Below are 71,835 nucleotides of genomic sequence, written 5' to 3' on the forward strand. Positions count from 1 at the left end.
CACCGCTCGAATGAGCCCCCTGAGAGCTTCTCTTAAGATGGGTTTGGCCCTTGGGCTCAAAGAGGCTCCCCACCGCCTACCATACGGCGTATGTGTATTTGGTGCTTGGTGCATGATTGGTGTACCAAGCTCCCTCCTACCTTGCCTGATGTCATGGATCACAGTCTCAGGCTGGACAAAACACTGATGATGCTTTTGAACAATTTAAGTTCCCACCATTGTGCAATGGGACGTGCCTTCAGCTAAAGAGCATAAGGTTACACAGGATTGAACCCACTGTTTCAACTGGGTCTGCTATGGGTGAAATTGTATTCATCCCTAGAATTTTGTTGATTCCTTTAGATTACCCATTTGATTTCAAGTGACTACAGTTTCCAGTTCACCTCTGCTTTGCTGTGAATATTAACAAATCACAGGGACAGTCACTGAAAATTGCCAGTTTGGATTTGTGGCCAGGCGCTTTTCTCATGGACAGTTTCACATTGCATGCTTCCACATAGGTTCACCTCACAGTTGTCTATTTTAGCACCCAATGGAAGAATAACCGGCAAAGTATACAAAGAAGCTCTCTAAATTTTAATTGGTCATCAGGTTTGAGATTTCAAGAAAGGCCTCAGCCCTGCCTTTCACATTCCTTTGAATACAGAATATACCTGTCCTGCTAACCCAGGCAGAGATAAATTATTTGGGCTACCTGCCAATCAACTAGCAAAATACTAGCCATCATTCTGAGGGCTGGGTGGGAGGGGAAAGACACCTGTTTTATGGAGGATAGTTCTCTATTTGAAGTATTGTCAGAGGACTGTTTTGAAGGCATCCTCTATTTGAAAGGATGCCCAGGGCAAGTTCGGTGTAACACGAAAGAACCACCAGAAGGAAGAGCCGGGCCTTGAAGCTGCCCATGAACAGCACCTGAGCAGCTGACTGAGCAAGGCATACAGCTCATCCGGTCATAGCCTTCCCCAGCTATGGTGAGATGGACTGCATTCCTCTTTTTGTTCTTATAATAATGTCTAAATTTGCATCTATACATATAAATTACCATATGCAAATTTTATCTGATTAATCTTTTTTGGGGGTGCATGCCCGGTTTTTGGTGATTCACAAGTGGGCACTCTACCCCTCTGAGAAGGCCAGGCCACATGAGCAGAGAGCAGGTTTAAATGAATCAATGAATGGATGCCACACTTTATGTTTTCCCATTTGGAATGAATGGCAGCTATGTGCTTATAGGAGGCAAAGATCAGTTGGGGACATCGTTACAGGGGAAGCTGAATCTGTGCCATGCTTCTGTGGACCTCAGGCTCTGGGGGATGCCAGGACATCCCCTGCCCCTCGTAATAATCTTACTGTTCAGAAACTCCACAGGAAAAAGCAGTGATGATTCTGATGATGAAATGAAAGGTAAATTGTTTATTTAGTCTTGCATGAGTATTTGGATCTTGACTTTATTTCTTCATTCAAGGAGATCCCAGCAGTCTCTACCACTCAAGTAATGGCCAAACGGGACAGGATGGCTTAGTTAATGAACTCTATCAAGTTCAGTTCCAGAAACCTGGCCTTTCAAACACACCTTATTCTGCCCTTCTAGCTGGGCTTAGCTCAGCAGAAAATGCTCTGTGTATTTAGCCTTTGCATATTTCCTTTTACATGGACAAATACCATGCACTTATGCAAGAGATTAGTCCGAGGTATACCATTTGGTTAATGTGTGGCAATCATCCATGTTACACATTCTTGTCTTCCCATCACTGGGGCGTGGTCTTGTGAAATGGGACTTCCCCTATAATGAATAAATCAGTTCTTGTAGTGCAAGGCAACTTCCTGGCTTTTCTCATTTTGGGCAACAGCCAGACTCTGCAAGGATGCTTACCTTCCAGCTTCCCATTTACGCTATATTTCTGATTGCAGTTGCCCTCAAGGCCTCTGCCTTGGACACCTATATTGCTGCTGTCTATGAGCATGCGGTTATACTATCAGGAGAGACCCCCAAACTTGTCACTCCAGAAGAAGCCTTGAGGCTGATGAACCAAAATCTAGACATCTTAGAAGGAGCCATCAAAGCAGCTGCTGCACAAGTACTGGAGATTGCTTAGAGGATAACCTTCAAAATACCATATCTGTCCTTGGGGTGCATATGTTTGAACAGATTTTTTTTTTTTTTTTGCAGGGAGCCCAGATCATTGTGACACCCGAGGATGGCATTTACGGTTGGGTCTTCACACGAGAAACTCTTTATTCTTACCTTGAGGATATTCCAGATCCTCAAGTCAACTGGATTCCATGCAATGAGCCTGAAAGGTAATTGCTTATCTCCTTCATACCCAAACAGAAATACTGAAAAGTTGGTATTCAAAGTAGCAACTCCCTCAAGTAATGTACATCATATAACGTAAATCAGTTAGTTCTAAGAGAGTCCAGTCTAGGTTAGTCATTGTGAATATACCGTGGTATTGGTTCCTGGTTATTTAATTAACAATAACTGCATAACTCTGTTCATCTATTATAGCATGGCCCTGCCACCAAAGAGCTACTTTGTCATTGATTTCTTATACTTTAAAAAAAAAAAAAAGTTGTGCTGCAATTACGAAGTAAGTTGATATTGCAATAAAAGTGACAGGCACTGTTTGCAAGGGATTCTTTATGAAGGTTAATGTTTCTGTCTGCAATTTGCATATTGTTTGAGTATTTAAAAAAACCTCTAAAATCTTAAATACTTTTATAATCCTAACTTATAAGTTGCTGCTTATAACAACAAATTGTATGAGATTTACTTCTACGTAAATACATTTCAGGGCAGATTGCAGATTTCCTGTGTAACAAATATAAAATGCTGGGGTGAAGAAACTTCACCTTTCTACAGTTCTGTAACTATTGCAACGGATTCAACTTGTAAGCATTATTACATCTGTTTGCCCAAATTGATCGCAGTAGGTGGTCATATAATAATTTCTCCATGTCATATAATAATTTCTCTTTTAGTTCATTGGACTTATATGTTTTCTGAAGCTTGGTTCTCACTCAGTAAAAGACAAGTTCACCAAACAATAATATGCATGCAACTTGATGTAGTCCAATAAAATTAAGCAGTACTACTGAAACAAAAAACTAAAAGCACACAAACATAACAGCAGTCATTGTATAAATGGACTGACTGTTATCCATCAAATACACTATATAGCTTTGTATTATCTATTCTAGTTTGGCCTGCTCTGGATCAGGATCATGGCACATGAGGAGAGAAGGTTTAAATCTTTGCCCATCTCCTTGCCTTTATTACGTCTGTATGAATCAATGCAACTAACTTACCTATTTTCTATTTCTTCATTCTTCTGGCAAGAGTGGCTATAATCAGACCTTTAATTGTTCATTCTTCTTTAAACTACCACATTCTGAATTCAGAGGTTCTCAGAAATGCCAAATCTCCGTTGTTTCCTCCCTTTTGAATGGAATTTATCTTGGTTATTTACATTCTTCCTCTCAAAATTAGGTTTGGATTCAATCCAGTGCAAGTCAGACTCAGCTGCATGGCAAAGAACTACTTCATCTACGTGGTTGCCAACATGGGGGACAAGAAACCATGCAACTCCAGTGATCCCACATGCCCCAGGGATGGTCGCTATCAATACAACACCAATGTTGTTTATGATTGGGAAGGGAAGTTCGTGGCACGTTATCACAAGGTAAGCATTATTCTCCTTTGGATTTGTAAGCCATTCCTCTAAACAAACATGGGAGCTAGTGCAAATCCATGTTGTATTTGATCTAGAAGAAAAATGTGCTCCCACTTCTCCCATCCAAAAAGTTGTCAAATGTACAAGCCACTGAGAAAGAGAGGCCCCCAACTGAATGGGGAGTAGAAATTTATACATGCCCATGGCATGCAATTTGTAAAATAATAATTGCTTTCACAACTTTGTAAAGAAAAATGAAATTCTCCCTAAGATAAGAGTCAACAGCAACAAAACTTTTTTCTGTCTTCATTGGGTAATTTTCTTCCACTGATTTACATTCCCCCCCTGTCTTATAAACAGTACAACCTTTTTGCATCTGAAATCTACTTTAATTATGCGAAGGAGCCACAGTTTGTTAACTTCATTACCCCCTTTGGGAAGCTCGGTGTTTTCACTTGCGCTGATATGCTTCAGTTTCGGGAACCTGCCATATCACTGGTGGAAAAGTTCAACGTGGACACGATCCTCTTTCCAACTGCTTGGACGAATGGTCTACCACTTTTGTCGGCTGTTCAGTACTTCGCAGCCTGGGCTATGGGGATGCGCGTCAACGTCCTTGCAGCTAATATACACAAGCCCAGATGGGACATTACTGGTAACTGCAACTTTGAATAACTTTGCTTCGGCCTAGATAAGGCACAGGAAGGCAAGACTAGAAAGTGGGGAGGGGAAGAAGGAAGAGCATAAAGTCAGGATTAATTTATGGAATGCTGATGAAAATGTTGGATTTCTACTCTGATTTTTGTTCAGGGATCAACCTTATAAAAGAGCCTCTCATGTTGAAGTCATACTTATGAGCTCTTTGCATGCATCGCTGAAGTCAGGCAATAGGCATGTGCTGAATTTGCAAGCAACACCTTTTTTGTGTTAACAAGTGACCCGAGGCTGTTTACTACTGCTTGTCTATTCATATTGCCATCATAAGACATTTCATTAAGATCTACATGGACTAATTAGTTTGGGAGAAGAAAAGTTTGATGATTGATAGCCATAACCAAAGGAGCAATAGCTTTCCTATCCTGAAGCCTAGGTGTCTTGGATGAGGAAAACAACAGCAGGAAGTCAATAGAAAGAGCAAAGTAATGTTATTGGGCTAAATCCAGTGTTACCAAGTAGACACAATGAGAACTTTTCATTCTTCTTCTCCATCATGCAGCCCCTGTGTGCCCCTAAATGTGTTCTGGAGAATCCCTTAACCCTCTGAAGCAGATGTGAGGGTGGCATAGGGGACTCGAGGGGGGAGGGGAATTCATCCCCCCAGCGATGTCTATTCTGCTTGCAGACAAGATACAGCTGGATACAACCTAGTGTCTGTATTGAGTCTGCTCAGTCTTTACTGGCTACTTAGTCTATGCTTTTCAGATAGGAGGAACACGTATGACTGAATGATATTCTTAAGCCTAAGGTAGAAATTGCAGAACGTAGTTAAGCATACTTACCCTGTGTTACCTGGAACAATGGTTCCATAAGCACTTATGAGGAACACCTCCTCTCTGCTTGTGCTTGGATTGGTAAGAGGGATAGTATGTGAATGGCAGTCCCTTTCTTCAGCTACTAGGCAGACTGTATAGTCTTTTTAGCTCTATCTGGAGATGCCAGAGATTGAACTTGGGCCCTTCTGCATGCAAAGCAGGGCCTCTACCACTGAGCCACTCTGGATTTCCTGTGTCCAGATCCAATGCACTTCCTTATGCTTCATTTTGTAGCATCTTGTGCTTCTAGCTTCTTTGTCGGGCTTCAGGTTCTACCACGAAATCAAAGAGGTGTGCTGTCAGGATGCTTCGTTGTAGATATGTCATAATCCTTACCTCACTCAGGCAGAGAAATGGATCTTAAAACAGGCCTCATTCCAAACTCTTTCATCACCTACAGGGAGCGGCATCTTTGCCCATGATGGCCCCAAGGTGTATCACTTCGATATGGAAACGCAGAATGGCAAACTCCTGCTTGCGGAAATTGATGTTCACCCCCGTCTTTCCCCCACCTATCCTCCCCCTGTCAACTGGAGCTTATATGCCTCAAGCCTCAAGCACTTGTCCCCAGAGAGCCCAGTGTTTACTGCGAGCATCTATTTCGATAATTTCACATTCACGGAACTATCCCAGGAAGTAGGAAACTACACCGTCTGTCAGAAAGGTCTCTGCTGCCATTTGAGCTACAGGATAGCGCAAAGGCAAAAGGATGAAGTTTATGCGTTGGGTGCTTTCGATGGGCTTCATGTAATTGAAGGACAGTATTACCTGCAGGTAAAGGATTTAGTGAGCTGGGATGAGTGGGCTGTGGAATGTTGTTCCTGTGAAGAACAGTGTCTGTCTCTCTCTTGTTCAACCCCTTCATCCTTTTACTGGTGACTTAGCCACTGTGGAAGCAGGAGCAAAACCACTCTCAAGGGTAGGCATGTTTGGGCACCTGCAAGGGCCCACACTCCAGCTGGGGCCAACTATACAAGAGTCCCGTAGAGTTGCTCCTTCTCTTCAGCCAGAGCTTTATCACACCAGCGTTATACTGTGCAATCACTGTGAATTGCATGCAAAGAACTCCGAAGTTTTCCAGCTTATAATCTGCTTTTATTGTGAAGTACTCCCATGCATCCTGTGTTAATTGTGCTATAAAAGCAAAAGACTCGCCATATTTTGATACTAGTTTTCGAGCGTATCATCCGAGTGGCCACTGGGGCGCAGGAGCAGGATTTGAAGAAAAATTAAACAAATGCTTACATCTGCATAAGCTTTAAAGATAAAGACATCAAAATTGGCACAGTAATAAATATTAAGGAGAGCTTTAAGCATACCAATTTTGAATTGGATTGGGTCATCCATTGGTTTTTTATGTGTGTTTTTTTACATTTCCTTCCTTAAACCCACTTCCTGGTATGCAAAGGATCTTGCCGCCCGGTAGCAACAACAACAACAATGCCGACAGCTTAGCGCTGTAGGAATAATTCAGGGGAAACAGGTACGTGGGATGAAGCTACCAGGCAACAGTGATGGTGAGAAGGAGGAAAAGCAGATACCACTGCCCTTTTGCTCATTGGGGCTGTACTTGTCAAACAAGCAAGTAGTAGCAATGCTGAGAAAGAGAAGGGGCTCATCCACATGGGCGCTTTGCCCCTGGATTACTTCGGAGTGGGGGCAGGTGATCTTCATGATGCAGCCACCATTCCGAATCAATCCAAGGGAAAAGCCCTGAAGCTCCGCACTAAAGAAGTCGGGGACTTACCCTGACTTTTTTAGATTGGAGGAAGGCTCCGTGCCCCTGAGGAGCCTTGTTAAGGAAAAATAAATAAAATTTAAAGGGGGGGGGTTGGAAATCCCTCCAGGGAGGGAGCACCCCATTCCTCCCCCCTTGATCCTTCACATTTACAGCTAAACAAAACAAAACACGTCAGCCCCATTTTCCCATTAAAAACCCCACTTACCAGAGCAGAGGGGGAGTGGATGCTCCCAGGCACCCCTGGACCCCTGCAAGTAGGGACTCCTTTGTTTTTATTAATATTATGTAGGCCACCCTTTTTGGAAGAAGAGGAGGTAGAAATGCTTTAAATAAATAAACGTGTGGCGTTAGTGTCAGACTGTTCCAAATCCCAGGGGCTCCAGTGTATAGCTTATTTGCGAGCATTTCCTTCATTCTATGAAGATGAGGCTGGTTTTCTCACTGATATGGATGGCTTAGTTCCATAAATGACTTTCTCCTCCCTTTCCATAGATATGCGCACTTGTGAAGTGTAACAATACCGATTTGAAATCGTGTGGGCAGGAAGTAGACAGTGCTCATACAAGGTTCGATTACGTTTCCCTCAGTGGGACATTTAACACTAGTTACGTGTTTCCTGAAGTCTTGCTCACCGAGACTCAACTGGCTCCCGGAGAATTTCAGGTAAGGAAAGCAGAAGTTGATTGCAACCTGCTGTCTTAGATCGTGAGTGATTCATTTTTGTCTTTCTTTTCATGCACACTGTCAAACAAACCTGCTTCCCCATGTACAGTTGTTTGACCTACACTTTCTGTCCCACAGGTATTGAACGATGGGCGTCTGGTCAGCAACCATCCCATATCAAAACCAGTCTTATCTGTGTCCCTTTTTGGAAGATGGTTTGAAAAAGACCCGCCACATCCACTCTCCACTTCTTCATGAGTTTGTCCTTCATTGCATCGCTTCCTTTTTGCATGATCGACACTCTCAAATATTCATCCAGTTGCTGTAATTTAACTTTATCTCTCTGTTTTCCTGAACTCTGTGGGGGTCGTACAGCAGAAGCAGACATAAACAGTACCAATATTCCAATGCAGGACAAACTGGGCTGCTTGTTTCAGGAGGATTATTCAGCTAGGAGAATCGCATGACAGTTTCCCCTGCTCATGCTACAGTTCAGCCTTTCCCAACCTGTTGTCCTGCAGATTGTTGGACTACAGCCACCATAATTCTCAGCCACCATGGCCATTGGCTGGGTTGGGATTATTGGAATTGGTATCCAATACATCTGCAGGGAACCAGATTGGGAGGAAGCTGCCATCACACATAACCATGAACGTGGCAGATGCAACTTTTGCTGTTAGTTTTATTAATACTTATACTTCTCTGTGAATGAAATTGTAGCCAAATGTAATCTTCATCTTATGACTGGGAGGAAAAGAACCTTATATGCCAGTTAGTGCCAATTCAAAATATACATGTAGAGACCACTGTCTGTCATCTTCTGCTCATCAGGGAGGAATCGACGACCATCATGAGACAAGCATTTTATAGCACGCACGTTATTGGCCATTCACAGATGTTTGCGGGCCCTTTTGATGATGATGCATGCCTCCCACGCATGTCCTTATCCTTCTGCTCTTTTTTCTATCAAAAAATAAGACCTGGAAAATCTGATTTATTTATTTTTTACTATAACAAGACCTGCCACCTTTTCCTGCTTTGTGCAGGAGAAGCAACATGATTAAAATGCCCACTGAAAGGGCCATGTGGTCATTGCTGCTTCCTCATTCTTCCCCATGTGAAGAAAAAGGAAGCTGTTTGTCCCTATTGTGGGACAGGAGCAGTAGGCAAAGCGATGGTAGTGAAATGCGATCCTCCCCCTGCCCCCCGCCATCTGATGAGGTTCAACATTTTTTTTATTGCTAGTAGAAACTGCTTTGTCCCTGATAGGGGCTAATACTTAGAAACACTCGTTGTGTTTGTAACTTCCCTTCTAGTTCCTAAGTTACTTTGGGTACTTCCAGATGAAATTTTTAATCATACAATTACCCTACCTCATCCATAGAATTGCACTTGTAAACGCCCCCCCCCCCCCAATGTTTTCCTACCACTTCTTCCATCTTTTTCTTTTTTGGCACACACATAAAATATGTTAAGGGGGAAAAGATGAGGGATGTCTCTACATTAAGGGGAAATTACATTGTCTTACCAGGGCTTTGTGCTTCCTGCTTTTTTTGTGTGATTCCAATGGACTGCATTACACGGGCGGAGAGGGGTGACCACATGGGTTGAATTGCTTACCATGTGATCTGTAATTGAAAACTTCCCCTCCTCATGGTGCTGATATACTTGAATGGGACATCACCCTCTAGTGGGTGCTTTGTAGTGCAACTCCAGCTGCAACTCATTAGGAAATCTCACAATATTTCAGAAGAATCATGATATCCAAGATATTTTTTTTAAAGAATGGGATTACCAGGCAAAGGTGCGGAAGACATCCTAGAGGTTGATGACATCATGTAATGGACCAACAAACTTCCTTGAGTGGCCAGTCAGGAGCATGCAGTAAATCACTCAACAGTGTCTTTTGATTGGTATTGTTTGGTGCCTTCTCTCTAGAAGTACCCCTGTTCACATTAGGGGTGGGAAGTGTGGCCAATCCAGCTCATACTTCACAAGGTCATTATGACATCTGGCCTTCTATTTGTCCTGAACCCATATGTGTGAGTTCATATTTCTCCTGCTCCAGTCGTATGAACAATTCCACCAATCAAAAATAGAAAAAGCTAGGTGTCCAGGAGTATTCTTGGGAAGATTTACTTAACTGTGTCATTCCACATTTTCCAGTTTCTTGTTCCTTTGCTGCTCTTGCTATGTGCTGTGCCACTGTTTGGTCTCCAGCTGTGTTGTTCAGGCTGAAATGTACACAAAATTACTTAAACCCATGGAAACTTGCAATTAAGCTTTTGACCCCAGTTTTTCCTTCCATTTAATTAGCCAGAAACGTAATTTACTTCAGTTTGTTGTAAGTCACTGTGAATGCTATTTGTATGGAAAAGTGACTGACATGCTTTGTAATAAAGAAAATATTTTGAATGGACTTTTAGTTTTTAAAATAAACATCGTGTTTTATTTAAGTAATTTCCCCTGCCTTATTTTTACATAAATACTCTTGCCTAAAACACCATTTTGTTATAAACTTCCGCTACACTGCACTGTAATAAGTAGATCTTAAAAGAAGACCAGTGAGCAAGCTCTTGTGATATAAACAAGAAAAGGTGCTCTTAGCCCAGGGCCAGCCCAAAACAGGTAGCCCCCTCAGGCAGCTGATTTTGGGTGTCTTCTTCCAGTCTTCTTCCAAGGTGATTGAGGTGCCATATGTTTACTTACCTGGCTGGCTTTTAATAAAGTGAGTTCGAGTGGTTGCAGCAACCGTGGACCATATATATATATATATATATATATATATATATATATATATATATTAATTATGCTCAGCCTGAGCCTGTGCTTCATCATTTGGATACCTGTCAGCTAAGTGAGGCAGGGTTGGTACTACAATGATGCGGCCTGAAGCGAGTGCATCAGGCAGCACAGAATAGGAAGAGAAGTGAATTGTGCCACTCTCCCCACCCAAAGGGCCCCCCACTGACAGCTGCCATTTTCTTTCTCCCTCCCTCATGCCATGACTCCTCCTCTTCCTCTGGCACCCACCTGCCCTCTTCCTCGCTTGCTGGCTGGCCTCCTGGCTGGCCTCTTCCACCTTCTTCAGCCATCATGGGAAGTCTTGCTGCTCCACAGCAAGGACTCTCACGATATTGTGGACAACTCTCCCACAAGGCTGGGGAAGAAGGTGAAAGAGGCAGACTGTGTTTCTGAGTCACCAGCCCAGTCACTTGGCTTGCCTGCCCAGCTGCTCCCACATTGTGCTCCAGCTGCAGGGCACCTGCAAGAAGCCCCCTACCCCCTCAATAGAGGAGGAAGTGAGCAAGTAAGGGAGCAGCTGGCTGATCTATCAGCTGAGCAAGCGCAGGCGGGTGAGCAGCAGTGCTGCCATGCCTGAGGTGACAATAATTCTGGGGCCGGGGCCTGGTGTGAGGGCAGGGGTACAGCCTGAGTATAAGCAATCTACGATGTTGTACGATAGGGACCAGGGGTGCTGAAGTAATGAATCTAATCTCCTACTGCTATAGTTCTATGACCTCAAAGAACTAGCAGGGCTGAACATCCAGTGCCAGTTGGAGGGTTTCTTTTTTTACTCCAATATAATTGCAGTGTATGTGAAATAATGGTTCCCTTTTTGGCAATGTGAATTGCAGGCATGGGGGATCCGCAGGGTCAATGGGTTAAAGCAGGGGTCAGCCACACAGCACCTGCAAGTGCAGCAAGACCCGATGGTGCCCGCCAAGACCCCTTCCTCACCACCCACCCCACTTTCACTGCCACTTCTCTCTTCCCACTCAGCTAGGAAGTAGGGAGTTGTGAGCAGGGGAGGGAAGAGGCCGTGGAAGCAGTAGTGGTGGCGAGGTGGGGGCTAAGCAGATGGAAAGAGGCAGGGAGTGGCAGAAGCTGCTGCAGCGCAAGAGAAGAGGCAGCTGACGCACGCACATTTGGGCAGGAAGAGGTGTCAGAGCAGGGGCGGAATCCAGCCACCTTGGCTACTGGAGGGAGGAAATCCAGAGGAGGTGACCAAACTGGTGTGGGGAGGAGGGAGGGAAATGGCAGTAGTGGTAGAAGGTAGAAGTGGGGAGAGAAAGAAGAAGAATCACCTCGGCAGCGGCACCCACCCTCTGAAGAACCTTCCCTCATGCGTTTCGGGAGGCAGAAAAATGTAATATCTCCTAAAAACATCTCTCTTTAGACTAGGGTGACCATATTTGGGAAACCAAAAAAGAGGACACCTAGTGTGTGTGTGGGGAAGCAGCTTTCTGAGTCCTGCAGAAAGTACGTTATTCCCCCGCCACCTTAAAGAACCCGATTGGAGTGGAGGAGGGGAAAGGATTTCATTCTGCACCACCACCATCCACTCCAATTGGGGCCTTTTCTATAATGTCCACAAATGACCCACTTTCCCCTTTAAGACCTCAATTGGAGCTCGGGGTGGGGGAATGATGTGCCTCAAGAAAGCATGTCATTCCCTCCTGCCGTGCTAATGGCAGCCTTAAAGGGGAAGGTGTGTCATTCCAGGACATTATTGAAAATTATAGAAAATCCCCCCTGACACCATGGAAAGAACAAAAACCAGGACAAATCCGGGGAAATCCTGACAGTTGGTCACTCTACTTTAGACAAGCTTTCCCTAGACTGTACCTTATTCTGGTTTTATGTGATTTTAAAGTTTTAAATTGGATGGTCACATCATGGTTTTAGTTGTAAACTGCCCAGACAGCCTAGACTGTTGGGCAGTATAAATACATAACAAATAAATAAAATTGGTTTTTGTTTTCATCAGTCATTTAATTAACCTTAAAATGCTATTCTGGCTACATTTTAAAAAATAAGCATTAGTGAAATAGCGCTTACATGAAAAGAGTGTAATAGCACTATAATGCTAAGTAATTTTAAATGTATGTGTATATTGCATGTTTTTGTGGTTTTTAATTTTTGTATATTGTATTTAAGTGTTTTTATCTTATGTAAACCGCCCAGAGAGCTTCAACTATGGGGCAGTATACAAATGCAATAAATAAGATAATTTAAAATCCAGTCAGTTTATCCTTCCACTTTTAACTTGCAGTGTTTCTCCTTTGCCTCAAAGTTCTTGTTGGTCTGTCAGTGTAATTTAACATGTGCTCCTTTCGTTAAGCTGAGCCCCACCACCACCACCAAACGTTCCACTGTTATAAGCCTGAAATCAAATCTGTATTTGCACTCTATTTGATGAAGTGATCTTTGAAACATCCCAAAGCAAACATCCCAAAGTAAACTTTTTTAAAACACACACACACACACACACACACACAGAGAGAAATGTAGTAATCTACTGGAGAGGAAAGTGAGCTCTTTTAAATGGAGTTTGTTTACTTTGGAATATTTTCTCAGAATGGTAGATAGTAGCAATAGGGTTAATTCCCCCCCCCCTTCCCTCTTCCTGCCTTTTTGTACAACACCTGAGTTCTTTATCTGGTAGCTATAGGCACATTTGTCTTTTGGTCTTTCTATCCAAGCTTACGTACATTTGCTCTGAGAGCTATTGAACACATGAGACTGTCTAAGCAGCTCCTTCATAGAAACCCTTTCAGGTTAAATTAACACACACACACACACACAATATATGACGATTTCTTTAACACAGCCATGAGAGTTTTTTTTTTTTTTAATAAAACAGAGGATACTTGTTTTACTGAGAGGTATATCCCAATCTAACCTAGCACTGTTGACACTGACTGACAGGTTTTTCAGCTCTATCTGGAAATGCCAGGGACCTTCGGCAGTTCAATCATGTGCTCCACTACTATGGCTCCTCCTTATGGGTCAGTGGTGCATAAAAGGGTCAAAATACAACCAGCCATTTCTTAACTGCTGGTCTTGGGAAACACTCTTCATTCCAAAACAACTGAAGAAGTAACAGAAACTTCTGCACACTGTCTGTCTTTGCCTTATTGCTACTCTTTTCTCTCTTTTCAGTAGCAATGATCTCCTTTTCATCTTTGTGGCGCTTTTTTCTTTTCATTCTCCTGCTGGACCGAAGGGTTTTTGCCTTGGACAAATACATTGCAGCAGTATATGAACATGCTGTCATATCGCCAAACCTCACAATAAAGCCTGTTTCTCCTGAAGAGGCTTTAAAGCTGATGAACAAAAATATAGACATCTTGGAGGAGGCCATAAAAAGGGCAGCAAAGCAGGTACTGTACTTACTTGACAATGTACATTTGTTTATTTTGGCTAGCTGCATTACCTGGCATTGCTTGGGCCCCCTAAGATATATGTCTGTGAGGTAATCATCTTAAAGTACTAGGCCAGTGCTAGGCCTGTGAGTTAAACATTTAAACGAATTAAATTTGTTTCTTTTTCTTTCGTCTCTCACCCTCACAACAACCCCGCAAGGTAGGCTGGTGCTAGGCCTGTAAGGTAACTTTAAAATGAATTAAATTCATTTCTTTCTTTTTCTCTCTTTCTCACCACCAACGCAGGCCAGGGCTACTTAAAGCTGCAGCTCTCCATGACCTACTTGACCATCTTCTGCTCAGGGTCTTGGCAGGTGCTGGAAAGCCTCCAAGGGTGGCTAGGTTGTAACCCTGCAAGACTGGCTGAGCCAATCCATGCTGCACTGTGCAATTGGTGCCCATAGGTAGGCCGTGAAGGAACCAGCCAGCTGACTGATGGTTAGCTCAGTCGTTGCTGTCGGCGATGGGGCCGGAGCTGTGCCCTCCCACTCCCGATGGTGCCTAGTGATCGAGGCACCTGGTCCCAGGCACTCTCCCTTCAGGCCCAGGATGGCGAGCCACTTCCAGATGATGGCTTGAGTCCCAGTACTGAGAAAAAGGCGGGATATAAATAAATCTAATAATAATAATAATAATGGCTGCCAAAGCCCGATAAATCTTTCTTCCCACCCAAGGCATGCTGGGAGTTGTAGACATAAGCCTAGGTCCCTGAATAACATGTTAATCTTTGAACACCGTCTGAGGTTGTTTGCAGAGCAGGCCTTCTTAGTAGTGGCATCCTGCTTGTGGATTTCTTTTTCCCAGGCAGGCTTGCCTAGTGACTACATTAATGGCTTTTAAGTGCCAAGTAAGTTTTTTTATTATTATTTCCCAAAGCCTTTTAACTGGATGAGATTTTTTTTTATGCTGTGGGGTTTTTTTCTGTTATAAATAAACCGCATTTCAAGGCAGATTCAGGAATTACTGAATAAACTTTATGATTTTTATGTAAAAGCCTAACTATACATTTGAAACAGAAGACTGAGTGGAGGAATGACTGATAGCTGAGGCTAGAATGGAATGGTGGTGGGGTGAGTAGCAGGTTGGAGAAAGTCAGGTAGAAGGAGAACAAAGACAGTTAGTGAGAGGTCAAGAAAGTGGGAGGTGAGTTAGGAGTGAAAGATAGTGGCCTGGTTTGCTAACCCATACTTTATTTTAAATCAGCCCACTCTACATGCCAGTACTACACCTCCCAGCATGCCTTTGGCAGCCCACGGGTACCTTTAGTTGTCCTTGTGTTGCCAATGCTGCTCCTCTATAGACTGTTGAGGAGTAGCATCGCCAAGGAGTGGATGTGCCCAGTTCCAGCCAATTCCGCTTGGACTGTTTTGTCCTGTGCTTCTCACCCACCAAAAGCTCCATCAGGAGCCTGTACTGAAGTGCTGGGGCCAGGCCAGGCACTTACCCCTTCATGGGTCTGTTTCTGGGAATGTGCAGAGTGCCTCCCCTTTTCCCCTCCCTCTTAAGAGCAAAGACTCTGTGCTTGCCTCCCCCGGATTCTGAGAAAATAGCAATATCAGAACGGGGTGCCTTTGAGCATGTTTGGTCCCTCAAAGTCACACTGTTGTAGCTAGTTACAATTTGATAACCACGCACAGCAGGCAGGAGGAGGCACTGCAAATGGGTGCAAACCACCTATGTGGGTTGTTTCTTTTTATGTGGAATTGGGTTGACTGTTCGATACCAACCTTAGGAGTTGGGGTTGTGAAAGACACCCAGCAGCCACCCTCCTATGCACTCACAATGGCTGCCAAAGGCCAGTATGTCTGGCCTCCCACCCAAGGCATGCTGTGTTGTAAGCATAAGCCTAATTTTTTAAATTAAATTCTTTAAAAATACTTTAAACCCAAAATTCTGTGTTTTTCATTTTTTTCTGGTACATTGTACAACCAGATCTTTCAGCATGCCAAATTTCAAGTTTCTAACTCATATGGAAGTGGGTAAACGTTTCCGGACATACATCCCACATACATACCTTCAGCTTTATAGGTAGAGATATGTTGTCCTGTAGTGGAGTGAGCTTCAACAGTACTTCTTCTGACAGGGTGCACACATCATTGTGACTCCGGAAGACGGCATTTTTGGTTTTGGCTTCACAAGAGAAACACTTTTCCCCTATCTTGAGGATATTCCAGATCCAGAAGCCAATTGGATTCCATGTACTGACCCCAAAAGGTAGGGGTGTGTATGTGTATGTTTTGGTGGGTAAGGTTGGGGAAGTATTTGTTGGAGTTTTTCTACCGACTCTTAAAAAATGCACACTAAGGGTGCGATCCTATGTATGTTTAGACAAAGAAAAATCCTGCAATTACCAGCACCCTCCTCCCCACAAGACAGCATGGATAGCTGGGGCTTGCTGGGATTTACAGGCTTCCTTCTGTCTAAACATGCATAGGGTTTCACCCTAAGGACATTTCATTATGTGGTAGTGGTCTTGTGATTCAGCACCACAATCTATAACTTAAAAAAGGAGTGTCTTGAAGAAAGAAAGTTTCTGTTCTGCTAGAAAAGGGGTAGATGACCTGTTTGCGATCAACCACATAGACTGGTCTTATCCAGTCCTCCAGTGTGCACTGAAATTATCCACATGCCTTGATTGAACCAGTGGGTTGTACCATTGTTACTGCAGTTAATTTATTATATTGTATATCACCCTTTCTGCAAGAGCTCACAACAGTGTATGTAGTCTCCCCTATTAGCTCCACAACAACAGTGTGAGATAGGCAAGGCAGAGAAATGGTGACCACCCTGGGATTACCCAGTATGCTTTGTAGCTGAGTGGGGATTTGAACTTGGGTCTGCCTATTTACCTTCAACATTATACCACAATTGCTTATTCAATCATTTGAGTTTTATAGTTAGAATCTGTTGACTATACTTCCTAGGATGCTCAGGAAAGGAGGAAGGGGAAATGGGGAAGAAGAAGAAGAAGAAGAAAAGCAAGAGATGCTGTTTTGCTAAATTAGAAGGAAGCAGTCACTCTCCCTTTCCCCTTATGTTTCAAATTACATTTGATCTGTTTCTAGAATACCTATATTTCTAGGGTATATGTTAGTTCCATACTGCAAGTAAATGCAGGGACTGTGCAGGATAATAATAATTAGGGTGACCATATGAAAAGGAGGACAGAGCTTCTGTATCGTTAACAGTTGTATTGAAAAGGGAATTTCAGCAGGTGTCATTTTATGCATGCAGCACCTGGTTAAATTCCCGCTTCATCACAATTTATTTATTTATTTATTGCATTTCTATACTGCCCAATAGCCGGAGCTCTCTCTTTAACAACAGTTAAAGCTGCAGAAGCCCTGTCCTCTTCTGTATCTGCTCACTCTAGTATAGCTCCTGCAGTTTTACTAGAGCATTTTGGTTAATTTCCATTTTAAAAGTTCCTAAAAATCAAATCATGAACTGATCTGATTCAAACTTGGCGTGGCTAAAGCCAAGTTTAAAGAGATATCACTTTATCTTTAAAACCGAGAGAGCTGTAAGCATTTTGGTTAATTCCCATAGGAACTGCAATGAGCGAGGGGGGAAGGCTGCCACGTTGATCACAAAGTCCATCAATGACAAGAATCAATGAACTGGAGGGGGAAGAAGAAGGGGCAGGGTGGGGCAAAGTTGGGCAGACGCAATAGCAACAGGAGAGCAAACAGGTGAAAAGAGAGTTCACCATAGCAAAGATCATGAAATGGCAGGAGCACTTGCAGCATTTATGAAATGGAGGTAAAAAACACAGAGGCAAACCAGAGGGGAAAATAGGTGTAATAGAGCTCCAAGTCATGGGAAGCTATAAACAGAGGTGGAAAAAGCAGCTGGGGGGAGGGAATTATGAATGGAAAAATGGCTGGAGGGGTAAAGGTTAAGCAGCCCCTTGCTCTGCTTTTCCTCTACTCAGTTTGGCAACTTCCTTAGGCTGCCTCTCATTTAAAAAAAACAAAACCAAATTGGTTCACACTTACATTACAAATAAGATTGAGTTTAACCAAGAATCTATTTTCTACCTTATTTCTATATTATCTCCTACTACCTGGAGGAATGTGGCTTGATCTACTGTGAATGTTTCCGTACAGCACACTATATAATAAGAATATAAGAAGAGATGTACTAGATAAGACCAAGGGCCTCTCTAGCCCAGCATTCTGTTGACACGGTGGCCAACCAGCTGCCCACAGGAAACCCACAAGCAGGACATGAGTGCAACAGCACTCTCCCGCACATGTTTTCCAACAACTGATGTACATAGGCATACTGCCTCTGATGCTGGAGGTAGCATAGAGCCATCAGGTCTAGTAGCTATTAATGGTCTTCTCCAGGGCAGGATCTACACTACTGCTTTAAAGCGCTTTATAACAGTTATAAAGCGCTTTAACTGCTTTAAAGCACCATAAAACTGTTATAAAGCGCTTTAAAGCAGTAGTGTAGTTCTGGCCCAGGAATTGCTCCAGCCCATTGATCATTTTAATTGCTCCTTTCTATACCTTTTCCAGCTCTACAATTCCCTTTTTAGGTGCAGTGACCAGAACTACTTATAGATCTCTCTTATTGCTTCAAATTCTTCAACTCTGTGATTCTATACATTTAGATTTGGATCTGCCCCAGTGCAAGAAAGGCTGAGCTGTCTAGCAAAAGACAACTCTATTTATGTGGTTGCCAATATTGGGGATAAGAAACCATGTAATGTCACTGACATCAAGTGTCCTAGAGATGGTCATTATCAGTACAACACGAACGTTGTGTTCGATTCTGATGGAAAACTGGTGGCACGTTACCACAAGGTAAGAATAAAAATCTTCTCCATTATTTTTTCCTAACTGATTATTTCCCCTCACAGTTATAAACACATCCCTTTGGGGGGCTACTGTGGCTTTGAAATGCTAGGATGAACAATATACATTTAAGCATCTTATAACTTTCAAGGCAATATCCAACTGTCGTTCCATTAGCACAAATGACATTGCGCTAGTGGAAATTATTTTCTGAACTATACGCAAGAGAAAAATCCAACTGTAGTTACATTTGCACAAGTGTGGTTGCGTGTGCATTTTTGCACTATCCTTGTGTAATGTGTTGTGTAACCAGTTGCACATTCTGCTTCTTGTGCATCCAGTTACACAACAGCTTGCACTAGTCATGCAAGCAGTTGTGCAACTGCTTTGCACCCATTGTGCACTTGTTGTTCAACTGTAATGGGCAACTCCTTGCACAACAGAAAAATTCAGTGGAGCTTTGTTAGTTGTATTTGAGTTTGAGGAATGTCACTGTTGGATACTGCCCTCAGATTCCAGAGGAGTAACTGTGTGTTAGTAAGATACAGCAAAAGCTATAAGAATTGCAAACATGTATTATAACATAGGAATGTAGGAAGATCTTATACTGAGTCACACCATTGGTCTATCTAGCCCAGTGCAGGCCTTAGCTAGACCTAAGGTTTATCCCGGGGTTGTCCCTGCCTGCTCCCGGGATATCCTGTGTGTCATTTACATGAACAGGGATCACCCCGGGATGATCTTGGGATAAACCTTAGGTCTAGCTAAGGCTGCAGTCGACACCGGCTGGCAGCAGCTCTCCAGGCTTCAAGGCAGAAAGTTTTCCAGCCCTACCTGGAGATGCTGGGGATTGAACTTGGGACTTTCTGTATGCAAAACAGGGGTTCTACAACACAGTTATGGACCTCAGAGCTCATTTCATTAGATGCATGAAGTGTCCTATTTTGGCAAATTAGCTATGGTATTTATTTATATATCATGGGACTGGATGGAAATTCTTCTACACATCAGGGCCAAAAGAAAAGATGAAGACTACAAATGAATATACCATCCAACCAGTGGGTGTAACTCACTCCAAATGAGTGGGCATTGTCAGAGGCCTAGTTGAAGACAGGTAGATTTATTAGGAATTAGTTTGAGAATGTTAATGTCTCTGCGAGCTTACCTCTGCCAGAGTTTCACACGGGAATAGCTCTCACTCCCTGTCATGGCCTTGCAGCCATGCAAGGTTTCCCTGGGAACCTGGGTATGATGGAAAGGTGGGGGCCACTGTTTGGGAGTGTCAATCAGATTGTAGCATCAACTTCAAATGGAGTTGAAAAGCCTTTAAATGCTGAAGCAAAACTGAAGAGTTTTGCTTGGTTTCATCTCTCTTTTGACATAAGGCCTGGAATCCCTCCTGCTTTGGATTCCATCTCTGCTTGGGACTTTGAAAGCACTCTGCACATGGACGCTTTGCTATTTGGAGTTTGGACATCTAAGAACTGTGCCATGAAAAGTACTGTGAGGCTTTTCATAGACTTGGGCCGGATCTACACTACTGCTTTAAAGCGCTTTATAACAGTTTTATAGCGCTTTAAAGCAGTTGAAGCGCTTTATAACTGTTATAAAGCGCTTTAAAGCAGTAGTGTAGATCCGGCCTTGGACTTGCATTTGCTGTGGATTGTGTGTGTGGCTTGACTCAGATGGCAGGGAGCCCCCGCCCCCCCTCGAGCTAACGTTACTTCTAGGGGAATTCCTGTGTCTGAGATAGTGTTTCCCTGGTCAGCTCAGCATACGGCAGGCTGTGTGGGGCTGTTAGATTTCTTCCCTGCCAGACTCAGGTGACAGAAAACTCCCCCGGAGCTAAAGTTACGTGCAGGGGGGTTCCCGTGCCTGAGATATTTCCCTTCCCTGTGATCACATCTACCGGGTCCTCAGCATACGGCAGACTGGTGCGTGATCTCTCGCTCGCTCTGCCAGACTCAGCCATGCTAAGCAGAAAGCATGGAGCTTAAAGCATTCTGACCATCATTCAGCTTTAAGTGTATTTTGGGGAGTGCATAACCATTAAGCCTGTTACTGTGAGGTTTCCTCAAATAAAAAGAAGTCTCACTGACGTGAGTCAGTTTGCCAGCATGTGCGAATGGGAACGGGCATGCCCACAACAGCTATTTACAGTAGAAAGTCCCACTTAAAGTGAATCAATTGAAACTATAATCATGTGGTGGTTGTTGTTGTTTTTTAAGATAATTTTATTTTCAATTTAAACAAAAACTAAATAATTTTCAAAAGGCTTTGCAGGCCACTTTTAAATGTTTCCTTTTTTCTTTTCTTTTTTACTGCAGTGCCTTAATAGTTTTTTTAAAATATGTTACCTTTTTACTGCAATGTCTTAATCATTTTTTAAAAAATATGTTATCTTTTGACAGTTCAACCTCTTTATGTTAGAATTGATGCAGTATGATTCCCCTAAAGAGCCTGAGCTTGCAACCTTCGATACTGACTTTGGAAAATTCGGTCTTTTCACGTGCTTTGATATGCTGTTTCATGAGCCTGCCGTGGTCCTGGTGACCGAGCAAGATGTGGACACCATCCTTTTCCCTACAGCTTGGATAAATGTCCTTCCACATTTCACTGCTATTTCGTTCCATTCATCATGGGCAATGGGCATGCGCGTCAATGTTCTGGCAGCTAATGCTTATCATTCTAGGATGAACATGACGGGTAATGTGCAGTTTTAGTTACAACTATTTTATAACTATCTGATTCCATACACCATTCAGCTGACAAACTCCACTGGATTGCAAATTAACATTCTTGAAGCCTTCCTTAGAGTGTGCTTGCCAAAATTAAGGTTGTGTGGGGAGGGGGGAGATCCATGGTATTACAAAAGTACCTGCCAGTCTGTGCCTTGATCACAACAGACAGAATCTTTGAGGATCATCAGACAGTGGGGAAATCACGTTTCCCTACTGTCACTTTGCCTCCTGCTTCTGTCCCACAATAGGAATGAGCAGCTTCTTCTTTATTCACACGGCAAAGACAGAGGAAGCAAGCAGTGACCCCATGGCCCATTCAGTGGCCGTTTTTATCACGCAGCTTCTCCAACACACAGCAGGAAATGGGGGCAAATATCATCATAGCCAAAAATAATAATAATCAAATTTTCCGGGTTTTATTTTGTGATGGAAAAAAAGAGCAGAAGGAGTGGGAGACACACAGGAGGATCGCTGTGTCATCAACATTTCCCATGAAGAACCATGAGTGGCCAGTCACGAGCCCACCATAAAATGCTCATCTGATGATGCTGTCTTTTTTTAAAAATCAGAAACAGATAATGATTTTATTTGCAATCAGAATAAAACAAAAAATGTGGGGGAAACAACGAACAAAAACACACACACACATATATATATATATATATATATATATATATATATATATATAATAAAAGTATATACATTCACAATAACTATTCACAATACCATTAATTTAAAGAGGGAGATAGAGAGAGGAAAAAGATTTGACATGTTTCAAATATACACTTTATATAAGCAGTCCATATATCAAAATAAGCCCCCAGATGAAATTGATAACTGCAGGATATACTTTCTAATGCACCATTGAATGATGGGTTGTGGGTGTTTATATCTCCAGGCTTGAATATGAGTCTCTTTGCAACTTTTAGGGCTCCCAAAGTCCCTTTTTGCTGTCCTTCTGTTAATCCTCACATCCCAGGAATGTAATTGTAAAGCACATGAGCAGCCACAGTTATCACAGATTTTTCCAGAACGAAAAGGAAGCAGGTGATAACGTCTGACCAAAACAGAAGCCACAGCCTTCGACTGACTGCAAATGAGCTACATTTGGAGCTTCCGTTTGATCTGGTTGTCAGCAATGGAAAATATGGAGGAATGGGCAATTGAAATGATCAAGGAGCGGGAGCATCTCCTCTCTGAGGAAAGGTTACAACAACTGGGATTGTTTAGGGTGGGAAAAATGAGGCTATGGAGAAAGTGGATAGGGAGACATTTTTCTCCCTCCCTCATAGTACTAGAACCCGGGGTCATCCCTTGAAGCTGATTGGTGGGAGATTCAGGACAAATAAAAGGAAGTACTTCTTCACTCAGTGCATTGGTGGCCATCACTACAAGATGGCCACCAATTTGGATGGCTTTAAAAGGGTGTGAGATAAATTCCTGAAGGAAAAGGCTCTCAATGGCTACGAGTTCTGATGGCTGAGTGCAACCTCCAGTATCAGAGGCAGTAGGCCTATATACATCAGTTGCTGGGGAACATGATGCTTTTGCATCCCTGTGGGTTCCTGGTTGACAGCTGGTTGACCACAATGTGAACAGAGTGCTGGAGTTGGTCTGGTCCGGCGTGGCTCTTCTCATGTTCTTATGGTGCTAATCAGACACATTCTTTAATGGGCTCAGCCTGGACCAAGGAATCTGCCTCCTAAAACTAGGAAGGCAGCACCTCTTTGTCCTGCTACCTCTCAACAAAGTGGTAGACACCAGGGCTGTGCAAAGTGAGTCTTCTCCACCTTGGAATTTGATCCAGAGCTCTGTTGAGGCAATTCTCTGCCCCGATTTCAGATCAGCTCCCCTTATTCTGCCCTGTTGGATTACCCGTCGGAAAACCGCTTGTCAATGGAAATTGATGAAATGCTTACAGCTCCTTCATTTTTAAAGATAAAGAGATAAAACTTGGCACTATGAAAGCTCTTAAGGAGGGCTTTATCCACACCAAGTTTGAATTAGTTTCATTCATACTTTGATTTTAAGGAATTTTTAAAAAGAAAATTTTAAAAATGCTTACATCTGCGTAATTTTTAAAGATAAAGAGATGAAAATTGGCATGGTGATAGTTCTTAAGGAGGGCTTTAGGCATGGCAAGTTTGAATAAGTTCCATTCACACATTGATTTTTTTTTAGGAATTTTTAAATTGCCCCCCCAAACAATTGCCCCTTTAAATACACACACACACCCCTCTACCTACCTACCTACCTACCTGGAGGGAGCTTTTATCCTTTACTTTGCAGAGCTCCATTGCTGGTGGTGGAAGTTTCTACTCCAGCCTTCTCCAACCTGGTGCCCTCCAGATCGATTGGACAACCCACCCACCCACCCCTGCACTGGAAGCCCAGCCAGCCAACAGGAGTAATAGTTTAACTGAAATAAAGAGCCTGCCTGTGACTGACTCAGGTGTAGAAGCCTTCTCACTCACAATGCCAGCCAGCCCAGCAGCACTTTCACACTGTGGAATTGACTTATATCAGCCCAAGCAGCAATGTGATCCCACTCTCCCGACGCCCCCAGCCAGAATCAGCAGCCAGTTAGTGTTTCCCACTCCCCTGAACACTGTGATTGGAAGAGAACACGGCCAATTTGTTAGCCACAGATGTCAATGTCAAAGCTACCCCTCACCCCACTCAACGTCTTCCATATGGAGATATTCAATTCAGACAGAGACACAGACAGACAGACAGACAGACAGACAGACAGAGAGAGAGACACACACACACACACACACACACACACACACACACACACACACACGAGGCACGTCTCTACTCTGATATTGATGGGTTTGGAAGCAGCCAATATCGGCTCTGGAAGATTGAATTCCCCATGGATGTTCATGGTTATCAGGTAATTCCGGGGTGGAGTGCACACCCGTAGTAGACACCATAACTTGATAGAAGAAACAGGCAGAGTGTGTGTGTATGTTTAACTGTGTGTGTTGGTCTGCCTTCCAGTTGCATATGTGTGTGAGGGAGTGTCTACATCTGCTTGCTTGCATATTTGTGAGTGGATACTGTAGGTAGTGGTACATGTCATGGTAGGAAAGTCTGTGTTAGGGTAGCACAGGCCACATGAAATGGTTGTTTCTTTCTTTGTCATTCTCAGGTAGCGGTATCTATGCACCAGACAGACCCCGAGCGTATCATTCTGATGGAGAATCAAAGAATGGGTATCTTTTGGTTGCAGAACTCGATTCACATCCTTCTCATTCTCCCACCTATCTTACGGCTCTTAACTGGAGCTTGTACGCCACAACTAACGAGCCCTTCCCCAAGGAGAGCAATTTCACTGGTTTTGTCTTCTTCGATGAGTACACCTTCTCAGAGCTCCCGAAAGAAGCTGGCAATCTCACAGTGTGCCAGAAAGGTCTCTGCTGCCAGTTAAGCTACAGGATGACAGAAAAGCGAGAAGATGAACTTTATGTCCTTGGTGCATTTGATGGCCTTCATAAGGTTGAAGGAGAATATTACTTACAGGTCTCGTAACTTGCTTTATCTATGGTGGGACATGGGATATCTTCTTTGTTGTCATTGGGTGGGAAAGGGAAGAGAAAGAAATCCTTGATATCACCATAGAAATATGGGACACAATCTTGCTAAAGTTAAGCACCTTTAATCCCATGTACCACTAATTTCATTTGAAGAGTTTAAGTATACTTTTGCAGTCAAATTACTGGGATTTATAAGTGCTTACCTCTTGGCTAGTTCATGCACATAAGTAATGAATATCTACAACAGGAATGAAGAACCTCAGGCCTAGGGGCCAAATCCAATTTTCACGGGGACCATATCTGGTCCTCTGGTTTTTTTAAAAAAGGCCATATCCCTTCCTCCTAGCCCAACCATGAATTACTTGGTGGCTCTGCAACTTTTCTGCAGGTTTTTCCCCATTCTAAAAGGTTGAAAGGCCTGTCCTGACTGGCAGTGAGATCTTTTAACTAATATATGCTGGTATTTGGGGTATGTTTAGCCCCGCCCCTTTTGCCTTCAGCCCCAACCACCATTGGAATGTGGCACCAGAGAGCTTCTCCAAAATGGAATTCAGCCATTGGTCTGAAACATGCCTTATCTACAAGGTTAAGGTTAAAGTCAGCCAAGGGGTAAGCACGAAAAAGTCCCAGTAACTCAAACTGCAGAATTAGACTTAAGTCTCCAATGGAAATTAGTATAGACTCTGCACCAAGAAGGACAAAACCCACGAATTCTTATCAACTTGGTTGTGGCCAAGTTTACGTAGGAGAAATGTCCCAATGAATTCAAAGTGACTCGCTCCTAAATAAATGGGCCTAGATTTGCAGCCTAAGCATGGCTTCCTAATCCCATTGAAAGTTGATGTTGACCACCAGAAGATTAAGATTGGCATTTTGTTTGGGACTTTAATAATTTGCTTTCTGCATAATAATGGGAGATGCACCTCATTCATACTTTTGGTGGCCACCATGTTGTTGTCTGTGGGATAGTGGGAATGCCTTGGTTTGCAGCTCGGGTAGAAGTTCTGCTAGCATGAGTTCCATGCAGGTGGAGGGGCTCCTGCCATTGCACTATTGCATCTGGCCTTTTCTGACCAGTCACAATTGCACAAAAGGCTGGGCTATATGTATACAGCGACAGTGTGGGGCCTGCTAAATATGTGAAATCAGCCAGGGTGTCTGGCTTTAAAGCAGCGGTGCAGGAGTGTTGGCCTGGCAATCAAATTTCCACTCAGTCAAGAAGGGTTCACACACACACACACACACCGCTTCAGAGAATGTTCTTGCAGCTAATACCCATAACACAACATCCTGAATAAACTGAGTGGGCAGCTGGGAAGATAATAATCCTGGCTTCTTACAAGAAGTTACAGTTCTGGTGGCCCTTCTGCTGCAACCAGCTACATTTGCTGGCTTGTGTTTTAAATCAATGCCCTTCTTTTGAAGAGATGCTGATGATGATAGGTAATGTTCTGATGGCAGTAAAAAGCCACTCCCTTTATCATGCGTGCTTTTTCTAGGCGTTGTTTTGCTTCCTTCTAGGTATGCACCTTACTGAAGTGTGCAAGTACAGACCGCCAGACTTGTGGCCAGCCCGTGACCGCTGCTCATACCCACTTCAAGGCCTATTCCCTCAGTGGCACGTTTAACACCAACTACGTCTTCCCAGAAGTCCTGCTCAGTGGAGTTCAGCTGGCCCCAGGACAGTTTCAGGTAAGGTGGTGTTTCTAGGCATGAGAGAAAAATCCATCACAGATTCAAATGAAATCGGATTTCTGCAAATATAACCTGCAGATTCAGCAGCAGAAGGGCTTTTCATGCCAGTTCTGTGAACTTGCAAATGGGTTTTAACCTTGGAGGGGTGGGGATGGGATTTGTGCTAATATGCTGTACGAACTCGTAGGTATTCCTGGTTGCCCAACAATAGTTGACAGCCACCGTTAGGGATGGTTAAACAGAAGAAAAGGGAATCAGGACTCTGAAGGGGGAGAAAAAGGTGGGGCAGAAACACAGCATAAAAACCTGACCTGCCACAGAGGAGGGGCTGCTAGCAAATGCAGAAGAGACCTACCTGTGCTGTCAACAGCCATCAGAAACCCACAGGTACAGGTGGATGAGAAAAGATTTACTTAATTCCTTGGTAAACTCAGGAACAGATTATCCTGACTGTGCAACTACTCATCAATCTCAAGCATCATTATGTAAGCAATCTCTCAGATCCTACAGCTACTGCTTTTGGGTTATGCACTCTAAACCTACAGCTACCTGCACTATAGACCTTCAACTTACTCCAGCAGATACTTACCAGTATTGCTCCAAGAGCGAACATCCTAGCCCTGCAGTTTCTGACCGTACACTGTGACGTTGAGGTCCTTCAGATGGGGGGAAATCACATTTCCTTACCGTCTAGTACCTGCTCCCAGCTTCACTTCCGCGTTGGGGACAAGCTCCAATTACATGGGGAAGTGTGCAGAGATAACATGGTCCCAATGGAACAATGGGAACAGCACCCTTTATACTGGAACTTTCCTGCACACAGCAGGAAATCCTGACAAATCCTAACTTATTTTTTAAAAGCTGGGTTTTCTGAGCCTTATTTTAAAATGGGCAAACTGGCAAATGGAGCGGGAGATGTGCGGCAGGATCACTACATCGTCAAAATGCTCCAAGAAGAACCATGAGAGGCCCAGTCCCATGTGTGCAATAAAACACTGATCTGATGACCCTCATATCCAGGACCCTGCGGAGAATTAGTGTTAATGATCCAGAGGCTCTGGGCCTTCTCCTGGAATTACTTACTACAGTTGCCGCGAGGATATCCTGGGCAGGATCTTTAAAGCGCTTTATAACAGTTTTGAGAACTGTTGGGGCCCAGGACACACTCCATATACAGTTGTCAAAACTGTTATAAAGCGCTTTAAAGTAGGGATGTGCTCCGCTCCGATTAGGAGCGTAGAAGCAGTAGCGGATTGGCCTGCTCCGCCTTACCCAGAGGCGGAGTAGGAGCGGACCGCGGACCCCCTAGAAGCAAGGCGAAGAGAAGCGGCCATTTTTCGGAGCTCCGAGTTCAGGCGGAGCGCTCCGGTCGCCATCTTGAAAACATTTCGCCATAGGATTGCATTGCGGCAAATAATCGCGCATAACTACGTTGTTTTTGAAGCTATCATTCTGAAAATTCTTGTGCACAGAGAGTCGTGGATGGGGGTCATTTTGAGACCACTCTCACCTCTCTGCATCGTACGGGTCGCGGGCTATATTTTTGTGAAAATCGGGTCAACCGCGCGGCTCAAACTGCGTTTTCGGCTTTTCGCCCATAGGATTGCATTGAGGGAAAGAATCGGGGATAACTGGGGGGGGGGTTTAAGCTATCATTCTGAAAATTCTTGTGCACAGAGAGTCGTGGATGGGGGTCATTTTGAGACCACTCTCAACTTTCTGCATCGTACGGGTCGCGGGCTATATTTTTGTGAAAATCGGGTCAACCGCGCGGCTCAAACTGCGTTTTCGGCTTTTCGCCCATAGGATTGCATTGAGGGAAAGAATCGGGGATAACTGGGGGGGGTTTAAGCTATCATTCTGAAAATTCTTGTGCACAGAGAGTCGTGGATGGGGGTCATTTTGAGACCACTCTCAACTTTCTGCATCGTACGGGTCGCGGGCTAGAAGTTTTTAAAAAATCGGCGGGAAAAATACCTTTTTCAAAGGGCTGAGGGGCAGAGTCAGCTCCCGGTCATGATGATCCCAAAGTTGGAGGAGGGCATAGGCAAAACAGGTAACTTGGGATTCTGGGAAACTTCTCTTTCTTCATCTGAACGGGCTTTTCCCCGTGTTTTTTAACACACCTCGCAGGGATGTTGTGTGTGGGGTGCCCGATTTTCAAAAATTCGCCAAAAATCAGGGGATGATGGGATTGCTTTGAAACTTGGCGTGCGTGTGTATATCCCCATGAGGTGTCATGGTGCCAAACATGAGGTTTCTAACTTGAACAGAAAAAAAGTTGTATAATTTTTTAGCTTTCAATGCAAGCCTATGGGGGAGGGAAACGGAGCTCCGGATCCGGATCCGGAGCTCCGGGCGGAGCGGAGCGGAAGTGGGCGGAGCGGGGGCGGGGTGGAGCGGCCCGATCCGAAAAATGGCGGATCTGCAAGTGAAGCGGAGCGGGGGGTCCGTGCACACCCCTACTTTAAAGCAGTAGTGTAGATCCGGCCCTGATCCTGCCGCTAATGATTTGACTGCTCCTGTGCTGTAGCAGGAATGGTCCCAGTAATAATTTGGGATGGAAAGAGGGACATGTGTCCCCTTGACATAGGCGTTAGTGCTAGTTTGCATTGACTAATGTGTGCATTAGCACAAGCAGACTGAAATTCTGTTTTTAAAAATCTGATTCTGTCAATGAGAGTACGATGGAATGAAAGACACCTGAGAATCTGCAAAACACAAATGAAATGGGTTTAACAATATCCATACAACCATAGCTGTTTCCCACCAAAGTCTGCAAATATTCTCTGGCTGGCTTGGAACAAGCAGTGTCTGTGGAAACAAATTATATTCTGTATTCATTTAAGATGGCTCAAAAACCTAGAAAAATGCCTTGAAAAAGCATTCACAATAAAGGGACCGGACTGCCTCTTCCCATGTGTTCCTGCCCATGCCCTGAGATCATCATCTGAGACCCTACTCTGGCCTTCATCACATGTAATTTTTCCTGGTTTCCCTCTGCGTTTTTTTTTTACCTCCAATGCGTAAGCACATCAAGCTTATGGTCCCTTCCACCTGAATACGCTGCTCTTCACTTGTTTTTACCCCACTCTTTCTCCCTCCAGTTCATTGGTTGCTCCTTCCCCCTTTTAACAAGACATATAGAAGCAGGTCCTGTCAGATGAGTACTTCAACCAGACTGCCTTTCTGCCCAGCAAAAATGGAATGACCCTTTAGTCTGGCTCTTTGGGGGCATCGAGGGAGTACAATCCTGCCTCTGCAGAGATTTGGGCATGGTACAATTTTAAGAAATGCTTTTGAGACCGGGATGCAAGGTTTGGGTTTTATATTGAGGCTTGAGACCTGTCTACACGTCGTACTGAACATGTAGACTCTCCGACCCGGGTCACTCTTACCCCAGCAGCAGGAGGCCGACGGGGAGGTGGCGGAGGCGGCGGCAAGGACGCGGCCGGATTCCCCAGCCTCCTCCTCCTCCGTCTCTTCTGGGCTGCAGTCTACACCATCGTTTTGGGGGCGTACTGGGGGCGCATGCATGCGCCTTCAGTACGACGTGTAGACAGGGCCTTGGAGCCAGCTGCTGAGAGACATCACTTTTCCCTGCCAGGACCTGATGCAATCCATTCAAGCCAACAGTAAGACTCCCATCACAGCACATGCCCCCTACAAAGGAAAACGTGAGAGTACAGCACTACATGGAGGCTTAAGGACACATTAAACACACTTAGGGATAATAATCCAGACTTTAGGCATCATCACATTGGGGGGGGGGGGAATTGCATTTCCTTACCATTGCTTCTCCGCCCACGTCTTTGTCCCTCAGTATTTATTCATTCTCAAGGGAGAGGAAAGAGGAAGTAAAGAAACGTGCAGGTGGCCCATTCAGTGGGCTGTTTTGATTGCGCTGCTTCTTCTGCATACAGCAGGGGATAGTGGCAAGTTCTGCCTCAAAAAATAAGTTGTGCTTAGTGGGAAGTTTTTTTGTCGTGTGAAGGCCAGCAGGGGCAGGAAGCAGTCAACGTCATGAGAAGGACCTGCACAAATCTGTGAGTGCCCATTGCTCGTCTGACGGAGCTAATAGAGGCTTTCAGACTGGCAATGTTTTCTTGAATGCTTGGGAGACCCCGTGATGTCATATCATATCCTATGCATTCAGGAAACCGCTCCTGGCATGAAAGTCTCTGTTCTAAGAGCCCCACGGTGCTACAAGCAAGAATGGGACTTTTAGAGCTGTTGAGCAGGAAAACTAAAACAAAAGGGGGGGAAACGCTTTGACGTCAAGCAGTCTCCAGGAAGCATTGCCAGGCTCAAAGTCTCTATGTGAAAAGCCCGTGGTGCTTCAACAGTGCATAGGACGTTTTGGGAGTTAACAAAACAGAAAAAAGAGCCCTTGGCCACCTCATACACTTAACGAAGTAAACAGAACCTCTTCCCCAATGAAAACATTTGTCAAAATTCTCCCCTCCCTGTGATAGATGCAGGGAGAATAACGTGTCTTTCGCACAGAGGGAAGAATTTCATGAAAGTAGAGAGCAGCAGGGTGCGGCACAGCGCTAGTCAGACCTGCGTATTCCATTGAAAGTGGGGAGGAGCCCATCTGCTCAGGAGAACAAGGGGGATTTCATACTAGTCACACATGTGCTCTGGATAGGACAGCTGCCTTGACCCATTTGTTTTGTTGGCATTCTCACAGAAACACATGAAACTGCCTTCTACTGAATCTGGCCATTGACACAGCTAGTTCAGTAGACTAGGTGGAGATCATGTTGCCCTTCGGATGTTATAAGGTTACCACAGGGGTAGGCAATTTTACCCCTGAAAACCTCCAGGGGCTGCACCCTGCCACTCGCTGCTGTGCCATCAAATTCACTGTTGAAATTTGGCAGCACAGCAGCAGGAGCAGGAAACAATTGGTGATTTGTCACCAAAATTTGGTGATGCAGCAGCAGAAGAGGCCCATTTAGCTTTGTTCTAACTACGGAATCCCTGTAGCAAACGGCCAACTTTTTTTCCACTGCCACATGATGGGGGCTTCCATCAGCCCTAGCCAGTATAGCTAATACTGGGGGATGATGGGAATTATAGTCCAATAACATTTGGAGGACCACATGTTCCCTATCCCTGATCAGCAGTGACTGTCTGCAATTTTCGGCAGAAACTTTCCCATTACCGCCTGGAGATGCTGGGGTTTCCACCTGTATTCCGCTGAGCTACAGCCTCTCTTAAACCCATATACTATAAATACTTAAGCCCCACAAGTACATAAGAGTGATACCTTGTGCTATATTTCTGTATAACTGAGCACCTCTTTCTCTCTCATTCTCAACTAGATTTTGAGTGATGGGCGGTTGATTAGCCAGAATGATACATCGCAGCCACTCCTATCAGTAACACTTTTCGGGAGGTGGTATGAGAAGGATCCTCCACATCCATACTCTGAGATGTTCTGAGCGTGACAGCTGGCAGTTGCCACTACAACAGAACATGAGTTGCTATTCTTGTAATTTTTGCTTGTCTATTGATATCATTGAGCTTTAACTAATAAATTCCATATTTCTTTAGAACAGCGGTTGCCTTTTGCTGACTGTGATGTAGTTATTATTATTATTATACAATGATGTTTAGACTGATTTCATGCTTAGTATGACTATCACATTGCGAAGTACCTAAGTCCTTTGAAGCTTGTGCTACAGACCAAACAATTATGTGGTTAAGAACATAAGAAGAGTCGTGCTCTAAATCCACCTTTTCAGATTCTGTTGAAGAATTGTATTTAGTTGCAACTTTGCTTTAGAAAGTATGGAACACACATGCAAAAATAAATAAATAAATAGTACACCCTGCCCATGCAGAAGAAAGAGAAAACTTAATTTCTTTGAAGAATATTTATTCTCTGAATGGTTCATGAATCAAATGAAAATATCAACATAAAATGTGATCTATAAGCCCAGCTTAGCTCACTTCCTAAAAGAAGCTGCATATGGAGTCATCATGATTCATGAAGGTGAGGATAATTTACTAGAGACCTTTACTGCCAGGAATAAATTGCTTTCTTTTAGTCAATAGCACTCCGTAACAGTCTGGTGTTGCCAAGATAAACAAGAAGCACCTGTTCATGGTGTTTCAGCTCTTCTAGGTAGGCAGTGCTGTCAATGTGGTTCTTAACAACCTTTAGATCAGGGCTGGGGAAAGGCAGCCCCACAGGTGATGTAGAACTCCAATTTCTATCATCCCCAGCCAGGGAAGATGGGATTTGTAGTCCAGCAACAGCTGGAGAGCCATAGGTTTCCCAGCTCTGATTTAAACACAAAGCTAACAAATCCAAATGAATGTGAAAATATTGGATACTATCAAAAATCAGGGAAGTGGACATGCTCTCATGCAATGGGATGGCACCTTGCTCTCCTCCTCCCTAGGGGTCTCCCTATGCTCTGGAGCTGATTTGAAGGGTGGGTGGGAGCTGCAGTGGGGAGGGAAAGTTAGTTCTGCCAGGAGATTTTGTTCTGCTGGTAGACAGGTTTGGATATAACTGCTGCAAGTTCATGGTGTTAAAGCATGATGTTAAAGCAACGTACCTCAATCACATGGCCTCAAAAAAGTACCAGCTCCAGGGTTATGAGGGCCCTTGGGCAAGGCACCCTCAAAGAGTCTGTCTTCTCACCACCTTTGCCACTAGTGGCTATTCCTCCTCCTCCTCTTTCTCCTCATCGCTGTTACCTGCTTGCGTGGCAGGTAGGCAGAGAGCCAGTGAGCAAGTAGGTGGTTGTAGTGCTGGGCTGAATCCTGACCCCTATTTTCAGGAACTTTCTCTCTCCCTGTGAAAGAGGCATTGTTTTTTCTGCCTCTTTCGCAGGGAGGGAGGTAAATTTGGAGAATTTTCTCCTTGGGGAGGGGGAATAGGGTTTCCACATACCTTTTTTTAAGTACAGCTGGCTGCTGAGGGTCCTCCTTCCTATTTTTTTTTAGTTTTTCGAAAACAAACAAACACCTTCCCTTCTTACTGAATCCTTATTGTTTATTTATTTATTAATTACATTTCTATACCGCCCAACAGCCGGAGCTCTCTGGGCGGTTCACAAAAATTAAAGGTCACATGGTCATATTGGAGACCATGTGACCTTTCCATCTCCAATAGGCATTCAGGAAGAACTCCTGGGCTCCTGAACATGCTGAGGGTGTTGTTAAAAAAATGAAAAGAAAGAAAGAAAGAAAGAAGACCCCTCAACAACTGACTACATTTTAAAAAGTATGTGGAAACCCTGTCCCCCTCCCCAAGGAGAAAATTCTCCAAAATTCTCTACTCTCCCAGCTTCTTTTGCCCAAATTTTCATTCCCCCCATGAAATGCCAAAAATAGAATGGTCAATTTTTTTGGCACATCACTAGGTGGTGTCATCACCTGATCATCCTTGTTACCACCACTGTAGTCTTGGTCAGAATGAACAACAAGTTTGCAATGTTATCATAGAATAGCAGAGTTGGAAGGGGCCTACAAGGCCATCAAGTCCAACCCCCTGCTCAATGCAGGAATCCACCCTAAAGCATCCCTGACAGATGCTTGTCCAGCTGCCTCTTGAAGGCCTCTAGTGTGGGAGAGCCCACAACCTCCCTAGGTAACTGATTCCATTGTCGTACTGCTCTAACAGTCAGGAAGTTTTTCCTGATGTCCAGCTGGAATCTGGCTTCCTGAAGAGGTTGAAGAGGAGGAGCAAGTCCAGGGGCCCTTGTCAGTGGCTGTCCCACCATGCCAACCCTTGATGCCAGCTCTGCCTCCAGATGTGTTAATTCCTAGCCAGCATGGCTATGGGCTTGCTGGCTAGGCATTACTGGAGTAGCAGTCAAACACATCTGAAGGGAGTCCTGCATTCAAGTGTTGCTAGCCTTGAGGGTTTTTTGAAATCAGAGTAAAATAGCATGACAAACTAATGCTTTTTGAATTGCTTGCGTAGACATCAGTCGTTATTTTACTTGGTTCTCTTATGCACAAAGGTCAAAATTAGTAATATATAAAAGCTTGCCTGCCTTGTATTTTTAACCTACTAGGCAACAATAGTTGATGTGTCAACAAAACAAAACATTACGTGGAGGGCTTTCAATGAGTAACAAACCTATACTAATTAAATTAGGTGTCAACTAAATGTAGAGATAAGCTGAAATATAAAGATTAAGTTCTAGGGGCATCACATGTTCCGAGTTGCAGAGATGGCTTGAAAGCAATACTGTGGTGCTTGTAACAGAGGGAAAACTCAGCCCCTCCCCACACCTCCGGTTCTGCATATTTTCAGGATGATTTGCCTTAGGGAAAAGTCAACTGTCTGACCACTCTACATACCAGCTTTTAAAATAGTTTAACCAAATCATAATTGAAAATTAAATGCATCTACATTTTTCTTTGTTTGTTATCAACCAACATAATAGAGTCAGGTGATTACATATGGAATACATTTAAACTAAAAATTAAGTTGACATACTACTTGTATTTTGGGGATACTTATTTCTATGGTCTTGATATTCATGCAGCAAAAAGCCATTTCCCTTCCTCTGCACCACAAACCTGTGGTTGGGGGAGATTTATCATCTGCTTATCTTGACTGTCTGAATATTTCATACTTACGTCATCGTGTTGGTTAAGCCTTTGCATCAGGCTGTGAAAGAAAGTCAGACTTGGATGGACACAGCTTCAGTGACTTGAAGTTGAATGGACTCATGTCAAGTGATGCTTTGGAGTTTTTCCTGATAGATTGATGCTAGAGAAGGTGAACTATCTTGGCTCATGCATTTTTTTGAGGTAAGATTCATTTCTAATCTGGGGGTTTAGATGGGAATTTTGGGAAGAAGTTGGGCAAAAGATATCAGATTTTTCTACTAATTGCTCTTATTAGCAGAACAATGACAGAACTGTAACTTTACTTGCTACTGTAAAAAAAGAAATATAAAAAACTATTCTCAAGAATGCATTAAACTCGTTGCCTTCTCTTGAAAGTTTTCCATTGGCTTGAATAGAATAAAACGACTGAATTCAGCACAATATTTTGAATTGTTTAAATTTCATTTAAGAACTAACTTTCTATCTGTTGATTTTTCATGTCATTGTGATAATATATTTGTGGCAAAGATGAATAAGATATGAGAAACACATTAGGCACATTGATGGAATCAAGAGAGTTCCATAAATTGTTTACTGAAATGTGCTCAGCACTAAACATCTTTTTCACGAAGGAAAGCCCAAAGTAAAATCAAGCTAACAAGACACCTGTTATACTTCGCACTGAATGAATGATCACATGGGATGCATTCCATATCCTACAAATGTCAGTAGCTACTAGCCCCAATATTGACAGTGTTCCTTTACCATGAACATTGCTTCCTTGAGTATCTCATATTATGGTACCTTCAAACATGCTGCCATATTTACAACAGGTGAGCTGTCAAGAACTCTAGAATTTTAGCACACTTTTCTAGGATGTCCTGGGATGAGGGATGTTTACTCGTAATTAACTAAAGGGCTGCAACATTTGATCAGGGGAGGGAGAGGGTTCCAGTCCTTTCCTTATTTCCACTAACCTACATGGTTTCCTTCATTCCCCACTTTTCCATCTATCACTAAAGCCATTGCCACACACAGAGGCACACAAAGTTCTGAATCATGTAGAAGCCTACAAACATACAACTGTATGCGCAAAGGCCTCTCTCCTGCGGGCATTGGTGCTGTATGCCTTGACACCTATGGGTGGGGCTATGTTAGGACGGGCAGGGCTATTCAGCATTGCTCCATTCCTGCTTGCATAGTGAGTTTCACCACAGAATTCACACTCACCGATCAGGGCTTTCCTGCATCTCCCTTTCCTGTGCCTGCAAAAAAACTGCTCCTGGGAATTGGGGGACACTTGAGAACAGTGGCGGGTTGGTGGCGGCAGTGTATGGTGTGGGAAAAGTCAGCAAAACCCCCATGGTGGCTGCGAAACTGCAACTGTGTCATATAACTGACGCAGCGCATATCTGCAGACACCGTGGGGCTTTCCCCACATACAGACAGCCCCATGGTAATGCTTGTTTTGTATTTATAGAATTAGCCTGCTGGAAGCAAGCAGACTTCTAATGACAGGTGCAAATCCTGCATCAAGTTTCCAGATAACCATCATGTGAAACCCCACACCTTGCTAAACTCGTGGATTTCCCAGCTCCTAATACTTCTGCCTCCCTCTGCAAATGCAAACTTCCTCCAAATTGTTTCTGTACCCCTTCCATTAGAAAAAGAGTGTCCCCTTCTTAAATAAATAAGCACTTTGTGTGGGGGGGAGGAATGTTGTTTTGTTTTTGCTGCTGCTTTTAAGTTGTTTTTATGCTTTTATATTTTGTCTCCTCTTTAAATATTTTGTTAGCCCCTTTTTTTGGGAGGGGAAATGTGGGCTAAAATGTCTAAAACAATTAAGGATAGATAGCGATTCCAGGCCATTAGGAAACATTAACTTTCTTTTGCTGCATTGTTGCCTGCTATCAGGTCACATTTTAGACAAAATCATAAAGGCCAAGAGGTTTGAAATAACTGACAATATTGTTCTTAAAGGTATCTATGAAGTTGCCTTACAGAAAAAAGAGGAACATGGTTTGCTTTCATTGGGTCCCTGATGGTTAGGATCTATCCAATCTGTCTCAGGGGTAACGGGCAGCCTTTGTTCCTACTATAATGTTTACAAATTCAGAAGATTCATTTACTCCCCAGGAAATAGTAATATCTAGTCATTGATTATGTTGGGGAAATGAAGGCACGCATTCAGAAAAACCACGGGATATAGGCTAATAGTTTCATCACACCAGTGTTATACTATGCAATCACTGCGAATTGCGTGCAAAGGACTCTGAAGTTTTCCAGTTTATAATCTGCTTTGACTGTGATGCACTCCCATGCGTCCTGTTTTAATTGTGCTTCTCAGCCAAAAGAACCGACGTATTTTACTACCCCTTTAGGAGTGAATTTTTTGTTGTTCTTTGAGTGGCCACTGGGGACGCAGGAGGGTGATTTGATATGTTTAAAGTAGGGGTGTGCACGGACCCCCCGCTCCGCTTCACTTGCAGATCCGCCATTTTTCGGAGCGGGTCGCTCCGCCCCGCCCCCGCTCCGCCCACTTCCGCTCCGCTCCGCTCGGAGCTCCGGATCGGATCCGGAGCTCCGTTTTTGCCCCCCCATAGGCTTGCATTGAAAGCTAAAAAAGTAAACAACTTTTTTTCCGTTGAAGTTAGAAACCTCACGTTTGGCACCATGACACCTCATGGGCGTATACACACACACGCCAAGTTTCAAGGCAATCCCATCATCCCCTGATTTTTGGCGAATTTTTGAAAATCGGGCACCCCATTCACACCCCTTGGGATAGCTCCGTCAATTTGCATGTTACAAACCTCAAACTCGGCACCAGGGCAGCTTATCCATGTGTCCACATGCACGCCAAGTTGCAAGCAAATCCCATCATCCCCTGATTTTTGGCGCGGCTCTACCCTCTAACGCACCTCCCATAACCCTAATTCACACCCCTTTAGATAGCTCCGTCAATTTGCACGTTAGAAACCTCAAACTCAGCACCATGATAGCTTATCCACGTGTCCACATGCACGCCAAGTTTCAAGGCAATCCCATCATCCCCTGATTTTTGGGGAATTTATGAAAATCGGGCACCCCATTCACACCCCTTGGGATAGCTCCGTCAATTTGCATGTTAGAAACCTCAAACTCGGCACCAGGAGAGCTTATCCATGTGTCCACATGCACGCCAAGTTGCAAGCAAATCCCATCATCCCCTGATTTTTGGCATGGCTTAACTCACCCCAAATTGTCCCATTCTACAACTACGTCAATTTGCACGTTAGAAACCTCAAACTCAGCACCATGATAGCTTATCCACGTGTCCACATGCACGCCAAGTTTCAAGGCAATCCCATCATCCCCTGATTTTTGGGGAATTTATGAAAATCGGGCACCCCATTCACACCCCTTGGGATAGCTCCGTCAATTTGCATGTTAGAAACCTCAAACTCGGCACCAGGAGAGCTTATCCATGTGTCCACATGCACGCCAAGTTGCAAGCAAATCCCATCATCCCCTGATTTTTGGCGCGGCTTAAACTTTTTAACTCACCCCAAATCAAGTCCCATTCTACAACTACGTCAATTTGCACGTTAGAAACCTATCCTTTGGTCCCATGACAGCTTACCCATGTGTCCCCATGGACACCAAGTTTCAAGGCAATCCCATCATCCCCTGATGTTAGGGGAACTTTTGAAATTTGAACACTCCAGTATGTCAGGGATTTAAAGTTGCAATTGCAGACAGCTCAATGGGGCCAGTTCCAAGGCAATCCCAACATGCCACGAGATAACCCTAAATCTTCTGGCACATTTGAAAAAGGGATTATTGAATTTGATAAAGTCTAAGTGAGCGCAGGAAGGACTTCTCCCCTGAGTCAAAGCAAGACACATACACCATCGCTGCAAGGCGGGAAGGGGAGAATTATTATTATTATTATTATTTATTTATATAGCACCATCAATGGAAAGCAGGCAGGCAGCATGCATTGTAGTGCCGCAAGGATGGCTTGAGCACTAACGCATAGCAAACCAACCCATAAGTGGGCGCAAAGTGAGGCAAAGATGGCTGGTTGTTTCTTTCTAAGCCAGCAGTTACGCCTTGAGGGGCACAGAGGAGGACGATTGGGAGCAAACCAGGCACCAGGCGGGCAGAGAGGCAGGCAGAGTAGGCGAGGAGTCAGTCCTGGCAGATGCCCCACCACAGCAGCACCCCGGGGGAGGCGGGCAGGCAGGCAGGCAGGCTGCGGGCATTTCTGGGGGCACAAGGAAGTGATGGCTGGTTTCTAAGCCAGCATTGCAGTTAGTCACGCATTGCAAACGCAAACCATCCCAGCGAGTCGGTCACCGAGGAGGACAGGCTAGCAGAGGGGCAGGCAGAGTGACATGTCATAGATCTAGTATTGGGGAGGAGTCAGTCCCGGCAGATGCCCCAACACAGTAGCACCCTGGGTGGGCATTGGAAAACGCCATCTTGTGGGTCAATACTTCCCCCACCCCATGTCCTGCAGGGTTGCCTGCCTAACCCTTGTGGGGATGGGAGATGGAGAGCTTAGAGTGGCAGTGCCAGCAGCAGCCTTCGGCTTTCCCCTGGAACCAGTCGCCTTGCCCGCCTCTTTCCCCAGCAAGATCGCCTGGTGCTGCCTATGAAGATGCATCTTCATGCTGCTGGTTCCATAATGCCCTGTCGATGAACCCCTGCTTAGGCTGAGTTTGCAGTGGCGACAGACAGCAAAGCGGGGATCCGCTCCCAACTCAAAGTGGTCCCACACGATGCTTGTCTTTCGTTTCTGTGGTGACACCACCAATTGCCCGCCTGAGCTCTCTGGTGTTGCCACAGAAACAGGGGTGTGGGATGAGACTGGGGAGAGAGCCTCGGCCTGCTGCTGCTCCTCCTCAGCCCCCACATCCTGGAGGCCCACCGCCTCCTCCTCCTCCCCCCCCTCCACTGTGCTGAGGACCTCGTCTAGGTCCATCAGCGGGCTCGTGGGCTGAAAGGAGAATGAAGGAGTTGGGGATACTCCTCCTCCTCTAATGGCACTGCTGCCACGTGCCTCTTGCAAACGGGCACTTTTCCCATTCCCACCCTCAAAAAGAGAACGCCGGGCACAAGTTGCAGAAGAGAGTGGCTCTGCCTGCTGCTTGTCCTGCTTCTGTTTTGGAGCAGTCAGCCAAGGAGTTGCCCGTTTGAGTTTCACAGGAGGAGAGGAAGCCCTGCTGGCAGACTGAGCCTTGCTGCTTTCAGCACGCCTGCTTTCTCTTTTCATGATGACTAACAAAATATTAATACTACTAATACTATGTATAAGGTACTACTAAGAATATGTATAAGAAGAATATAATATGTTTAAATGTAGGGAAATGGGACAAGAACAATAAAATATACTACTACTAATATGTATGAGAATATACTACTAAGAATATCTACAAGAATATAATAATATGTTTTAGAATATTACTAATAAATGTAGGGAAATGGGACAAGAAATGGGACAACCACTACTATAAGAAGAACAAAATATGAATACTACTACTAATATGTATGAGAATGTATACTAATAGACTACTAAGACTATGTCAAAGAATATAATAATAATATGTTTAAGAATAGGGAAATGGTGTGCGTATGCTTTCCCCAAAATGCTCAATCTGTGGCTGCCTGTTGAACTTGACAAAAGCAGCCCACTCCGTCGAAGTTACACAGAGAAGAAAAAGAGAATCCAATTTTTTTGGTATATTTGGTATATAGAAGATAGAAGGAAACACAATCAGGATTTAAGAGAGGGGAGGGGGAAAAAGAACCAACCACTACTATAAGAAGAACAAAATATGAATACTAATATAATATGTATGAGAATATATACTAATGGACTATGTGAAAGAATATAATAAAATATGTTTAAGAATATAAATGTAGGGAAATGGGACAAAAAGTGTGTGTATGCTTTCAAAAGAAAGCTTTCACAAAAGCAGAACAGTCAGGCTTTAATACAGGGAAGGGGGGGGCAACCAACCCAACCACACACTCCAAAATTCAAAAATAAAGTTTATATTAAATCAAAGTAAGGGGAAAACACAGGGCAAACTAAGCTACAAGTCAGAAAGAAGCAAACAAACACACACACGCGCCAAACTAAACCTATATTAAATTAATCTATCTCCAAAGCAGGAGCACTAGCTAAGTAAGTGTTCCCTCCACGAACGCCAACCCACAAAGAGACACAAAACAGAAAGTTCTCAGGGTGGGTCTGCCTTAGTCCCCCCTCCAACGCTGGGATTGGAGGAGGATGCTTTCTGAGGAGATGAATTCTCATCAGGATTGGGAGTTGAATGTGCCTGTCATCGCTTCCAAAAAAATAATAATAATAAAAAAAAAAAACCCAAACCCCGATTTTTAAAAAAATATTGCACGTGAACCACAGCACGCAGAAAGTTGAGAGTGGTCTCAAAATGACCCCCATCCACGACTCTCTGTGCACAAGAATTTTCAGAACGATAGCTTAAACCCCCCCCCAGTTATCCCCGATTCTTTCCCTCAATGCAATCCTATGGGCGAAAAGCCGAAACGCCGTTTGAGCCCTGCGGTTAACCCGATTTTTAAAAAAATATTGCACGTGAACCACAGCACGCAGAAAGTTGAGAGTGGTCTCAAAATGACCCCCATCCACGACTCTCTGTGCACAAGAATTTTCAGAACGATAGCTTAAACCCCCCCCCAGTTATCCCCGATTCTTTCCCTCAATGCAATCCTATGGGCGAAAAGCCGAAACGCAGTTTGAGCCCCGCGGTTGACCCGATTTTTAAAAAAATATTGCACGTGAACCACAGCACGCAGAGAGGTGAGAGTGGTCTCAAAATGACCCCCATCCACGACTCTCTGTGCACAAGAATTTCCAGAACGATAGCTTCAAAAACAACGTAGTTATGCGCGATTATTTGCCGCAATGCAATCCTATGGCGAAATGTTTTCAAGATGGCGACCGGAGCGCTCCGACTGAACTCGGAGCTCCGAAAAATGGTCGCTTCTCTTCGCCTTGCTTCTAGGGGGTCCGCGGTCCGCTCCTACTCCGCCTCTGGGTAAGGCGGAGCAGGCCAATCCGCTACTGCTTCTACGCTCCTAATCGGAGCGGAGCACATCCCTAGTTTAAAGTACAAATTAAACAAATGCTTACATCTGCGTAAGTTTTAAAGATAAAGGCATCAAAATTGGCACAGTAATAGATATTAAGGAGAGCTTTAAGCATACCAAATTTGAATCAGATTGGCTCATCTGTTGATTTTGTATGATTTTTTACATTTCTCCCCCTTAAACCCTTTTTCTGGTATGCAAAGGATCTTAGGAGCGCCACTGCCCAGGGTGTGATTTAGCTAACAACAACAACGACAGCTTTACGCTATGGGGATAATTCGAGGGAAACGGGTACATGGGATGAAGCTCTAAGTCTGTCCCATTCTTCTTGGTGATTCTATTGTTGGGAGAAGAAGGGTTTGCCCCTTTTAGCTGTATCCCAGGTTTTCCCAGGGTGCAAGCCATGATAGCAGGCAACAATTCAGCAAAAGAAAGTTAATGTTTCCTGATGGCCTGAAATCTCTATTAATCATTAATTGGTTTTGTGGTCATGTGATATTTTCATGGAATGTTGGTCATGCAAGAGTTCCCAACATTCCATGGGAACTATTGCTCCATCTAACAGTGATCTCAGGTGGTGAGTGCCAATGGGAATGGAACCAAAATGGAGCGACTGAGAACCAAGAACACTGTAAACATGAAAACTGCTGTTAGGAAGGAAAGACACGCTGCAGCATTGTGCTGCACGTCCTCTGTTTATTTTTTTGCATAATTTCTCAGTATCTTCCATTTCCTCAGATTTAAGCCAATGTCACTGAATGTTAGATCCCACAGGAATTATCCCAATATTGTTCACTGGACTGCCTGTTTATTTATTTATTACATTTTTATACTGACCAATAGCCGAAGCTCTCTCTAGGCAGTTCACAGCAGTTAAAACCAGAAAGTATAGCATAAAATGCAGTATAAAATTTAAAAGTTTAAAGCAAAAGAAAAAAACCAAAATAAGACATAGCAGTAGTACTTTTTGAGCAAGGTGGTTAAATTCTCCTTCCGTGGTGCCCATTTTTGTAATTTCCTTACTGAATGGAGTTCCAAATCCTGCCTCTTGTAATCAGTGGATACATTCTTTGTGAATGTTAGTGAATGTTTCATTTGCATTGGGTCAAAGCGACATGCAATACACCTTTCCTTTTCCAGCAGTGGACGGGCGTGGCAGTGGATGGGTGTGCTGGGCTGCCTGGTGCGGTGCGGCATCCAGGCAGTCGGACAGCCTGGGTGGGGGAAGTGCAAATCCGCCCAGCCCAGCCCAGCAATGCAAGGAAAGGGGTGGGGAGGTCGCACATTTTCTGGCCTCTGGAAAATGTGTAGATCACCATTTGCATGGCTGGGAGGATTTCTGCACATACACAGATATTCCCCAGCCAGGTTAATGGCAAAGGCAATCTGGTCACTTTCCTGAGGCCTGGAAACACACAACCTGCTCCTAGATTTCCTGGAGGTTTAAAATAAATTCAAAAAAACCCAGAGCCCCCCCCCCCCTTGGAGCGTGAAAACCTGGAGATTTCTTGGGGGGAAATGGCCATTTGGTCACCCTTACCTACTCCAGGTGAAAGACAGGAGGAGTACTACCCTGTTGTTCTTCCTGGATCTCTCAGTGGCTTTTGATACCATTGATTATGGTATCCTACTGGATTGGATCTGTGAGATGGGAGTAGGAGGCACTGTGTTACAGTGGTTCCGCTCCTACTTCAGGACTGATTCCAGGGAGTGGTATTGGAGAATTCCTGTTCCACCCCATGGCTACTAAGTTGTGGAGTGCCACAGGGCTCTATTCTATTCCTCATGCTGTTTAACAACTATATGAAGCCATTGGATGAAGTCATTAGGAGTTTTGGACTGGGTGCCATCAGTATGCTGATGATACTCAGCTCTATTTCTCTCAGGTGGTGAAGGTGCTGTACCAGTACCTGGAGGCTGTATGGGCTGGGTGAGGGCCAATAAACTGAAGCTGAATCCTGATAAGATGGAAGCTCTGTGGATTGGTGGTTCCTGAGTCTGGAAATTGGGTAAGTGACCTGTCCTGGATGGGGTTGGACTCCCTCTGAAGGAGCAGGTGTGTAGCTTGAGAGTACTCCTAGATCCATCCTTGTTACTGGGAGGCCCAGGTGGACTCTGTGGCCTTGGAGTACTTGGAACCAGCTTCTTTACTTGAGCTTTATAGTTTAGGGTAGCAGGGGAGTTGTTTTGCTGCTGCTTTTGTTGAACACTTGAGAGTCAGAAATTCTTACCAATCTACTACAAATCTCCACAAGTTCCAGGTCTACCTTCTGTCCATCCCTGGTGTAATGGATAGAGTTGTCTAGAGAGCCCTAGATTTAATTCCTGCCGATTCATGAAACTCACTATTTCTCAGCCTAAACGTCTCACATGGTTGTTGTGAGGACAAAATAAGAGTATGTCACATTTGCCACCCTGAACTTATTGGAGTAATAAAGTGATAATAATTTATTTTATTTTTGAAGGAATAATAATTCCAAATGCAGCAGTTATTCATATATTAATGTATATCAATATAGAATGATGGCTTTAACCTTTAAAGCCCAAAATGGCTTACGACCCGGGTACATAAGAACTGTCCTCTCCTACATAAGTCTGCCTGTGCAAGGCCGACCCAAGACCTTTTGCTGCCTGAGGTGGAGCAGGAGATGGTAGTTTCCCCCCTACCCAACCTCCCAGTCAAGATGCATGATGCTTCCACCCATGGCCAGTTAGGTTGTTTTGAAAGCTGGGGCAGGAAATCCCACAAACACCTCTTCTTGGTAGTAAACCTATAAAACATATACATACAGAGAGACCATATAGTGTCACATGAGTGGACTTCCACTCAGAACTTTTCTACATGAGGCTGTTAACCAGATGCACTCAAATGTTTTAGAGTGGACTCTGTGTAAGATCTGTCCATTTCCTTTTGACATTCAAATAGCATGGATAAGACAGGGGCTTGTAGGATCTCTATCCCAAATGCTATAGTGGTGCCCTATTGTATTTACTCCAGCCTTCCCCAACCTGGTACCCTCCAAATGTTTTGGACTTCAGTCCCAGCATTCCTGGACATTGGCCATGCTGGCTGGGGCTGATGGGAGTTGAAGTCTAAAACAGTTGGAGGGGAAGGCTGACATATAGAAGAACACAAGTTTGTTTTATTGTTGATGTTAAAGGATTTCCTTGCCATTTCAAAGGGAGAGCAAGCAATGGAAGTTGTTCATTAGTGGCCCGTGTAACAGGCAATAACTGTGGAGATTAAGCACACATCTAGTAGTCCTGTTTTGCAGACAAATATTAGCAGATAAGGCTGTTGGATAAGGCCTGTTTGCTCAGCAGAATAAGCAGCAGTGGGCCATTGAGTGTCACTTTCTGTACATAGCGACCCCTTTGAAAGGGAGCACAATAGGGAGCACTGTTGATGTATTATTTCCCTTGCCCTTAAAGATGCTTGCGCAAGGGAGATGTCATGCTGTAGCGACATAGCTGCTTTTGTTCAAAAGGTGCCCATAATGTTTATTTAAATCGTAGTTAAGATTTGCCTTACTGGTGTAGGTGGGGTTTGCTAATGGAGCACTTCTTCTGACATCTGCTAGCAATCCTCTCCTGGCATTAGCAGTATAGTCAGTTCTGACTACTAGAGGATTTTAGAAGCAACATGAATGAGGACGGCTTTGTAAGTGGACTTGCAAGTTTGAGAAGTAAGCGTCCCTTCGGCTGTCACTACAGCGTGAAGAATCTGTTCCTTTGAAGAAATCCTGCCATGTAAAGAAAGCCCAGGTCAAAAGAATGGCCAACTGAGGCTGCAGAAGAGAGCACTTGGTCAAACACTGAAGGTAGGAAGATGAGACCTTTTAAAAGCTGAGTTTTGTATCTCTGCAGCAGCCTTGCCCAACCTAGTGCCCTCCAGATGTGGAAGGGAAGACTGTTTGATGGCACTTTCCTCTTGCTGTATAAATAAAAAGAACCCAAATATTGGCAACACAGCTGCCTTGAAAATGCTATTTGTGATGGAAAGGTGTGGTATAAGATTAATTAATTAACTTTGTTGTTGTTGTTGTTATGTTTTAAATGGATATTATCTGTTTTTGTTTGTATTTCATGCTTTTTATGGCTTTAAATTTTGTATATTTCTTTTTAATATTCACTGTTTTAAACTTTTGTAAACCTCCCAGAGAGCTTCAACTGTGGGGCGGTATATAAATGTAAATAATAATAATAATAATAATAATAATAATAATAATTGTATTTTATTTATAACCAACTAATACCTAAAGCTCTCTGGGTGGTTCACAAAAATTACAAGCCACAAATACAAGATAATACCTGTAGATTGCAGGGAGGGGAGCAAGAGCCACAGCAAGGCAACATATCATCATCATCATTATCATCATCATCTATTTCTTACCCAACTCTCCCTCTGGATCGAGGCAGGGAACAACATTAAAGACAAAAATACTATATAATACATAAAACTGATTAAAAACATAAAACTACTACATTATTAAAATAACAACCAGACATCTTAAAATTCGACTGGGTAGGCCTGCCGGAAGAGATCAGTCTTTATAGCTTTTTTAAATTCAGAAAGACTGTTAAGTTGGCGAATCTCTCCCGGCCGGCCATTCCACAGTCTGGGAGCAGCAGAAGAGAAGGTCCTCTGGGTAATGGTTATCAGCCTAGTTTTCAAGAAAATGTGCACTAATATGTCTCTGAATTAGATTCACCAAGGCACGTGAGTGGAGGCAGTCTCAAAAGCGGCAATCCTCTGCATTTCTACCTGGTAGTAAGCTTCATGAAACTCAGTGGGACTTCTGAGTAGAACATGCAGGGGAATGTGCTATAAGATTGTTAGGGCCCAAGCCATTTGGGGATGATAGGTTATAGCCTGCAGGACAATAGGATCTGGAGTCCACTGAGATGCTGGAGAAGCACAGAGGTTCTATGTTCCTGGGAACTTGGTTCCAGTCTACTCTTCCTCCAGCTGCTCTGCTTAGAAGGCAAATTACATAGAATCATAGAATAGTAGAGTTGGAAGGGGCCTATAAGGCCTTCGAGTCCAACCCCTTGCTCAATGCAGGAATCCACCCTAAAGCATCCCTGACAGATGGTTGTCCAGCTGCTTTTTGAATGCCTCTAGTGTGGGAGAGCCCACAACCTCCTTAAGTAACTGATTCCATTGTCGTACTGCTCTAACGGTCAGGAGGTTTTCCTGATGTCCAGCTGGAATCTGGTTTCCTGTAACTTGAGCCTGTGTCCTGCACTCTGGGATGATCGAGAAGATATTCTGGCCCTCCTCTGTGTGACAACCTTTCAAGTATTCAAAGACTGCTATCATGTCGCCCCTCAATCTTCTCTTCTCCAGGCTAAACATGCCCATTACTTTTTTTTCTGCATGAGCTTAACGTTCTTGACAACATCTAGCATTAATCTGGGATGCTCCATTACAACAGCAAGATGAAACTCTCACAGTTTGTTTTTTTTAAAAGAAAAAACATTTTACACAAATTGCGAACCACAATTTGACAAGCCTTGAGAAAAGCCTTGAGAGAGCTTCGGCTATTGGGCGGTATAGAAATGTAATAAATAAATAAATAAATAAATAAATAAATAAATAAAAATGGTCATTTAAAAGTATCTCAGATTAAACATTTCTGAGACCTGGCAGCGTGGTGAACCAGCAGACCATGGAAAGTTTTGAACGAAGATAAACATTTTAAGGAAAGTTTTCTTAATGTTAGTAGGAGAAGATGGTGATGCATCCGCTAAATATGCTTTTAATTGTGTGGATGGGTGCCACTTGGATCCCATAAGGATTCACAATCATCCCTGAACTTCAAGAATGGAGGGAATGATTTCCACACTCATATAACAAGACTGAATGCATACTGCAATTTGTCAGATTTTGTCTAAAACTACAAAAGTTCTTTAAGATGCGTCTTTGATTTAGTTGGAATAAGAAACTGTTAAAAGTTTATGTAAATTAAACCAAAAAGAATGCAGCACCTCAGACCTGGGGGCCAAATCTGGCACTCCTGTGGGCCCAGTTCAGCCCTCCAGGATTCTTCAGATGGTCACACTCCCATTTCCCCCATCACTCATTGTTTGGTGATTTCCCAGCTTCTGAAAGGCTGAAATGCCTCTCCATAGGCTTAGTTATTGGCAGTAAAATGTTATGCTAATATGCTGGTGCTTTTGGCCCTGCCCCTTTTTGCCTTCAGCCCTGCCCACCACTCCAAAATTGAATTCAACCCTCAGGCTGAAAGAGGATTTCCTGGAGGGCCACTTCCTAAGAAGTCCATGATGGGAGGTTGTCCAAAATCAAATTGGTCTACCCACAAATTCTCTAACTCCAGGTGTCTCTTTTTGCATACGCCCTCCCTCTCAGCTTTCAAATCTCCCATCTTCATTAGCAAAATGGATTTGGAGGAGAAGGTAGACAGAGACTGACAAAGGCATGGAGTATTCTTACAGGTGATCCCCCACGCCCTCATTGTTTTACAAGCAAATTGTCACTCAATTAACAGCCTCAGTTCCACTCCCAACCAGTTGAATCTAATTTGGGCAGAACCACCCTGTTTTTGTAACTGCCATGAATGTTATTACATGCTGCCGGTACATGAGGCTGCACATTGTTATATCTTAATAATACACAATGACCTTTTTTTGTCAAATAACTTTGTATTCCATGTCTGTATTACTTGATTGTTTGGGCTAGTAGGTGCTCAATTAATTACTTCTGCATTCACTGAATCGAGTTCCTTTTGCATATCCTGCACTCTTGACTGTTGCCTCTTTCAGTTATCAAATATGTATTTTACTTAAAAGCAAACAACAAGGGGAAGGTCTGGCTTCTATTTCCCCTGTCAGTGTGTCCTCATGCTTTCGGAAGCCTGATAAAAAAAGCTTTATGAGTTTAAATCCGGGAACACCAAGTGCTTTGTCATGCGCCACTTCAGACTGTGTTTTATGGCGAGGCTTCCAGGCAGTGTCTGACTTCTCTTTACTGTCTCCATATCTGCTAAGTTCAGCCCTTATACATTCTAACACTTTTGCGTTGGAAGATGCGCTCTCACCGTGCAAGAGGTATTTCCAAATTTGCCTTTCCCAAACGGAAGGGCTCTTTCCTTTCAGTGAAGAGACCGAATCCAGCAGTGCTCCCGCTGGGCAAAATAGGGGAGGGGATGGTCGCTGGTTTCCACTTCCCTCTGCAGTCCCCGGCACTGCACCAACTCCCATTGCCCTAAGGCTAAGATCTATGGAGGCCATTAGAATTGTTTGTTGATTCCTTCCAACTTGGGAGTCCTACTTGCCTTACAGAAGATGTCTGCAGACCCTTCTGGAGAGCCTGCCTCACATTTATGGCGCCCTTATGATTTCTTACTCATGGTTGTTTATGGGCTCTTTAGACATCATGATCCTCCAATTTTGCTTCTGTTTTTTCAGAGCACTTTCCGGTTGTATGTGTGTGTGTGTTTTAGAATGGGGAAATGGGCCATTGCCTTAGCACAGGGGAAATGGTGCTCTTTGTTCTTGTGTAATTGTGCTATTACGCTATAGCATAGCTCCACCTAGAGGTTATGTAGCAGAAAAGCAGGCATGGAAAAACTCTTTGTGTAGAGCCCAGATGTCAATGCTGCAGCAAAAGGAGATACACAATCAACAGGGTCATGGAGGAAAGTCCCAAACTACCCTAAAATACTTTGCATTGCATCAGGGAACAATATATTGTTTCTGCCAAAATTTCTTCCTCCATATCCCACCTTGCAGCTACTTGCAGCTAACATCAGTGAGAACACAGAAATATGAGCAAGGTGGGGATGGTAAATGATACCAGAGGCCCTGCTAATAAAAAAAAGGTATTAGGGATGTGTCCCTGGAAGCCCTGGCTCCTGCTGGTGCTGGGAACTTAAGTTTGGACATCCCTCCACCCAGTGCCCTACAGGATTATTCTTAGATCTGTGTTAGATGTACACCATTATTATTTTTATCATTTGCAGTACATTATGTCTTTGTCTAAGTAATCCCCAATCTATGTAACAAATATGGACGGACCTCTCTTAGATAAACCACTTTTCTAAAGTTGTTTCCTTGCTTTATTTTATTACTGCTCTGCTTCATTTGAGTACACTAAAGGAAATTGTCAGGAATTATTTGTTTAATGAAATTATTGAAGCATTCCTTTAACTGATTAATGTAAAGAATGGTCTATTTAGACCAAATCTGGTTAACCAGTTCATGAAACAGACCCATTTATCATCATTCAATGGAAAACAGATATAGATAATTTTGCAGAGCAATCAGACAGACAATGGAAATTAGGAAATGTAAAGTACTAAATAAATGGATTGGGAAGAAGGGCTTTTTCAGCACTAAGAGCCTCAAAGGAAAGCTGGAACTAGCTAGAAATTTATTATAAACTGAATTAAGGTTAAAAACAACAACAACAACAACAACCTGGTCAATTCTTGGAATAATCAAAATATTTCCATTGCCAATATAATTTTATTTTTGTTTTAAAATCGGCTCACCTTGCTAGCCATTCTATTAAAGCAAGAATGTTAAGCGTCACCCCTTTTCGCTTCTAATATAAGGAGCCATATATGGAGAGTTGAACTATAGGGACAAAGAAAGCAAGTCAGACAATTGGTCCAGATTGTTTTGAGTGGTGAGAGCTCATGGTAGGTTTCAAGCCCTTGATGCATGAAGTTGGTGCTGTCACTGGCTTAATTGTACCACTCCTGACTCTGGCCAGTGTCATCACTAAAGTTAGCCAGACAGTGTTGGCAACTTGGCAGTGGCATCAACCGGAGTGCCAAGACCTTGTCCTGGCATTTTCTGATGCCCCCATCTCTGGTATTTGCCTAAGGATGCTCCATGCCGCCACTAGACTTGCTATCAACTGTGACTAACTGCGAGTCTCAACCCCAGTTCTCTGGCATCTAAAGTAAGGGCTTTCTTCAGTCCTATTATCTGAGTTTTTCCAGTCTCCTAATAAGGGGCAGCCCAAGACATGTTGTTGCTTGAGGTAACAGGGTATGAAGGCACCTCTTCCCATTCCATGCACCAAAACTGACTGGACTGGCAGATGAATCTTTCCTCAACACGGGCAATGGGGCAGCATCGTCCACTGCACTGGAAGTTAGCAGAAGGGTAGCTTAGGGGGTGCAGGGCAGGCCACGTGCTGCCAGATCTCTCCTCCAACAACTTGCTGCCACCTCCCAGCATTTGCTGCCTGAGTGATTGCCTCACTCTTCCTCATGATAGGGCCAGCCCTGTTCCTAATCACTGGGAGCCTAAATGTCCTGCTAACGGGTGAAAGTGATCCAGTATGGTCCAGTAGTACCAGCATAACATTTGAGAATGGCATGAGAGAATCACTAGAAGCTTTTCTGAACCTGTGCTGCTAATAGATTCGATTGTCAATCTTCAACTTCTTGGGATGGGCGAGTTAAACTTTTTCACTGGGCCAGCTGAGTTGTTCATGCTGCCATATGGTGCCTGGTCTTGGATGTTACCATCTCAGTCTTCTCCAGAAAGGAGAATGCTTTCAGTGCTTTATTGGCCCAGTGCCTCCATTGAGAGGCACTGGGCCAACACCCCTCCCCAGCATACTGAAGCCAACTATTTAGGGCATTCCTGCTGACAAGGGCAACAGTGTTTGTCAATGAGTGTGGGAGAAGAAGCCAGGTGAATCCTTGAGGATTTGTTGTTGTGGAGACCAGGAGTGTATCAGCCACCTGTTGTGTTTAGGATGATCAGAGCCCTGTTGAATGCCATTGAGGAGGCAACCCGGCCAGGCTCTGCCCAAGACATTTTGCTGCTTGGCAAGATGGCAACCTCCCACTAGTTCCGTTTGTAGAAGCTGATTGGACTGGCACCTGACTCTTATTTTAACCCTGGTGATATGACAGCATCCCCCACTGTATCAGAGTGCAGTAGGCTAGTTTGAGGGAAGGGGGTGCAGGCAGGACTGGCTCCATTTTTGAGGATCATTGGACAAGATACCACCTATGGTCCCCCTCCGACAGTGAGTCTACCTTCTCACCATCATTGTCACCCACTGTAGTTGCTCTTCATCCTCTTCCTCATCATTGCTACCATTTGCTTGCTTGACAGACAGAGAGCAATTAGGCAGTGGCATCTACTGCTCCTTCTCCTCACCACCACCATTATCTGGGCCTGAGCGAGGGGCAGGTGAACAAGCAGGCTACAATGGTGGAAAGGAGGAACACGTTCAGGCGGTTCTTGTCAGTGTGACCCTGTTGGCGTGTGGGTTAACCATCCCTACCTTGGATATCGGCCGTGGGTGCAGGATAGGCCGAGTGTAACATCCACAGCTGTGTCCTCCAACACCTCCCCATCACTTTCCTGTCCCTAGCATTTGCTGCGCTTGCCTGCTGAAAACTGTGGTCTGACTCTTCAATAGATACTGATATAACTCCTGGCTGTGCGTAGCATTTTAGAAGAGTGCTTCCGAACAAATATAATAACATGGAAATAGAATCATTGTCCAGCTGAACAGTATTCATTTGCTCTGCATAATACATCTTCAGTGGGACATAGTAATTTGCAACAATCCAGTGTTAATATGTAATGGAGAATCTTGGTGTCCTCCAGGGTTGAGTCCCTGCACCCTGAATCTCTTGGTCTAAGATGACCAAAGACTGTGGTAAAACAACAACAACACCTAGACTGGAGATATATTGTTCCAAAACATTTCATAGCTGCCGTATTCTGGTTCTGGGACTAATCATTTAACATCATTGATCATGACATCATTCATCATGAAGGGAATAAAAAAGGGAATTCCTTAGTAATGAAATCACCACAATAGCCCTCAAAATAGAGAGGAAAACCAGACTGAAAGCTTTTCACGGTCTAGCTCCTTCCTATCTCTCCTCTCTCATCTCACACTATTGCCCCGCTCGTGCTCTTCGCTCCTCTGACGCCATATTTCTCGCCTGCCCAAGGGTCTCTACTTCCCTTGCTCGGCTTCGTCCATTTTCTTCTGCTGCCCCTTACACCTGGAACGCTCTTTCAGAACATCTGAGATCCACAAGTTCAATCGCAGCTTAAAGCTCAGCTAAAAACTTTTCTTTTTCCTAAAGCTTTTAAAACTTGATGCTGTTTAGACTTTATACTGTTAGTTTTACCCTACCCTGTGCCTGTTTACCCTACCCAGTGCCTGTTTGCATTCTCTTCCCCTCCTTATCGCTTTACTATGATTTTAATAGAATGTAAGCCTATGCGGCAGGGTCTTGCTATTTACTGTTTTTCTCTGTACAGCACCATGTACATAGATGGTGCTATATAAATAAATAAATAAATAAATAAATAAATAATAATAATAATAATAATAATAATAATAATAATAAGATAGAGATCAGTTGAATCTTCTCTGGAGAAGAACGTTCTTTCACTTTCCAGCTGTTTCTATCTGGACCGCCATGTGTCCAATTTGGCACATAGGGAAGGCCTTCAAGTCATACATCCTACGCCACTGTATGAGTTTATGACCACAATGAAAATGCAAAGCAAGGATGTGTTAACTCAAAGAATCACTGTCTGGGGCAGGGGATAGTCACTGGGAGGAAAATTCCCCGATACGGAATATAGATGAAAATCTCAAGGGCTCAATGCCTGGGAAGAGAACCACTTACAGTGCTATGGGGGCATACCGGTGTGTCTCCAAACTTATTTATTTTCTTGGTCCTTACTTGGGACAAGTTCATTCATGCTAGAAACTAGAGCTTTTCTCTTCCTGGCAGTCAGCCCAATACTTGGTTGTCACGGTCCATTGTGGAGTTGCAAGGAACTCAGCAGTTAAAATGTTATGCTACCTACTCAGTGCAAGTAAGGACTTCTTCCTTCCTGTTTTTCCTCCATAGTATATTCTGACAGATACTTCAGAAGAGTGGAGATGGCTTGGGAAGGGGTACAGTCCCTGAGATTGTGGTGTGTTGACTGCAATACTGTCTGTATCAGAGTACCATTGCATCACCATCACTCTTCAGTGATTGTGGTGATATCATCAGTACTTCCTGGTGAACAAACACTTTTCAATCCAGCTGCTCATCTCATTGGAGTCAATAGAACCAATCCATTTACATTTAGCCAGTGTTATATTCCCATTTGAAAAGCACTCTTATTATTATTATTGTTATTATTTGCGCTTTAGATTAAACATTGTATTATTCATGTTAAAATTACTGGAAAGAGATGGTGATAACTATATATATATATATATATATATATATATATATATATATATATATGCTTTTCTTTCTGGAAAAAGGAACAATCCATTAATAATAGAGCAATTGTCTGAAGGCTTCCCATATCGTCAGTTTCCACTTTATCTTATTTACACACCAGGCCTTTAGAAACATAATCTGTTAAGCAAACGAGCGCTAGCATCTAAAAGGGCTCAAAGGTTTATCCCAAGCCTGCAGAACTTATGCCCTGCTAAGGAGGGGCATTTCAACCTTGTAGAATGGGGGCACAACTGCACGAAAACTGGGGAAACACCAGGCAATCGGTGGTTGGAATGGTGGTGGGGCCAAGGGAAGGGGGATGTGGGAATCGGGGAATCGCTGGAGGGTCAGATTGGGACTCTAAGACGAAGGATCTGGACCCCTGTGCAAAGCCGATCAAAGCCCAGCAACCACATATTGTAGTCTGACTGATGCTTGATGCCTCCCCTCTATTTTGGGAAGGCAGGTGGCTTGTTGGCCCATGGTGGGTCGCCATACAGACCTGGTGGGATGTCTTCAGTTTTGTGGGGCACAGGCTGTGGAAGCATGGCTCATATTTATATATTTATATATTTATTACATTTATATCCCACCTCTTTTCCTCCAAGGAACCCAAGGCAGCATACATAATTCTCCTCTTCCTCTCCATTTTATCCTCACAACAACAACCCGGAGCAGAGAATCTGTGACAGGCCCAAAGTCACCCAGTGAGCTCCCATGGCCAAGTGGGACTGGAACCCAGATCTTCCAACTCCCAGTCCAACACTAGTTGCAGTAGCTTATGCCACCAGAAACATGGCTCTCCTTTTTAGAGCACAATCAAATCATAGAATCATAGAATCATAGAATAGCAGAGTTGGAAGGGGCCTACAAGGCCATCTAGTCCAGCCCCCTGCTCAATGCAGGAATCCACCCTAAAGCATCCCTGACAGATGGTTGTCCAGCTGCCTCTTGAATGCCTCCAGTGTGGGAGAGCCCACAACCTCCCTAGGTAACTGATTCCATTGTTGTACTGCTCTAACAGTCAGGAAGTTTTTCCTGATGTCCAGCTGGAATCTGGCTTTCTTTAACTTGAGCCCATTATTCCGTGTCCTGCACTCTGGGAGGATCCAGAAGAGATCCTGGCCCTCCTCTGTGTGACAACCTTTTAAGTATTTGAAGAGTGCTATCATGTCTCCCCTCAATCTTCTCTTCTCCAGGCTAAACATGCCCAGTTCTTTCAGTCTCTCTTCATAGGGCTTTGTTTCTAGAACCCTGATCATCCTGGTTGCCCTCTTCTGAACACGATCCAGCTTGTCTGCATCCTTCTTGAATTGTGGAGCCCAGAACTGAACACAATACTCTAGATGAGGCCTAACCAGGGCCTAATAGAGAGGAACCAGTACCTCACGTGATTTGGATGCTATACTTCTATTAATGCAGCCTAAAATAGCATTTGCCTTTCTTGCAGCCATATCGCACTGTTGGCTCATATTCAGCTTGCGGTCTGGTCTACAATAATTCCAAGATCTTTCTCGTTTGTAGTATTGCTGAGCCAAGTGTCCCCCATCTTGTAACTGTGCATTTGGTTACTATTCCCTAAATGTAGAACTTTGCATTTATCCCTATTAAATTTCATTCTGTTGTTTTCAGCCCAGCACTCCAGCCTATTAAGATCACTTTGAAGTTTGTTTCTGTCTTCCAGAGTATTAGCTATCCCACCCAATTTTGTGTCATCTGCAAATTTGATCAGCATTCCCTGCACCTCCTTGTCCAAATCATTAATAAATATGTTGAAGAGCACTGGGCCCAGGACTGAGCCCTGCGGCACTCCACTCGTTGCCTCTCCCCAGTTTGAGAAGGTTCCATTGATAAGTACTCTTTGAGTCCGATTCTGTAGCCAACTGTGAATCCACCTAATAGTTATTCCATCTAGCCCACTTTTAGCTAGTTTGTTAATCAGAATGTCATGTGGTACTTTGTCAAAAGCTTTGCTGAAGTCAAGATATATGACGTCCACAGCATTCCCACAGTCCACAAGGGAGGTTATCCTATCAAAAAATGAGATCAAATTAGTCTGACAGGATTTGTTCCTGACAAATCCATGTTGGCTTCTAGTAATCACTGCATTGATTTCAAGGTGTTTACAGATTGACTTCTTTATAATCTGCTCCAGAATTTTCCCAGGGATGGATGTCAGACTGACTGGTCTGTAGTTCCCAGGTTCCTCCTTTTTGCCCTTTTTGAAGATAGGGACAACGTTAGCCCTCCTCCAGTCGTCCGGCACCTCACCCGTCTTCCATGATTTTGCAAAGATAATGTTCACAAGCAAACTTTTGCTGGTGAAAGGCTGGGGGAAGGTGATGTTTACATAGGGTGACCATATTTTGGAAACCAAAAAAGAGGACAACATGGTCGCCCCCAAGGGGGCGTGTCCCGCACCAAGGGGGCGTGCCCACCCGAACATAGCCTTGGTCACATGTCTGATTTTACAGCACACACTTAAGACAAATCTGTTCTACATAACATCTTAATGTTAAAATCACTGAAATAAAGAACAAGTGAGATTCAATGTATCTGAAATTAACTTCATTCACTCCTACTTTTGTAGGTTTTGCTGTACTTTGAAGCTTTTGCTATACTCTGTGTGTTACATTCTCCCCTTCCCTCAAATATCTTTTCTGACTGTATCTTCACTCATTGCAAGCTGCTGTTGTTGTTAACAGGGTTTGCTACTGGCCCCAGATCTGTTTCAAATTTGGTGTGGCTAAAGTTCTACCTACATCCTATCATGGTACAAAGTTTCATCTCTTTAACTTTAAAAATGACGATTTTAAAAATAATAATTTTAAAACCTCAATTTTTAAAAAATTCCTAAAAAATCAATGGATGAATGGATCTGTTTCAAATTTGGTGTGGCTAAAGTTCTACCTAAATCCTATCATGGTACAAAGTTTCATCTCTTTAACTTTTAAAATGACGATTTTAAAAATAATAATTTTAAAACCTCAATTTTTAAAAAATTCCTTAAAAAATCAATGGATGAACGGCCTGTTTCAAATTTGGTATGACTAAAGCCCTTCCTAAGAGCTACCATTGTGCCAAATTTCATGTCTTTATCTTAAAAAATGATGGAGTTATAAGCATTTTTGTTAATTCCCATTAGAGCTGCTCTTTGGGGAAAAAATCCGGATTTCCCCTCCCCCTCCCGGATTTGCCATCAAAAACCCAGGCAAACCCGGGCAAATCCTAGTTTACACACCCTAGTTTACACACCCTAGTTTACACACACACACACACACACACACACGTACACACACACTGTTTTTTGGGAGGTGGGGGCATATTTCACTGCCTGTCCATGTCAGTACTTCCAGGTCTGACTCTGATTTGGTGATATGATGATGTCTGAAGCCAAATAAGAGGAAGGGCATTACTCCCTGCCCTCAGTCTGGTGTCTTGCAGGTAAAAAGAGAAAAGGTTGCACTTAGCGGGAGTAGTGAAAAAAATTACCAGCACAACTGAGTGGGGCAAACACTTTATTCCTGTTTATAGACAGGGCTGGCGCTTCCATAGAGGCCAGTTAGGCGGCTGTCTAGAGCGCCAAGGTAAGGGGGCGCCAAACAGCACGCCCGGAAGTCGCACTCCCACTCCCAGAGCCGCTCTGGCCGAGTGAGGGCAGCTTCTGGGCACACCGTTCCGAAGCCTTCTGCCCCCCCCCCCCACAAGCGTCCCTGGCTTGCCTTCAGCTGGGCGCCCGCCCAGCAACCGAAGCCAACCCGGGACACTGCGGGGCGGGGGCAGGCGGCTCCACATTCTGACTTCCGGCTCATGCCAGATGTCAGAACGTGGAGCCGTCTGACCTCCCTCCCCCAGCTTCCTGGCTTGGCTTTGTCTGGGCGCTCCCAACCAAAGCCAAGCCAGGATGCTGGGGTGGGGGAACAGACAGAACTGGAGCTGCCTGCCCCCCCACTCCACTGCAGCGTCCCGCAAAGCCAGGAGGATTCGGGCAAGGGACAGGTAACCTGTCTCCGCCTACCTGGGGTGGTGGGGGATACGGTGGGGTGGGGTGGGGGGTGGGGTGAAAGCAGCTCACCTTGCCTAGGATGCAAAAAGGCCTGGCACCGGCCCTGTTTACAGAGCCCCGCCCCCCTGAAAAATCCCTGTAAAGTCAGCCCCTGTTCATAGATTGCAAACCAGGTTGTGAAGTTGGCAGGAGTATATGTGTGATTTTGTCTCAGCCCTAAATAAATTTTCATGTTCTACTTCTTATTCTTGGCAGATACTCCCTCTCTGCTGGATGGCAAAAGACTAAAGAATTCCTGGTTTTGTTACGCAGGAATCCAATGCACCATTCCCATTGGGCCTGGCCTAACAAAGTGCTTGCATGAATCTGAATCTCTAGGAAGGATGCAGTTGTGCTGTGAATCCATAAACGGCTCCTGCATCAAGAGCAGCTGGTCGATTAGCATTCGTATTTCCATGTACGTCTTCATGTTGGGTGTAATCCTGGCCACCGTTGCCGGCAATTTGACTGTTATCATCTCGATCGCGCATTTCAAGCAGCTCCACACCCCCACCAATTTCCTTATCCTCTCTATGGCCACGGTGGACTTTCTCCTGGGGTTCTTCATCATGCCTTACAGCATGGTGAGGTCAGTCGAGAACTGCTGGTATTTTGGAGACGTCTTCTGCAAAATCCACACCAGCGTTGACATCATGCTGAGCACAGCTTCTATCTTCCACCTCTCGTTTATCTCGATTGACCGCTACTATGCCGTCTGTGACCCACTGCGATACAAAGCAAAGATGAACACTTGTGTCGTATTAATAATGATCTTCATAAGTTGGATATTCCCTGCCATGTTTGGCTTTGGGATAGTCTTTTTTCAGTTAAACATGATAGGAGCAGAAGATACGTTCTACAAACTCATCTATTGTGTGGGTGGCTGCTTTGTCTTCTTCAATGAAACCGTAGGGGTGGTGGCATCCATGGTTTCTTTCTACATCCCAGGATTGGTCATGTTGTGTATCTATGGGAAGATATACACCATAGCCAAGAGGCAGGCCAGTTCCATTACGGCTGTCATGAGCCAAATGCAGATCCGATTTGAAGTGCGCCATCATATTTCACGCAACAGAGAAAGAAAGGCTGCAAAGACTTTAGGCACCGTGGTAGGGGTGTTCCTCATCTGCTGGTTCCCATTCTTTTTCTGCACTGCCATAGATCCCTTTATGAATTACAGAATACCACCCATTCTCATTGATGCTTTGGTTTGGTTTGGTTACTTGAATTCTACCTTCAACCCAATGGTTTATGCATATTTTTACCTGTGGTTTCGAAGGGCCTTGAAGATAATCTTATTTGGGAAGGTTTTTCAGCAGGACTCATCCAGAACTCAGCTATATTTAGAGTGAAATGCCTGGGAGTTGGACACTTGCTGCCTTCTCATATTTTGTCACACACTGTCCTTTTCAACAAGGAAATTGAAAATGGGACAGCAGCTGTGGGAGTCACTTTAAAAAATGATCCCAAAGTGGGTCGCAACATTGTTATTTAGGGATGTGCTCCGCTTCTCCTCAAACCGGAGAAGCAGGAGCGGAGCGGGGGGCTTCGCCTACCCTTAAGGCGGAGGCGAAGAGGATTGGGGGACCCGCGGAGCGTTGCGGAGCAGATTGAGGTGAAGGCGGATCCTTCGCCTCGATCCGGAGCTCCGCCAAAAAGGTAAGTGGGGTTTACTTGGCCCTGCCGCGACAGTGGCAGGGCCAGGTAAACCCCCCTCCCTCCTCTCCCTTACCTGCGTCTGTCCGCGGTCCCTCGGCTGAGTCCTCGGGCTCAGTTGAAGCAGCCACGGGACCGCGGAAAGATGCAGGTAAGGGAGAGGAGGGAGGGGGGTTTACCTGGCCCTGCTGCCGCCACCGCCCGTGCGGCGATGGCGGGAGAGCCAGGTAAGGGACCAAGGGGGAGGGGGGTCTTACCTGAGTCCCTCCGCGGTCCCACGGCTGCTTCAATTGAGCTCGAGGACTCAACCAGGAAGACTAGGCCGCAACTGCGGCCTAGTCTTCCTGGTCGAGTCCTCGGGCTCAGTTGAAGCAGCCGCGGGACCATGTACGGACGCAGGTAAGGGAGAGGAGGGAGGGGGGTTTACCTGGCCCTGCCGCTGCCACCACCCATGCGGCGACCGCGGCAGAGCCAGGTAAGGGACCAAGGGAGAGGGGGGGTCTTACCTGAGTCCGTCCGTGGTCCCGCGGCTGATTCAATTGAGCCCGAGGTCTCAACCAGGAAGACTAGACGGCCTAGTCTTCCTGGTTGAGGCCTCAGGCTCAGTTGAAACAGCCGCGGGATCGCGGACAGACGCATATAAGGGAGAGGAGGGAGGGGGGGTTTACCTGGCCCTGCTGCCGCCACTGCCCATGCTGCGACGGCGGCAGAGCCAGGTAAGGGACCAAGGGGGAGGGGGGTCTTACCTGAGTCCGTTGCGGCCCATCCCAGCTTCACTAGAGCCCGCGGCTCAACCAGGAAGTGTAGGCTGCAATCGGGGCCTACAGTTCCTGGTTGAGCCGCGGGCTCTAGTGAAGCTGGGATGGGCCGCGACGGACACAGTTAAGGGGGAGGAGGGAGGGGGCCTTACCTGACGCCACTCCCCGCCACTGCGGAGCTCCGATTCGGAACCGGAGCTCCGCAGCGGAGCGGAGTGGGCCTGATCCGCAATTTGCGGATCGGCCGCAAAGAGGATCGCGGGGTCCGTGCACACCCCTATTGTTATTGTACTTTGGATTCTGGAAGGACTGGGGCTTGTTATATAAAGGCAAGGGAGGAGTGAATTATTGGTTATATGTTTCTCTCTCTCTCTCTCTTCCATTAGTACTAACAAAATAGGCCTTGTGATGGAAAAGGGTTTGTGAAGCACGTGCCTTCATCCTGCAGGGAGATCAGGGTGGGGTGGGGATAATGCATCTTCATGCATGCTCTGCTCTGCCATGCCATGTCAGGCTGCAGGGCAACAGTCTTCAAGGGAAGTGTCCACTTACACTTGCTTTCCAAACGTTTTTAGAATTCGGAAATCTCAACCAGGCCACATCCAACATTTCTTTATGGGAAATTGATATGATGCAAAGAGGGAGATGAGATAGCAGGTGCAACAGGAGCAACCCGGCGTTGTGCGTCAGGATACCTTGTGATATTTCAGGGGATGCTGGGAAATTTCTCAAGAATGTCCACTTCATTAGCCATATGGAGGAACCTGAGAGATGTAATCTAGTTGGTCCAGAGATGGTGTGAACCTTTGGAATAATACAAAATTGAGTACATTGATCTGGAATGGATTTTAAATCAGTTACCATGCTATTCCAAGGGGATAATAATTGCATTAAATTGATCTTGGGATACACTGTCGGTTTGGAAATGCTTAACATAACTTTGTTTCTAAAATTGAAGCCCAGACGTAATAAAAATGAAAGTATATTTTTTATTGCAGTCACTAGAAAACTATGCTATAAAACTGGTTTCATTGTCATATTTTCTCCTAAAGGTCTGGAAAATAAACTTTGATTAAGAGCTTCATCACACCAGCGTTATACTGTGCAGTCACTGCAAATTGCGTGCAAAGGTCTCCAAAGTTTTCCAGCATATAATCTGCTTTTATTGTGAAGTACTCCCATGCATCCTGCTTTAATTGTGCTTCAAAGGCAAAAACCTCACCATATTTTGCTACTAGTTTTCGAGCGTATCATTTGTTGTTTTCCGAGCGGCCACTGGGGCGCAGGAGCAAAATTTGAAGAAAAATTAAATAAATGTTTACATCTGTGTAAGCTTTAAAGATAAAGACATCAAAATTGGCACATTAATAGATATTAAGGAGAGCTTTAAGCATACCAAATTTGAGTTGGTTTGGGTTATCCGTTGATTTTTTATGATTTTTTTTACATTTTTCCCTTTAAACCAATTTCCTGGTATGCAAAGGATCTAGGTGCCCAGTAGCAACAATGGCGACAGCTTAGCACTGTAGGGATAATTTGAGGGAAACAGGTACGTGGGATGAAGCTCTAAGGCCCTGGGTTGTTGTTTTTTACTCAAGCGATCCCCTACCTTACCAGACTGTAGTTCTTGGGGTTTTCACTGTGTGCTTGTGAATCCCAGTAAAATTGGTTTAAGGTTACAATGCAGACACGTTCGAAGAACTTGATGTTACATGGTATTGAAATGAGCAAAGGGAAGTGGCCTATTGCAAGAGAGATAGGGAAAATCAATACAGAGGGAGCTGGGAGCTGGATTCTATATATTCCTTCTGTCAGGGTCATATGTTTTCATTCAATTGGGGAAAACTCTCTGTATAGAAAAACTCTCTTAAACTAACCTGTGCGGTCACTAGAACTGGCCAGTATGCATGGTTTTACAGATGACAATAAAATGCATTTGTTGATCAAAGTAATGTGTCTGCTTTTTAAGAATTTTGAGATTTCCATATGGTAGTGTGACCAAATGGAAAGAAGGCCAGGGCTCCTGTATCTTTAACAGTTGCGTAGAAAGGGGAATTTCAGCAGGTGTCATCTGTATGCATGCAGCTGCTCTTGGGTGAAATTCCCTCTTCATCACAACAGTTAAATCTGCAGGAGCTATACTAGGGTGACCAGATCCAAAAGAGGGCAGGGCTCTTGCAGCTTTAATTGTTGTGATGAAGAGGGAATTTCACCAGGTGCTGCATGCATACAAGTGACACCTACTGAAATTCCTTTTTCTATACGAGTATTAAAGATACAGGAGCCCTGGCCTCCTTTTCATATGGTCAGCCTAGAAATTAGTATGCTGAAATGAAAATTGTGGCACCAGATCAAGTCTATAAGGTAATCCTCCATCCCTGAGAACATCCAGGGCATCTTTTACAGTATCAGTTCCATTTGGGAAAAGCACTGAAGAGGTATAGTGCTTTCACGAGAATGTGTCGTTTATTTGTGATTTTATACAGGTCGAGCAGGCATTCTGAGAACTCAAAACCAGGAACACGAGCTTGGAGTATTCTAGGGCTTAGAGCAGGGCTGCAGAAGCTAGGGTGACCACATGAAAAGGAGGACAGGGCTCCTGTATTTTTAACAGTTGTATTGAAAAGGGAATTTCAGCAGGGGTCATTTGTATATATGAAGAACCGTGTGAAATTCCCTCTTCATCACAACAGTTAAAGGTGCAGGTGCCCTGCCCGCTTTTAAATTTGGTCACTCTAGTATAGCTCCTGCACCTTTAACTGTTGTGATGAAGCGGGAATTCCCCCAGGTTCTTCATATATACAAATGACACCTGCTGAAATCCCCTTTTCTATGCAACTGTTAAAGATACAAGAGCCCTGTCCTCCTTTTCATATGGTCACCCTAGCAGAAGCTCTTTTAGCTTGAGGGCTGAATTACAGTCCACATTCCAGTGGTCGGCTGGGGCTAGGCCAAAGGCAAGAGGAGTAGCAGCATATTTTAGCTCTGACTGCCAGTAGACTTAGGAGAGGCCTTTAAACCTTTTAGAATAGGGAAAAAATCTGAACACATACCCAGTAATTGGTGGTTGGGAGAAATGGGGTGGGGCCAGGAGAAGGGACGTGGCTTTATGAGGAAGGATGGAGGGCTGGATTTGGCTTCCAGGCTTGACATTCTATACCCCTGGCCTAGCGCAACATTAATGCACTAGAATCCCCCCAAACAGTGGCGGCACCAGAAAAAAAATCAGGGCCGCACAGAAGGGGCAAAGCATATTTCTAGGTGGGCGGGATGTATCCCACATGTTCAGATCGCTGAAAGAAAAAAATAACAGTATATCTCACACTAAAACTGCCATCCCCTCGACTACAAGGGCTGTTCAGTTTGGTCTGGGGTCAGCAAGTTCCTCCCTCACCCATGTCACTACTGTATGAACCAAGATCCTATGATTTCCACCACCCCACAGGGTTGCAGTTAGGAAATGTGGGATTACATTGGGGAGAAAAACCAGTCATCTCAGATACAGTGGCTTTCCAGAAACTCTCAATCTGAGGGCCAAAAAAGCCATGAATTCAGTCACACAATGAGCAACTGGATATTGATTTATTAAAGGTTTTTATATATTGCTTTGAAGACTGACCTCACAAAGCAGTTTACATGACATTTTTAAAGCAATGAAATCAATAAAATTGTGCAATCAAAAAAACAAAAAAGGAGAAACAACTCTTTGTCTTGGAGAAGCTGATTCTGTTTCTTCTCCTCTCAGGGCAAGATGAGAGTCTGCATGCCAGTGGTGCCACCCTCCACTGGGTGTTGGGTAGTGGTGCAGGTCTACAGTGCCCATAAAGTGCCTCATCAGGACACCATCCCTGTGGCTCATTGAGCCTGCAATGGAACCCCACACAAGTCCTGGGCACAACATATGCCAGAGGAGTGAAAAAGGCTACGTCACATTAAACTGGAAGCCCTGCACCTTATTTCAATGGGAGAGGTGGTTAACATCACCCCTGCTGGAAGTCCCATCCCATCCCTGGAAGTCCCACTTTCGGAGTCCTGACCCGGAAGAAGGGATCACTGGATGGGGGTCATATGACTCCTGGAAGAAGTCATCATACCTCCATGGACTAATAGGATGGGGGTGGAGACCCATGCTGTACATACGGGGGACTGGAAGTGACCCCATAGGGGCCATTTTCAACCACATGCCCAGAAGGCCTACCCTGGAGGAAGAGATCATCTGATGAGGTCATGTGACCTGCCACCTCATCCTCTTCAGCCACGATAGCATGAGGAGTTTGTAGAAGGGTCGCACGATCCCATCAGGTAAACCCTCCGTCCAGGCCAGGACTTTTGAAATTGGGAATTCTTGGGATGGGGTAGGAAATGATCCTGAGTCTGCTACCTTGCCTCTCAGACTTTGCATGTGATAGGTGCCCTGTTTTATTTATTTATTTATTTATTTATTTATTTATTTTATTACATTTATATACCGCCCCACAGCCGAAGCTCTCTGGGCGGTCTACTGACCATTGGACTCCTCTGTGACTTTGCTTCCGGACTGTGTAATGCATGTGACTGCCTGACTGTGTTTTGTCCCCTGACTGCTATGTTGACCCCTCTAGCCTAAGCCTGAACCCCAGTTAGGAATGTCGGGGAATCCATGTTGGGGGTGGAGCTTCACAAGTTTTTGTCAGCTCAGCCCCACGGACTCCATTGTGTCTTCCACCAACTGGCCCCACTCAGTATACAATGAGTCAAGCCAGCTGGCGGAATTCTCCATTATAAAAAAAAAATTGCCCAAATTTGGCTGCAAATTATGCAAATGTGCATAATTTACAGGCGAAATGTATGCAAATCCCTATTTGCACAAATTAAGCTAAAACCAAAAAAAAATCCGTAAACCCGCACGACTCGGGTCGCAAAAGCAAACTGAGTCAGGCATGCCGCAGATGTCCAGCAAGCTGAAAAGGGCCGGATTTCTCGGCGACGGACATCCCTAACCCCTGTATTTAACTGCTTCCAGTGCCCCACATGTATGGCAGGGGCTTAATGGACAAATTCATAGAGGAGTCACATGACCCTCATCAGGTGATGCCTCAATCTGGGACGTCCGTGGATGGGGTGGGGCTTCTGGCAGATGTGGGGCTAAACCCCCTTTGAATAAGGGGGAGGGCTTAGAGTCTGATGTGAGGTAGCCTTTCCAAGAGTCCCTTGACCTCTTCACTCTGTCTCCCATAGCAGGCTCTCCCAATGCCAAGTCGAAGCACCTTTCATTGTGCCACATGGTGGCAGAGACAAGGGAGGAGAATGGAGATGTTCCCTTGAATGGGATGAAGGGATGGGCATTGGCTGCAAATGCTTCCTCCCTTGAAGCTCTAGGAATGGGTGTCCTCACTCAGTTTCAGGCCCAGTGGAAGCTGTGCGCACACAGCATTCACTATCTGTTCTGGATCACTCACTGACTGCACATTACTCCCAGAAGGAGTTGTTGTTATGGTGAAGGGCTGCAGTCAACTGAAGCGTTGAGATGTCTGGCAGAGCCTTTGAGGCCTCTTCAGCTTCAGCTTGCTTCTTGCTTCCACAGCTGCCTTTCCAGACAATATATTAGATGAGACCTAACCAGGAACCAGTACCTCACGCGATTTGGAAGCTATACTTCTATAAATGCAGCCCAAAATAGCATTTGCCTTTCTTGCAGCCATATCGCACTGTTGGCTCATATTCAGCTTGCGATCTACAACAATTCCAAGATCCTTCTCGTTTGTAGTATTGCTGAGCCAAGTATCCCCCATCTTGTAACTGTGCATTTGGTTTCTGTTTCTTAAATGTAGAACTTGGCATTTATCCCTATTGATTTTTTATATATATAGAATAGCAGAGTTGGAAGGGGCCTACAAGGCCATCGAGTCCAACCCCCTGCTCAATGCAGGAATCCATCCTAAAGCATCCCTGACAGATGCTTGTCCAGCTGCCTCTTGAATGCCTCTAGTGTGGGAGAGGCCACAACCTCCCTAGGTAACTGATTCCATTGTCGTACTGCTCTAACAGTCAGGAAGTTTTTCCTGCTGTCCAGCCAGAATCTGGCTTCCTTTAACTTGAGCCCGTTATTCCGTGTCCTGCACTCTGGGATGATCGAGAAGAGATCCTGGCCCTCTTCTGTGTGACAACCTTTTAAGTATTTGAAGAGTGCTCTCATGACTCCCCTCAATCTTCTCTTCTCCAGGCTAAACATGTCCAGTTCTTTCAGTCTCTCTTCATAGGGCTTTGTTTCCAGAACCCTGATCATCCTGGCTGACAACAACTGTCAACAACTGAATTTCATTCTGTTGTTTTCAGTCCAGCACTCCAGCCTATCAAGAACACTTTGAAGTTTGTTTCTGTCTTTCAGGGAATTAGCGATCTCACCCAATTTTGTGTCATCTGCAAATTTGATGAGCATTCCCTGCACTTCCTTGTCCAAATCAAATTTCTTGCTGCTGACGTGGCAAGAAAACACAAAACTTGACAGCATCACAATGCGGGTCACTACAACTTTTGGGGAATGAGTGAAGCGAACTCTTTTTCGCCTTTTCTGTAGGTTGACGTCTCCCCTCATCACATGTTGCTTTGCTCATTCTTTCAAAACCAAAACTGATTTGAGTCCCAATCCTGAAAGGTGTGTGTGACTCATATTGTACAGTCCTGGAACAGTCCTGGAAGGAAGTGCCACAGAGTCGCACCTACTATGCCATCTTCAGGGCTCTTCTGGCCCAAAGATGTATCCCATTAGGTGTTTGGAAATGGCATCGTCCAATTGCCATTGCCTTGTTTCCAATGTGCCTGGCAGCACATGGACCATGGGCTGTATGTGGTCCCCACCCAGTCTGTTTTGCAGTCCCTACTGCCCCCACATTGCCAGGCACTGGATTTTGGCAGAGAGGGAGCAACTAGCTGCATTTTCCCTTCAAAACATTTGTTCTATTGTCCTTTTAATTCTGTGAACCATCTACTATTACTTTTACTTCATTTCCAGTCCCTTCCTAGCAGATGTATTGTTGGTAGATGGCCTAACTCAGAAATAACTCTGTCCTCTTGTGTCTGATTAGACCATGTTTGCATTTTCCCAAACAGCCTTATTGCCTTCTGCTTTCAACATATCTAGCCCCATAAAGGAGAGCAATATTTTGCAAAGACCCTGCAGTACTTACTTTCATTAGCATCTAATCAGCTCTGGTGTGGAGCTATTGATCTTTATGACTGAGAATACAACAGAGATGTGTTAATGAGGTCCCTTGCTTTCTGTTTAAGCCCAATGGTATAGCATATTCAGAAGCAAAAGAGAAGTTCTTTGCACTTTTGGTTGATCCTATTATGGGTAAAAGTTAACCCATGAGAATGCAAACAAATATGCGTTCAAAGCGTCATTTGCCATATTAGGTCTTGTGACATTGGCTATCAACACATCTAATTGCTACCTTCATTGAACAATCCCCAGAGGCCAGCTGTGTTCTCCTTTTGTTTTTAAGTAGGTCCTTGGCGGATGATAGATGATATCATGTGTTTAACTTTCCTGAAAACTTGTGTAGTTGGATGGCATGCTTTAATGGATTGCTAGTGGTGAACTAGAGAGCTGAAGATGCAATTGTAGCTCATCAGAACTATCCTCACTTCCCTGATTATAAACTTTTCCTCTTCTCATTCCTGTTGGGAACCACTCTTTCTTATGATATTCCTGTTGTAGTTCCCTGCTTTTCTTCCTTGGCCTCTACTGTCTAGCTTCCTTCACTTCTCTATGGACCCTCTCTCAGGGCCAAACTAGACATGAGGCTGGACATATAATTGGCAGCCATTTTAGTTGAAAAATAATAATATCGGGTATGGGAAGCTCTAATTTTTGTAAGGACTGCACACATGGGGAGGGTGAACCCTTGTTGTGGTCCTGACAAAAGAATCACCCCTCACCACATGTATTAACCCCCAAAGGAAAGCTCCCGTTAGTTTTCTTTTCCAACCGGAATTATTTCTCCATTCCTCCCACCCCACCCTCAATGTCTATGGAGATATAGGCTGCATTTCTACATAATGATACATTATGGACCACTGTTATAGGAATTAGTATAAACAAGCTTCAGGCACACATGCTCCTCCCCTCTCCTCCTCCTCCTCCAGTGCTTTTGACTAAACATGATTTGGGGTTATATCCGAACCCAGACAAAATGTGGTTGAACAGAGTTCCATGATTCTTTTTTACATTTTTTTTTAACCCAAGCACACTGGGCCAGGTTGTGTCTGAGGAGAAGAAGATTACACAAAGTAGGCTGCTTAATCTTTTCTTTCTTGTCATTTATTCCTGCTTGCGATAGAAGCAACAACTGTGTAAGTGTATTTCACATAAAAAACGAATATATTAAATATTGGGACTGCGCCCAGACTCACCAACTTGTTTTGGAGGCTGCTTTGGAGCTTCTGAATTGGCTTTGGCCCGATTCAGACCCAATCTGAACCAGATCTGAATCATGTCTCAAACATCCAAATTGTTTCGATGTCCACTTTTCTGCGCATGAGGCTGACCAGGAGTTCATCAGATTCCCCCTGCTGCTTGCCTCCCGAATTTGGAAATGGTCCTTTATGGCTGCTGTTGTGTGCAGCATTAGCTCTATGAAAATCCTGATTTCCCATCTTCCATAAAAATGGTAGCTCCTATAAAGAATGGGCAGCTGTCAGGCATGCGTGGACAGGACTCACATGGCTTGCCATTATCTAGATTAGTTCAACGTGATCCAAAGCAGTTCAGATCCAATCCAACCCGTTTCAGACTGATCCGGGCCCGATCAGTTTGGGATTCATATCAGAACTGAAGTGGTGCACTGCACAGCCCTACTAAATATCCTACTGGTACCAAGGCTAATGTCAATTTTGGGGAGAAGGGGAGGATTTTCAGCAAGACTGGATTTGGGGGTGAGATTATCCCCTTTTCATTCCATGGTCCCAATCCTACGTGCTTCTCCCTTCCCTCATCTCAGATGGATATTTACATTTTTTTAAACACAGATGTGAATTGCTTTTACACAATTAATTTAACATCACATGATCTAGTTCCCCTTGATGTAATTTGCCTGACTATCCTGACTGTCCATTGAATTTATTCTCATTTTAAAACTCACATTGGCCCCGTTCAGACAACATGCTAAACCATGCTGCTTAACCACAAAATGGTTAATAGAATGCATAATGCATTCCGTTAACCATTTCGTGGTTAAGCAGCATGGTTTAGTGTGTTGTCTGAACAGGGCCATTGTGTTCTAAACACATAATCTTTTATATAATCATAAAATCTGCCAGGTGCTGTCTTATAACACAGAGAGCATGTGTTATCTTGGGAGGGTGCAACATTTCTAGAAATCTGGCCTCATTCCTCCCTTGTACCTATCAAATAATACTATTTTTTCCTAAAAGTCTCTTGGGGGGGTCTGACAGCCATGCCATAAAAGCACAGCATCATTATAACCCAGTTGCTTTTAGAAGAGGTTACCAGAAAGACTGGAACTTCAAGACATTATTATTTCACTGGCTTTATGTAAACAGCCTTCAGGTAGGAGAAGAAAGGCGGATTTATATCTGTTACATATAAAATGCTATTTTGGCTTTGGGGCATAATTTCTGTAATAGATTTCAGTTAAGCTTGATAATAATATTTGATGACATATAGTATGGAAGGGTACAGTCTACAGGAACAATTTGCTATACAAGAGTACTATGATTCCTGTTCAGGCTCCAATTTGTTAAAATGATGTTGGGGGAGGGGGTTTAACAAGGGGTGTCATCATTTATCACATACTTCTTACTAGCAACTCAAGGGTTTTTCGCAGGTCCTTTTGACGCTGCTGTCTGCCTCCCATGCGTCTCCTGCTCCTTCTGGTCTTTTTTCTGTGACAAAATAAGACCCAATAAATCTGCTTTTTAAATTTTTTTGAAGTGAAATGTACCGCCATTTCCTGCTGTGTGCAGGAAAAGCAGTGCGATAGAAATGCCCACTGAATGGTCCATGTGGTTGTTGCCGCTGCTTCCTCATTCTTCAATGTGTGAAGAAAGAGGAAGCTGTTCGTTGCTATTGTGGGACAGCAGCAGGAGGCCAAAGTAAAGGTAGGGGAACGCGATTCCCCCCCACCCGTCTGATGATGCTCAATGACACCCTAAGTTGAGAATGACGCCTTATGTATTGATTTTATATGACACTAAATCCTGTGGCAGGAAAACTGTGGCAGTAAACTTTGGTTGAGATATGAGCTTAGACTCCCCCTGCCATTGTTCAGTTCATACAACTATTTCAGCTGATGGCAAGATGGTGGTGATGATGGGGAACTAAACTTTGCTAACTCCAGGTGCCTCAGCCTATGCCAAGAGAGGAATGTGCATGTGCCACAAGAGGTTGAACTCTGTCCAGCACCTTAAATGTTAGTGATACAAAGGGGGATGTTGAATGAATTCTGCTTGTGGCAGCACAGACAAACCAGCTTGGAAAGATCTGAACAAGCTCAAGGTTAGCATGGGATTGGTTGGATTCTTCTGGTAGCTGCCTGCTATAGACTGAGATGGTCCTATGAACCAGTCCTCAATATGGTTGATGGTAGAGGATGGGATGAATGGGTGCACCTTGTTTATCACAAATACATTTAGGTGTTTGATCAAACTTCCGCTGAAATCAAATGGCATCTTAGCCAGTTCAGACTAGATATTGTTCAGAAGTGAGAAAAGTAAGAGACAGTATTTATCCTGCTAATATACTTTCTGCAGATCAGTAAATATCCACTTAATTGGCATGAAACCATATCAGTCCTGGGCAGAAGGTATACACCCTTCTGAACA

General features: G+C 44.3%; 3 protein-coding genes across 3 annotated transcripts; all 3 read left to right on the forward strand.

Moving 5' to 3' along the window:
• Positions 1–1,836: 1,836 nt before the first annotated feature.
• On the forward strand, positions 1,837–10,022 carry LOC134397745 (pantetheinase-like). Its single transcript, XM_063124667.1, has 7 exons — positions 1,837–2,078; positions 2,171–2,301; positions 3,491–3,683; positions 4,035–4,329; positions 5,607–5,980; positions 7,440–7,610; positions 7,749–10,022. Exons 1-7 carry the CDS (start codon positions 1,866–1,868, stop codon positions 7,866–7,868), a joined length of 1,497 nt encoding a protein of 498 aa, XP_062980737.1. The 5' UTR covers positions 1,837–1,865; the 3' UTR covers positions 7,869–10,022.
• Positions 10,023–13,435: 3,413 nt separating this feature from the next.
• On the forward strand, positions 13,436–32,168 carry LOC134398413 (pantetheinase-like). The gene is made up of 7 exons (XM_063125711.1): positions 13,436–13,777; positions 15,903–16,033; positions 18,441–18,633; positions 21,036–21,330; positions 24,523–24,893; positions 26,429–26,599; positions 31,933–32,168. The coding sequence occupies exons 1-7, from the start codon at positions 13,562–13,564 to the stop codon at positions 32,050–32,052; spliced, it is 1,497 nt and encodes a 498-aa protein (XP_062981781.1). The 5' UTR covers positions 13,436–13,561; the 3' UTR covers positions 32,053–32,168.
• A 26,773-nt stretch (positions 32,169–58,941) lies between these two features.
• Positions 58,942–59,949, forward strand: LOC134398414 (trace amine-associated receptor 1-like). The gene has a single exon (XM_063125713.1). The coding sequence runs from the start codon at positions 58,942–58,944 to the stop codon at positions 59,947–59,949; it is 1,008 nt and encodes a 335-aa protein (XP_062981783.1).
• Positions 59,950–71,835: the final 11,886 nt, after the last annotated feature.

Source organism: Elgaria multicarinata, chromosome 4 (genome assembly GCF_023053635.1).
Source record: "Elgaria multicarinata webbii isolate HBS135686 ecotype San Diego chromosome 4, rElgMul1.1.pri, whole genome shotgun sequence".
Lineage (NCBI taxonomy): Eukaryota > Metazoa > Chordata > Lepidosauria > Squamata > Anguidae > Elgaria > Elgaria multicarinata.

Coding starts and splice junctions, on each gene's coding strand:
- LOC134398413 (XM_063125711.1), top strand. CDS start 13,562: ATGATCTCCTTTTCATCTTTGTGGCGCTTTTTTCTTTTCATTCTCCTG. Junction 18,634..21,035: donor TGGTGGCACGTTACCACAAG/GTAAGAATAAAA, acceptor ATCTTTTGACAG/TTCAACCTCTTTATGTTAGA. Junction 21,331..24,522: donor TTCTAGGATGAACATGACGG/GTAATGTGCAGT, acceptor TGTCATTCTCAG/GTAGCGGTATCTATGCACCA.
- LOC134398414 (XM_063125713.1), top strand. CDS start 58,942: ATGCAGTTGTGCTGTGAATCCATAAACGGCTCCTGCATCAAGAGCAGC.
- LOC134397745 (XM_063124667.1), top strand. CDS start 1,866: ATGCTTACCTTCCAGCTTCCCATTTACGCTATATTTCTGATTGCAGTT. Junction 4,330..5,606: donor GCCCAGATGGGACATTACTG/GTAACTGCAACT, acceptor CATCACCTACAG/GGAGCGGCATCTTTGCCCAT. Junction 7,611..7,748: donor TGGCTCCCGGAGAATTTCAG/GTAAGGAAAGCA, acceptor TCTGTCCCACAG/GTATTGAACGATGGGCGTCT.